Source organism: Marmota flaviventris, chromosome 1 (genome assembly GCF_047511675.1).
Source record: "Marmota flaviventris isolate mMarFla1 chromosome 1, mMarFla1.hap1, whole genome shotgun sequence".
NCBI classification, from domain to species: domain Eukaryota; kingdom Metazoa; phylum Chordata; class Mammalia; order Rodentia; family Sciuridae; genus Marmota; species Marmota flaviventris.
Window position 1 is genome coordinate 149,203,652 of NC_092498.1, and position 70,180 is coordinate 149,273,831.

Below are 70,180 nucleotides of genomic sequence, written 5' to 3' on the forward strand. Positions count from 1 at the left end.
TGTTCAGAGGTGAAAAGATTGGATCAGGGGAGTTGTGACCTCCTCAGTCCCTCCTGGTTTGAATGGCAGGGTGGGGCGTGGCTGGAGGAGGCAGGTCACTGCATGTGACTTGGAAGGGCGCATGTCTCTCCCCCTTGCTTCCCAACCGACCCCTCTGTGAGCTGAGCAGCCATCCCCTGCAGGGCCCTATATTGCTATAACAAAATACCAGAGGCTGAGTAGTTATAAAGAAAAGAGGTTTATCTAGGTCACCTGTGGCCCAGGGCAATGGAGCCTGCCGTCTGTTGGGTGCAGGATGGGCGACCTGCAGCCCCCCAGATAATGGGAAGTGGTTGGGAGAGAGGAGCCCACCAGTGTCTGTGGGTCTATCCAACAGCGCCTCCTGGAGCTCAGGCGTGGAAATGCAGGCAAAATTCTCAGCCTCTAGGCCCTGGGCCATCCTGAGAGATGACAATGATCTTGCTTCCAGAACCTTCTCCTATCCTTTTTCTCATTCTCTGTTAATTTTAAGTCTTCTGGGCTCTGTTCTTCTCTTCTTAGCTGTTGTTTTCTGTTGGGCGACCATGATCTCTGGCTTGGACCACAGTAAGAGCCTCCTCACGGACCTGCTTCTTGTTTTCCTTCTGCAAACCAGCTCCTCTCTGAAGCCAGGGGAGACTCTAGAACACAAGGACCATCGTGTCACTCCTGCTCTGGAACTCTCAATAGCTCCCCGTGGCCCTCAGGACAAAGTCCTGGCTCCGTGACACATTCTACAAAGTCCGGCTCAGGCGTCTCTCCCACCACCATCGACTGCGCCCCCCGTCTCTGGCCGTGCTGAGCTATGCGTCTCCCGACTCTGCGTCTCTCTCTGCTGTCCCCGGGATGTGCACATTTCTGTTCCTTCTGGATGGCATACTCTTCCTATGCAGCGCCGTCACCTCCAACTTTGAGACCTGCTGCCCACCCTGAGGAGTCACCTTGGACATATCTTCCTTCCACAATGGGAGCTAGGCACCCACCTGTCTTTCTCTGCCCCATCATAATCACATCTTGCTGTACTACACCTACCCTGTAGGTCTTGGACCCATTTTTATTCACCATAGTGTTCTGAGTGCCTGTTCTGAGTACAGAGCCAGGTACATAGTAGGTGGTTAATAAGTGCTTGCTAAATGCATGAATACATCCACACCAGCTCCCTACCATTTATGGAATCTGATTTAACTAGAGTTTGGTGGGCAAATCTCTCCTGACCTGTTCCACCTTTTCTACCTAACCTCGTTCCCCTTTACCCTTAATATGTACCCTCACCCAGCTGATGTCTTCTCATTGTCCTGCTTGGCCACAACCCTCTCCTGACGGCCACAGCTTCTGCTACACCATCCTTTCCGTGCCCTGGGAGTCTGTTCCCCCTGCTCTCTGCTTGTCCAGGCCAACTCATGCCCTGAGCCCTTTACCTACCTTTGGTGCCTGTGTCAGCCAGTTTCCCTTTACTACAATGAAATGCCTGAAGCCAATCACTTGGCAAAGAAAAAACACTATATCTTTAGCTCTCTGTTTTGGAGCTTCGAAGGCTTTGTGCCTGCATAAGTTCAGTTCTGATCCGGTGGTGGGGAGCAATGGCAGGACCATGCATCACAGCAAGTCACAAGCCCAGAAGCAGAGAGAGGGAGAGGGGACTAGCTAGGGTCCCACACCCCCAGTGACCTAAGGACCTTGCATAAAGACGCACCTCTTTAAGGTCCACGGCACCTCCCAATACTGCTACCCTGAGGACTAAGCCTTCACATGTGGATCCCTGAGGGACACTAGCCACGTGCAAGTCCATGTGTCCAATGGTGGAGAGGATCTGGCTGAGAGGACAGGTTGAGGGCAATGCTGGGGCTCAGGGAGTCACAGCCTCAGTAAGTGCCCAGAGGTGGGACAAGTCTGTCCTGGACAGAGAACCGTCCTGGGCCAGGCTCACACGCACATTCTCACTTAAGCTGGTCACACGTGTCATGGTGACATTTTACTGCAGCCGAGATGCCAGGTGCTGGGGTCAGATGACCTGGACTCGGAGCACAGCTCCTACAACGACCTGCCAGTGACCCTTCATGATGGACAGTTGCTACCCTTCTGGTCCCCAGAGGGAGACCAGCAGGACAGGCACCCACCCCCTGGGCTCCTTGGGAGAATTTGGAGTCAACGCATGGGAGATGCTTGGAACCTTGCTCAGCTCGGTAGACATTAGCTATTATTAGAGTCTCCAACTGTCCCATGTGGAAGCCGCCAGCCACACGTAGCTATTTACATTTAGATTCATTAAAATTCAGCAAAATGAAGGATCCAGTTCCTCATCACCTTAATCAATCAATGTGTCAGGTGCTCAGTAGTCAGCGAGTTGGAAGGTGTAGATGGGAAGTCCCCATCATGGGGGAGGTTCTGTGAGTCGGGTCTGCTGAGGAAGGACATGTAAGGGGCAGGAGAGCTGGGGCGGTGGAGGGAGCCGTAGTTTGGATCTGGGATAACCCCCAGCGGCTCGTGGGCTGAGGCTTGGTTGCCAGCCTGCGGTGCTGTGGGAGGTGGTGGGATGGGCCTTTAAGAGGTGGGGCTTAATGGGAGAAAGTCAGGTGATCAGAGGCATGCCCTTGGGGACACTGGGGACCCCAGCTCCTTCTCTCTTGTTTCTTGGCTACCGTGAGGTAAAGAGGCTTGCTCCATGTGCTTCTACCATAATGTGCTACCGCGGGCACAAAGCAACATGGCCAAGGGACCGTGGACTGAAATCTCTGAAGCCATAAGTCAAACTAAACCTTTCCTCCTTTTAAAATCGATTATCTCAGGTATTTTGTCACAGTCTTGGAAAATGGACTTAGACAAGAAGACAGGGTGAGAAATCTCCTCTTGTCCATTTGGAATTTTTATCGTGTGCATTTATTACTCAGTAGAGCATGAAAACAAAGCACACGACAAACAGTCCTGTCAAGGAGAGACTGGGGCTCAGAGAAGGTTCGAGACCACAGCACAGGATGGTGGCCAAGCCGAGGCTGGGCCTGAACTCTCGACTACCAGGCAGCAGACAGGGGGCTCAAACGGAAGCGTGGAGCCCACAGGCAGGTGATGTTCCAGAGTCCGGCCCTGGAGACTCCAGGGAGCCCTTACGTTCCTCTCAGTCACGAGGCCCATCTCCTGACAGATCCCCGGGCCCTGCAAACACTTGGCAGAAAAACAAGAGGCGCCTAATCCTGATAACAAAGGGCGTGGCAGGTGGCGGGAGAGCCTCCGGGAGTATTCATGAGGCTGCCACGTGGCGCTCTCCAGATTTCCTGACAGTCCCCAGGTGAGGACTCCGTTGTCACTTTGCCCCCAATCCTGAAAGCAAGTGCGCACAGTGGCCGCAGCAGGTGTCGTGTTCGTGGGTCACGGCGTCAGAGCCGAGCCCGGAGCCTGCTGGGCAGCCTGCAGCGGGGGCCCGCGCTCCTTCAGCAGCGTGGTGGCTGCGGGGAGGTCCCCACTGACACGGGGGCTGGAATCCAGAGCCCAGAGGACGGGGATCGGGGGGCTGCGGGTCAGGAGGACGGCAGGCTGGGGAGGAACCGGTGTGATCCAGCACGAAGGAACCCTGGGTGTCGACGAGTGTGTGATTAGACCTGGGAGACAGACAGGGCTGTCCCTGTCTCCAGCTGTTAGAACGGGTGCCAGGCCTTCTGTAGGCAGGAGTGTCCACCGAGGCCCTGCGCAGGGGGTACAGGGAGGATGGAGTAGGGCCGTTCCCGGGTCTTCAGGTCAGGGTCCAGGGAGAGAAGAGGAAACAGAGGGCCCTGGAAGCCTGGAGGGGCGGAGGCCTCGGGCCAGCGCTGGACTCGGCAGTTCCCCAGGACCCTGTAGCACGCAGCTGCTCTGTGGACCCCCAGCTCCGGGAACCCGGGAACAGGCTCTTTGTCGGTAACAGAACTTTGGTAGATTCCTGCACTCTCTCCACTGCTGCTGAAACCCCCGAGGGACTGTCCCTTCCCCTCCCTGTCTCAGGCCACCCCTTTGGAACCTCTTCCATCATTTGTCCACTTTGGTCTTGAAGCCCTGCCCTGGGCGCCCGCCACTCGCCCGTTTAACCAGCTGTTCATCCCACACCCGCCCCATCAGCCAGCCAGCCGGCCAGTCAACAGGCTGGAGGTCCAGTCAGCCACTGAGCACCCAGCCGACGGCCCGACCAGCCAGAGGCCAACCAGAGGCCAAGCAAGGAGCCCAGATTGACTGGGGTCAGGCAAAGCCATACCATGAGCAGACCCAAGCTGGCCGAGGACTCGGCCTTCCTGTCTGGTTCGCCCGTCCCCACCTGCAATCACCTCTCTGCACACTTCTGAGCCTGTAGAGCAGCGGTTTTCAAACTGGGTTCCGTGGGGCCCAGGTTCCGTGGAAGAGTCCTGGGAGCGCTTTGGGCTGTGTGTGGCAGCCAGCGGAGGCGGGCAGGCAGGGCCTGGGACCCTCATCCTCACGGTCTCCCTCTCTCTTGTTTCATATATTGAGATTCGGGGTTCGCTTTTGTCTGGAGAAAGTGTGTGATGTCTTGAAGTTGAAATCCATCCGATGTGTTAAAGTTTGAGAACCAACTTACTTCTGGGCAGTAAGTTGGAGATTGTGTCCCCGTGGGCCTGGGGGAGGCGTGGTGGAGGCCCTGGGCTCGTGATTGAGAGAGACGGCTGGCCGTGTCCCCCGGGGGTCCTGGGGCCGTGTCTCCCCAGGGTCCTGGGACATGGTGTCCCGGGGCCGGGTGCTCTGAGGAGCCCCGGGAGCCCTGCCTGCAGGAGGGTCTGAGGGGCAGCAGCCCCTGGCCACGTTTCCCATGGTCCCAAGCGCAGCTCGCCTCCAGTTCAGGGTTGGCGGGAATTCCCAAGCTCCTGGCAGGCGAGGAATGTCCTTGGACGCGGTGCCCGCTAGGAACCGACTCCAAGAGATCTTCCGGCCCTGGCGGGGCCTCCCCATCTGCCTGTTCCTTGGAGTCTCCACAGGGAAGGGAGCCTGCGTGGGAAGACAGAGTGAGTCACAGACACATCACCACCCAACCCTCAGAGGCCCTGGGTGGGGCGTGGTGCGTGGGGCCAGGGACATCCTCTTGGGCTCCAAACCCTCAAAGTGGAAGAGTAGCCAAATCGGGTTCCCACTGCCAGAGAGAAATCAGAGCAGGGAGGCTGCACCTTGCCTTTGCTGTGTGGCCTTGGGCAAGTGGCTATACCCCTCTGAGCCTGTTTCCTGTTCTGTGCAAAAAGCAGCTAGCTAGTGACTATCACTGCAAAGCACATGGCCACAGGGGGGACATGTCTTCGTTCGGTGGCAAATGGCCACACAGGGAGTTTCTAGAAGAGCTGGGATCACCACTGAGGTTTCCAAGTTGACATCTCTTTCCTCAACCCTGTGGACAAGCCGGGGACATCTTTCTTGTCTTTCTCTCTCTTTCTGGGGGGTGTTTTCCTCTCAGGCAGGGAAGAGCTGTCCCTGGCTGTGAGGCTCAGCTTTGCTTCTGTGCCAACGCCTGGGGCTGACTCAGGGGGCTCTTGATCTGCTTCCCAGCTCCCTGTCCCCGACCCCAGCGGGTGTGGGTTTCGGTCTCTCCCAGGGAACATTAGCCGTCCCCACGGGCCTGCCCGGGAGCTGGGAGCCATCATTTATTCAGAAGCAGCACTGGGAGCGTTTGATGGATTGGTGACAGCCCAGCTCTGTTCTGCGGGCAGCTGATGGCCGCGCCGTCACAGTTTTAGGTATTAGGAGCGCCATGGGGAAGATAGATCTCGTGCCTCGGGGGACCCTGGGACAACAGCTCTTGAGCGATGTCCTCCCACACCTTCACGCTCACCTGGCAAGAAGACAGTCCCTCCATGCTGCTTTCCACCAGGCTACCGCGTGAGCACCCTGTGGGGGGAAATCTGCTCCCGGGATGGGGAGGAGGTCCATTTCGGGGCTAGGAGGGGTCCTCGTGCTGGAATCAGTCTGCTAGAGGAGAGTGAGTTCTTTGAGATCACGTGGTCCAGCCTGCTCACTTAAGCCATAAAGAATCCAAGGGTCATGCTGGGTGTGATGGCTCACGCCTATCATCCCAGCAGCTGGGGAGGCTGAGACAGGAGGATCGCCAGTTCAAAGCCAGCCTCAGCAAAAGTGAGGCCCTAAGCAACTCAGTGAGACCCTGTCTCTAAATAAAATACAAAATAGGGCTGAGGAGGGGCTCAGTGGTTGAGTGCCCCTGAGTTCAATTCCTGGTATCCCTCCCCCATCCCAAAAAAGAATCTGAGGGTCAGAGTAGAGAAAGATCTTATCCTGGGCCACCAACCAGAAGGCTGCACCCTGACCTTCCCCGACCCCTCTTTACTGCTGGAGTTGGGAATGAGCTGCACCGTGGAGAAAAAGAACCTTGGAGGAGATCCACATCTTCATGAGCTCTCCCAGTTTACAGAAAAAGAAACTAAGGTTCAGAGAGGACCCTGGTCCTCCGGGTTGTCAATTTCCCAGTCGTCGCGGTTTTGTGCGGCTGCCCCTGGAACCCACCTCAGTGCGTAGAGCATAACGTGTGCAGGAGATACTCGTTGAATGAAGGGACAAGTGGTCACGAGCGCAAGATCTGGAGCTGGAAACAGGAGACTGAAGGCCCACCTGGGGGACAGTGGCCTGAGTATGATCACCGCACCCCCTTATTTATTCACCTTTTAGCACTTCCCACTATCTGCAATGATCTCAGGGTATCTATGTTCATTGCTCCTCTGCTCTGAGGGACTATGTGGACATGTCCATATGATGAGTATGTGTCATAGCACACACACAGGACAGGGCCTGGCCAATAATAGCTGCTCACTTAATCTTGTTTGAATTAACAAATAAACAGAAAGGTGGATGCAAATTGTCTAATGCAAGCAGGTGTGCTGTGGATATATATTTCCTTTCACTGTCTCATCTGAGACCGCCCAGAGAATCTGGTGTATTTGTCTAGTTCTCATTGCTATAATAAAATAGCCGAATTGGGAACATTATAAAGAAAAGAGGTTTATTAGAACACAGTTTTGGAGGCCAAAAGTCCTGAATCCATCCAGCCTTTGGTCTGGGCCCTTTGGCTGTGTCACATTTTGGCAGATGGCACCATGACGGGAGTGAGTGTGAGAGAGATCACATGGTGATCCCAGGAAGCCAAGAGAGATCCGCGGGTCAGTCTTGCCCTTTTATAATGACTTAGTCTTTCAAGAACCAGCTCACTCTTCTAGGCCAGTGACAGTGGCCCCCCACTGACCGGATCTCCCTGCACTAAGCCCCACCTCCATCACCACTCCCAGGACCAGGGAACCCTTGGGAAGCTTTTGGATTTAAAATAACTGTCAACGCTCCAGGCAAGTCCCTCTCAGAGGTCACTGCGGGCACCATGTGCTCTGTGGGAGGCTCTTGGACATATCTGGATGGATGGTGTAGTTTTTCAAAGCAGGTGGGGCTGTTTTCTATCAATCAGGAGATTTTATATTGATAAAAAGTCACATTTTCTAAAAGAAAAGGGAAGATTTGGCAAAGCCAGATCTGCCTTTCTGCTTGGGGAGGAAGGACTGGCACTGAGTGGCCACCACCTATGGAGTCGGGAGGGACATATGGCGTCCGCTTGGCCCCAGGTGCCCTGCTCCTCTCAGTAGCCTGTGCCCCGTCCACCTGTTCCTGTGACCCGTGAGCATGGACATCCCCGGATTCATTCTTTCCTGGCCCTGCTGACTGGTCAGGGCCACTCCTCTGTCCCCTTCCCTGTTGAGCCACAGCTACTCCCTCAAGAGTGCACTGTCCTGCGGGGCAGCCCCTAGCTTGCAGCTCCCAGCCCGCCCTCGCCCTTGGAGTACAGATCCTCAACTCTGTGCAGTGGATTCTCCAGGATCCAGTGGTTGATGAGGAGGGAAGCCTGGGCAGGGCCTCCCGGGCCTGTTTGGATCTCCGACGTGTGGCCAGAGCTCCTCTTTTGTCTGTCTGGGCTGCAGTTCTTTCTCTGGGAGAAGCCATTCCCCACCGTGGGCATTCTACAGCGCATACACTGATATATAACTTCAGAAGAGCAAGTGGCCCCTGGCAAATTCCGTATTACGCGTCAATAAAACAGAAGAGAAAACATAACGATTCCCAAAACCACACTGGGACCTGATTCGCACCACCCCCAGCCCCACTTCTAGAGCCCAGCCGGCCAGCACTGGGTTTGCAGATTCCAGTCCTCGAATCCTCTGTAGGACAGGGTTAGGTTCTTGCTGAGATTTGGACTCCCCTGGGGAGATTTAAATATTGCTCATTAGAGATTTTTTAAAACCAATTTAATTGACACACAATAATTGTACGTATGTCTGGGGTGCAGAGCTGTTTTGATACAAGCATACACGGTGCGACGATCACATTGGGGTGATAAGCAAACCCACCACCTCAAATGCTTATCTTCTCTGCACTGAGAACTTGCTGAATGCTCTCTCCTGCTATTTCAAAGTGGAGGTACATTATTGCAGAATATAGTCACCCTATTGTGCAAGAGAACGTCACATCTTCTTGCTCCTGTCCATCTGCAACATGGGACCTGCTGGCCATCCTCCCCTCATCTCCTTCCGCCCCCCAACCTCTGGCGATCGCCTTTCTGGGAGATCCATTTCAGGTCGCACCCAAGCGAGAGCAGGGGCCAATTGTCTTCCTGTGCCTGGTGGCTTTGCGTAACCAACCGCCTTCCTGATTGGTCCACGCTGTCATGAATGACATGAGCGAGTCTAACGTAATTGGCCTGAGTGTGAAAGGGGGCGTGGCTTAGCAGCAGTTGGGCGTGACCTGGGAGTAAAAGGGGCGTGGTATAGTCGCAGTTGGGCGTGGCCTGGGGTGGAAGGGGCGTGACTTAACCGCAGTTGGGCGTGGCCTGGGCGCTGCGGAGATTTTAAAAGCTCCCCAGATCCCAGCTGCAGCCAGGACTGACAACCGCTGTTACAACTTCAGGCCTCCGTTGAAAGGTCCCAGGGGACAAAATCACTCTTTCAAATCCCACAAGGAGGAGGCTGAGGCTGGAGACCCACAGGGCAGCCTCTCCTTTTTCCCCTTGTGTTGGAATTGGACAGCGGCGTCCACATGGAAGGACGAGAACCATTGAATTAGGGGACAAGACCTGAAATACACATCTTGGAGTCCCAGCGTCCCCGTCTGGGGGAGATGCTGGCCTGCGAGCAGCTCAGAGGTGGCCGTCCACGGGCTGCCTAGGCGAGCACCGGCCCTTCACGCCCCTCTCTCTCTCCACCTCCCTACTTCATGCCTCCTGTTTTCTTGGATCTCAACCAGTGGGTCCCTTCTTTGGCCACCCTCAGGGAAGGCGGGTTTCCCTTGTTGCATATTTTCAAAGAATGGGGCTCTTGGCAGAGCCGGGCTGGCAGGTGGGTGCTGAGGCATGGAAGGCTGGGGACCCTTCTGGGGCTCGTGGTGTTGGCATCAGATCTGTGGGCCCCTCGCTGTGCTCCAGAGCACGATACAGGACTTACTAACATTGCAACTAATGAGCCAATGCATGGCTCGTCCAGGTCTCTAAGGTGCCACACTTGCGGGAGGGTTCTCCTTCCCACGTCCTCTAGGCACACGGGGAGGTACTGGGTCGGCCCTACGGTGTGCACTCACTGAGGCATAGCTGGCTTTCGTGGGTCAATAATTTTCCAATAATTAGACTTCCATGCTCGTATGTCTTGTGGTTTAAATATGACTCAGTTATACCTCTGTTGCTAAAGTAACTGCATACGTAAGCCCTCAAAAATTTGCTTTTAACAGTGCTGGGCTACTGTGGATTTGTGCTATTTAGGTAACTTGCAATCTACTTTCAGGACAATATAATTACATGGCTGGGTTATTTTTAATTTCATGGGGCAGAATTTCTCGAGTTTCAGTCATACCAATGCCACCTTTCAGATTTTCTTCTCTATGGTGTTGTGAATTTAATATTTTCCTTTAAATCTACCCATTAAAAATATCAGTAAATGCCCTCATTAAAATATCAGTAAATGTAGCTCAAAAGGAAACTTATATGACCATAGAAAATCAGTTATCGCAGCATTGCTCAGGTAGACGGTAACCATAAAATATTAGACTTTCACATAAACGATGAGAACTAGAACAAAGCTATTCAGTGTCCACTTGGTACTGCTGCCTGCCCTAGGCTTTGAGGCTGCTTCGTCATAGAGGGAGACCAGCAAGTGTTGGAGAAGGTGTTAAAACCCATCAGCACCAAATTGAGACTTTGGATAGGTATATCAGAAGGACTGAACAAGAATTGAAAAAGAGAATAACTTTCTTACACTCTCATTCAATATTTCCTGAGCAGATATGTCACCACAAACCCCACTTATGCATAATTATACTGCACTAATAAAAACACACAAAATGTTTATTTAGTGTCTAGCCCTTGTCATAGGAGATCATTTTATCGTGTAAACTTATTTGCATGAGCCCAGTGTGGTGGCACCTGCCTGTAATCCCATAGGCTAAGGAGGCTGAGGCAGGAGGATCACAAGTTCAAAGCCAACCTCAGCAATTTAGTAAGGCCCTAAGCAACTCAGTGAGACTCTGTCACTAAATAAAAAATATAAAAAAGGGCTGGGGATGTGGCTCAGTATTTAAGTGCCCTGGTTGAGTGCCCTTGGGCTCAATCCCTGGTACATTAAAAAAAAAAAAAAAAAAAGAAGAAGAAGGAAAGAAAGCAAGCAAGCTCATTTGCATGAACTCACTCACAGTTACTCTTGTCCAAGTCAATAGCAATTTTAAGTTTGGCCGTCAGTTTACTGCAATTTATTTTTATTTTTCCTCTAAGTTCTTTCTTAGAGTCAGATCAAAAGGGTGGAGATTGGGTGAGTCTTGAGATCTTTTGTTCTGCCCAAACTGGGGAGTTCAAACTGCTGACAGCCCCAGAAGCCTTTGAAGTGGAACTGTCCGGAGTTGGAAGTCTGCCTTTATCATCTGTTTGCCCTCTGATCTTGTGCAGAGCACTTCACTTCTCTAAGCCCACATCTTCTTAGCTGCAAAATGTGAGAGTCCTGTGAGACTTACATAAAAGCATTCTGTGGGGATCCCCTACCACAGGACCTGTGGTCCATAATTGATCGTTATTGTCCATTCTGTAAGCTCATGACAGCTGGACACTGTCTCTCTTGTTGCCATAACACTAGCACCCGGCACCTGGTTGATGGTCAATTAAAAAAATCTCACACTTGAGGCAGGGCGTGGTGGCACATATGTCTTTATTCCTGGTGATTCTGGGAGGCTGAGATACAAGGATTGTGAGTTGGAGGCCCAGCCTCAGCAGTTAAGTAAGACTCTGTCTCAAATAAATAAATAAAAATGAATAAAAAGGGCTGGGGATGTAGCTCAGTGGTATAGTGCCCTTGAGTCCAATCCCCGGTATATAAAAAAGAAAAAGGCTCACACTTGAGGAAGTTCAAGGTTGCAGAGGGCGGGGAACGCTGTAGGCTCATGAAGGCTTCTGGGGAAATCTCCTATTAGGTGGTTGAAGAGTATCAACTTAGACATTGCCTTTGGGGGCAAAACAGCTCATGAGATTCCTGAGGGGGCAGGTGCTGTGCTGGGGAGTCAATAGGAAGGGCTTCAAACTGTCCCACGGATGGTAAAAATGAAGACAGCAGGTCTTCATTTACCCTAGTCCATCGGGGCTAGAAGGACAGTGTCCTCTTTTTATAGAGGAGAAAACCGACATCTGGAGAGGAGGTGACTCGACTAAGGGGCGCAGCTTGTTTGAAGCCAGCAGAGGCTTGAACCCGTGTCCTCGGATGGCTTGTCCAGCGCTCCGCTCCCGCGTCGCCTCCTGTCCTGTCTGCCTCCTCCACCGCTGTCATATAATGAGAAGCAGCTGGGTTTTCTTTCCAGAACTTCATAAAGCCCGGGTCTTCATCTCCTTCCTTTCTGGGAATCAATCCGCATTCAATGCAGGCACCTGCACAAAGCAGGGGAAGCTGGGAGTCTCCTTGCGTGCCCGCCGGGCCAAGCTGCGATCCTGGGGGTGTGAGGTCAGGGTGTGCACAACAGAGGGAGCGCCAAGCCTAACCGGCTCCGGGAGGGCGGGGCTTGATGTCTCCCCCGGGTTTCATCTTCTGGATTAAACGATGCTGATCCCTGAATATTATGCAACATGAATAAGAAATAGGGAAAAAGAAAATAGAAAAAGAAAAAAAGAATTAAGAAGAAAAATAGCAACTGGAATCCCACTACCTAGAGATAGCCACTGCTGACCCCTAGCCCCATTTCATTCCAGTTCTTTTCTCTGCTTATATAAAATCAATTATATTTCCTTTTCTCCCACCCCAGTAAGCTCACAACGAATGTACAGGGCTTTTATCCCCCTTGCCTATTCCAACCATTGGCTCATGTTAACAAAGGTTATTATTATTATTATTTTATTCATGGACTTGGAGAAAATAAATAATTTTTATATTAAAAGTGATACAACCACATTTTGAAGTAGATGTGAAACGGGCCTCCATTTTGTAAAGACATTACAAGGCTTCAAAGAAAATTTAAAGATTTCAAAAGTGTGCTAGTGGTGTGGACTCCACTCCAGAGCCTCCAGTTAGACTGTCACAGTTTTGTGCTATTTGAGGGGGTAGGTGGGAGAAGTATCGGGCTATTATAAGATGTTTTATCACCAAGCAACACATATGTAATAGGTTATATATATATTTAATACATTATATAGGTTTAATATGATCTATATTTCTATTTTGTGAAATGCAATATACTTCAGATATAATAGCTTTATTGAGATATCATTTACATACCATCCAATTCAGCCATTTAAAATATACATTTCAATGGGTTTTAGTACGTTCACAAAATCGTGCTATCAACGACACAGTTTTAGAATGTTTTCATTGCTTCCAAAAGAATCCCCGAATCCCTGCATGCCTTAGCAGACACTGGCCATTTCTCTCCCGTCTCTTTTCCCCAGCCCTAGGCTACCTTTAATCTACTTTGTTTCTATATATTTGCCATATTTGCCTGTACTTGTTTATTTTTTAAAATCATTTATTTATTTATTTATTTATTTTTTGCAGTGAGGGTTGAAGCCAGGGCTACTTTACCACTGAGGTACCTTCTCAGCCTTTCTTACAATTTTTAAAGAATTTTGAGAAAGGATCTTACTAAATTGCTGAGGCTGGCCTGGATCTCAAGATCCTCTTGCCACAGCTTCTCAAGCCACTGGGATTACAGTCCTGAACCACCATGCCTGGCTTGTTCTTGATATTTCATATAAAAATTATGCAATTTGTGGCTTTTTAAAAATCAGACTTTCTTCATTTGACACAACATTTTAAAAGTTAGTCCCTGTTGTAGCATGTGTCTGGACTTCATTCCTTTTTAGGGCTGAATAATATTCCACTTTAGAGTTATATCACATTTTCTTTATCCATTCATCTGTTGAGGGACTTTTGGGTTGTTCCAGCTTTTTGACTACGTGATGAATGCTGCTGGGAACATTTGTGTTTAGCTTTTGCTTCATTTCACTGAAGGGGGGAATTGCTGGGTTATATGGTGATTGTGTTTCTTTAGGATTCACTGCAATGTTTTCCAGAGTGGCTGGTCCAGTTCACACTCCCAGGAGCCCTGTAGGAGAGTCCGGGTTCCGTTCCACCCCTAACTGCCACTGGAGCCACTCTAGAGGGTGTGCCGTGGTCTGTCTGATTTGGATTTGTGTCTCCCGACTGACTAACTATGTTGAAGATCTTTTCATAGCTTTTGAGCCACGGGCCATTTGCATATCTTTGGAGAAGTATCTGTTTAGCTCACTGGCCCATTTTAAAATTGGATTATTTGGTTATTTATCTCTTCATTATTGAGTTATAAAAGTTCTTTGCCTATTCTAGATACGAGTTCCTTAGCAGATGTATGAATTGCAAAGATTTCACCCCAAGTTTGTGGGTCGTCTTTGCACTTTTCGGATGTTATCCTTTGAAGCGCAGAGATTCAAAAAAAATTTTTTTAAATGAAGTCTAGAGAGTATTTTCGAGATACGATTTTAGGATAGGATCCCGTGTTTCCTGTAGGAAAGCTGCGACTTGTTGAACTGATTTTCATGCTGTTTCTGGATTCTTCGCTGGGATCCATCTGTCAGGCAGCGGGGTGCTGGTGTTATCTACATGACAGAGTTCCAGGGCAGGACGTGATTGTGGATAAATCTGTGAGCACAGGTCACACGGTTTCCTTGGGATGGAGTTCTGCAAGTGCTCCGGGTGTAGATGCCCCCAAGACTCAGAGCTTGAGCTTGGGCTCCTCCTCTGGCTCCCGTCCACCCCACCAGTGTGTGTGGGGGGGTGCCCATTCACACAGCTCTGCTACTGACATTTGGAAAAGACAGCTTTCTTCCCTGATTTTTACATCTGAATTTTAAAATGTGCGTGTATGTTTCTGACTGATCTGGCTACAACTTTATAGGGGGGAATAATTTTGAGGTTGATCAGAGACATCTGTAGGCAGAAGAAATAGATAGTTTAAATCCCAGAACATCTTTTGAAAAATGCAGATTTTTTTTTTTTTAGTACCAGAGATTGATCTCAAGGGCACTCGACCCCTGAGCCCCATCCCCAGCCCTATTTTGTATTTTATTTAGAGACAGAGTCTCACTGAGTTGCTTAGGGCCTCACTTTTGCTGAGGCTGACTTTGAACTCACGATCCTCCTGCCTCAGCCTCCCTGTCATCTGCTAGGATGACAGACATGTGCACCACACCTGGCTAAAATGCAGTTTTATTCCTTCTGTGGTCAGACAGAAATCCTGTGGAATGAGGAAACACCATCTTTGCTCAGTTCCTTGGGGCATCTACTTTAACGCACAGGCACTATGTAGCCATTCTGTCATTTCTGGGCTTGCCGACGGAGGGCGCCTTCAACATCAGTCACCCTGGGTCTCCTTAGCGCCATTCTTCGGTTTGTCTCATCCTGGTGACAAAAGTAATTTGGACTAAAGGGTCATTCAAATCATGCCCAAATTCTGGATTAGTGGGGTTTGAACATTCATAAAATCTTTGGATTGTCAGGCAGATGGTGGCTTCAGTCTGTCACAGATCTCTCTATCTATCCAACACGTCTTCAACATGGGCCACGAGATTGCCCCGAGTACCAGGGATGTGAGGCACACGCATGAATCAGGTGTGTGGTTGTTTTGTACTTAAAACCACTTGAAGTTCTCAAACCCCTTTGAAAATCTTTGGAGCCTTTCCCCCAGAAAACCCTGTACCCACAGAGGCATGCACACATAAATTGGTGGTCCTTAGAGACCATCAATAGACGACTCAACTCAGAATTGATATATTCCAATGAATTAAAAAAGATGAGCCAGGCACGGTGGCGCACACCTGTCATCCCAGTGGCTTGGGAGGCTGAGGCAGGAGGACCTTGAGTTCAAAGCCAGCCTCAGCAACAGTGAGGTCCTAAGCAACTCAGTGAGACTCTGTCTCTAAATAAAACACAAAATAGGGCTGGGGCTGGGGCTCAGTGGCTAAGCACCCGGGGATTCAATCCCCAGTGCCAAAAACTATGAGAAATAACTTGTTATAAGCCACTCAGCTTATAGTATTTTGTTATTACAGCCCAAACAGACTGAAGTTTATGGGGTTCACACAAGCCATCCTCCCACAATTCACTTGTTATTATTACTTCCAGAAGGGAACTGAGGCACAGAGAGGTCAAGCCACTTGTGTTAGGCCACACAGCTATGAAGTACACAGCAGAGTAAGTGTTGGGGTGGGATTCGAACCTGCGCCGTGCTCTCCACCTCTCCCATCTGTGACCTTGAAGTCTTCCGGCTACGATTATGTTGTATTCATCATCTGACAAGAGCTGGGCTCTGCGTCAGGATCCTGAGGGCCTTACTTGCCAGGGTTATGCCTTTAGTTCCCGGGTCCTGGGGGGTCCTGGGGGGTGTGGTGGGCTTCCCCGACGGGTCAGGCGATATTGTAATATTCACAGGACTGCACAATTCCCCCAGCAGTGCCTCTGGGGCTCTTCTGAAGACGTGCACCTTGGTGGAGGTCTGTGCAGGGGGCATGGGGAGCCCAGGGCCTGGGGTCTCTGCAGCGATGGTGGGTGGGGGGAGCCTGGGCCTGGGCCCAGCCCCTGCCCCTGAGCTCTGCGTGTGCCTCTGAGTCAGAATCCCTGGCAGGAAAGTAAACTTTCTGCACCTAGGGGAGGAGTGGGGAGCTCACTTTTCAAAAATAGGAAAGGCAGCCCCGTTGCTATGACGAAGTCCTCGTGTTTTCAAAACCCAAAACGTTTTGATGACCCACATATGAAAAGGCACCTACCACGTCCTTGTGAAAACACACAGGAACAACCGGCATCTCCTGCCCCATGTGAGCGGGGGGTGGGCGGGGGCCGGGGCAGCTTGTCTGAAGTAGGACCTCAAAGGCTCTGGGGTCCCCCACACTGGGCTCCCCCCACGTCACCAGCAAACCCCAAGCGCCCCCCACAGAGCCACTGCAAATGGGGGTGTGTTACAACGGTATGTGAACAGGGGTGGGACTCATCCACACAACATGGGTCTTCATCAAAACTAAGAGGAGCCTCGAGCTCCTGAGCCCAGAGCTTGGACCCACGGGTCGTGGACGTCGGGTCGGCCAGCTGACTCTGCAGTCTCCCCCCTGGGCCTCCGGGGTCCACTGCCCGTGACCGCGGGCCTCACGCGTCTCTGCGGGTCCTTGACCAGCTTCGGCCTCCAGGTTCTGAGCTCCCGATCCGGGCCGTGGAGGCAGGGCCAGGGCCCGGGCAGCTCCGGGGCCTCCCTCTTCCCACAGGCAAAATGGGCGCAGTCCAGGGAGACGGACAGAGGGAGGGACGGAAGGCGGAGGAAGCCGAGCCAATGGGGCTCAGCACAAGTCACTGGTGACTCCGGGGGAGGCTGTAAGGGAATTCCTCGTCACCAACCCCCAGGTAGGGGACGTGGAGGGGTCACCGGAGGCTTCTCACCTGTGCTCTGATGGTGACCCCAGGGGCCCTGGGGGGCCAGGGTGCTGAGGGCAGTAGATCTGACCCAATCTGGCCTTATTTCTTTCACCTTAGGGTTTGGGGTTCCACACAGAGTCTTCTGGAAAATAGAGGCCTTTATAGAGAAAGACGGAGGCTGGTGGTCAGGGGGAGGCCGAGGGCTGGGGCAGGGGTGGGGGCCTGAAGAGTCCCCGAGGGCATGGGAGACCGGAGGCCTCGGGTTTCCCTGACGGAGCCGGGAGAAGAGACAGGCCCTGGGACAGAGGGGTCAGCGGGCAGGAGAAGGAGGCGCAGGCCAGCGACACACAGGTCTGGAGGAGACAGACCTTCATTTCATAGAAGGGACAAAGGAAGCCCAGAGAGGGGAGGTGATTTGCCCAAATCCACACAGCAAGACAACAGCAGGCTTGGATTTGAACTCAGGTCTTTCTGACTTCAGAAGTTGTGTGTGTGTGTGTGTGTGTGTGTGTGTGTGTTAAGGTCATGCCCTTGACCTCTAGGCTGCCTTAAGATTCAGTGGCTTTGGTGTCTGGCCCTGGGGAGGGGCTCAGGTCAGGAATACTCCAGTGTGGGTCAGCCCCGCGGAGCCAGGGACAGCAGCCAGGGCGGGAGGCAGAGGTGTACAGGGCCACGTGGAAAAACAGGAGGGACACGGTGGCCACGTGCAGACGGGCCTGCAGGAGGGCGCTGGACTCTGCCAGGCAGGTGGGAGGACACGGGGCCCACCTGGAAGGCGGCTGGAGGAGAGGACGTCCAAGCACGGTTTCAAAGGACACAGGTTCCCAGGTGGCTGGGTGCAGGGTGGCCGGGTGGGGGGGTCACCTTTGCAGAAGGAACAGCTTGGCACAGGGTGGGTTCCGAACAGAAGGGGGCACGTGGCTGGAGAAGTGGGCAGGTTTGGGGCACAGGAAGCTTCTGTGCGTGTGTGCGTGTGAGTGTGCGCATATATGAGAGTGTAAATGTGTGTACATGTGAGCACGTGGGCAGTGTGCATGCTTATGTGTATAGGTGAGTGCGTGTGTGTGTGCACATGTATGAGTGTGTCCACGTGTGTGTGCATGTACTTATGCAAGTGCATGATTCTGTGTGTGCTCGTGTGTTTACCTGCATGTGTGCACGCGTGGAGTGGGGGTTGGGAAGCCCTCTGGGAATTACCATGATCGAGCAGTGGCTCAGAACTTGCTGTGTGGCTTTGGGCAGTTGCTCACCCTCTCTGGGCCTCTTTTTCACTGGCTGGAAAATGAAAGCTTTCCCGGAACACGGCTACATGGGGTTCCTGTCACCTGAGAGCTGGCAGACAGCCACCCATCTCCTGAGCTCCTCCCATCCCCTCCTCCCATCCCGTCTAGGGTTCCTGCTGACACCCCTGCAGGGCCCTCCCGTGGTCACAGGCCCCTGGAAAGCTGTCTTGCAAGAGGAGGGGCTGGGGCTGCTCTCCACCCCTGTCCCTCACCAGGAGGGTTCGGAGTTGGGGCTCCTTGTGCCCCACCCTCCCAGGGCCCCTCCATGTGTTAACCCTTCCCAGCCTGGAAGACAGCCCTGGGCTGGGGCGCGGCCTCCTGCACAGTTGAGGGCTGCCAGCCTCCTCCTCTGGCCTCCTCGCCCTGGGTTCCCAAGACCCAACATCTCTGCGCTTCCCTCCCCCTGGATGTTTGCAGAGCCCAGGGAGCCGCTTCCCCTCTCTCCCCCCCCCTCCCCCCCCTCCCCAGACCTGGTCTCCAGGACAGGAGAGGCTGGCCGTCCCCGACAGGATTTCTGTCTGGGTGGGAGGACGCCTGAGGACCGCCATGCTGGGCCCTCCTGCCTGGTGAACTTGGAGTCTGCTGGCAGTCGGCCTGCAGGAAGGGCTGCTCCCTCATTTGGGAAAAACGGCTTCCTAATGCCCAACGGGGGAGGAGAGGAAACCCAGTGTTCACGGCTTTCAGCCTTGTGCCAGATCCCGCGCTGAGTTCCCCACCCTGGTCTGGTCTCCCATGAGAGCTCCATTCCTCCCATTTGGGGAGGAGAACGTTGAGATTCAGAGAGGCTAGGAAGTTGCACAAGGTCACACAGCCAGCAGGTGGAGGAGGGGCTCTGACTCAGCTCTGCCTGCCCCCGAGGCCAGCGCCTGAGCTCAGCGTCCTCTGGGTGCTTCAACAAATCCCCATGAACTTGGTGGCCCAAGACAGCACAAAGTTAGATTCCTATGGTTCCGGAGGCCCAAGGTCCAACCGAGACTCAGGGTATCACCAGGGGACAGCAGGCTGGTCCCTCTTGGAGGCTCCAGGGCAGACTGTGCTTCTCGCCTCTCCTGGTGACCAGAGGCTGCCAGCTCCTTGGCTCCCTGCTCCTCCATCACCGGCCTCCTCCCCGTTGGGCCTCCCGCCTTCCCACAGGGACCCTTCCCACAATGCACCCCCTGGACGACCCAAGCTCGCCTCCACATCTCCAGGTCCAAATCACATCTGCAAAGTCCCTTCCCTGTCACCAGGGGGGTGGCATAGCCTCAGGATCTGGGGGTTAGGACAGGGACATCTTCTGCCATTCCTCGTTTCTGTGTCACGTGTTTCTGTGACACGTGCCCTGGGGATCCTTCCTGGTACTTCAGGGGTCATGAGGGAGCACCCTATCCCATCCCTCGTGGGCAGTCTCCAGCAGGCAGGCTCTCTAGGGTGAGACCTGGACGTCCTGCTCACCAGCCTGGGCCTGGCACACGGAAGGAGCCCAGGAAATGGCTCTTGAGGGCTGAATGAACCAGAGAAGTTAAGTGAGTGGCCCAAGGCCACACAGGTGGTCCAGCCAGAATGGAGCTCTCCGTTCTAGGCCTTCAAGAAAGTTCAAAAAGGCACAGTGTGGGCTGCAGAGGATCCTGCAAGTCACAGAGAGCATCTTTGGGAGCCTCCTCTAGCCATCTGATGACCAGAGAGGTCAAGGAAACTTTAGTTCTAGAATGTTAAGAACTCGAGTCCCTTTAACACGAATCTCCAGGACTCCAGATCCCGGCAGCGGACGGTGGTCATGAAGCTGAAGTCTGATCCTCCATCTTGACCCCTGAGAGCGATTCCAGGGGTATAAACAGGTTTCCCTGCGCGCCCTGGCCTCTCCCAGGCCCCTGCCTGTCTGCCAGGCCCTGAATTTCAAAATCCTGTTGATAAATAAAAGTGCAAACAACAAGACAAAAACATCCTTTCGCTCCCAGGGAGGAAACCCCAAACTTTTCAGCCATGTTCCAAAGGGCGCCCCAAACCCCTGCCTTTGGGTGGCTGGAAGCCCCTGAGGGAGGGTCCTTGGCCAGGCAGCCCCGGGGGACTTTTCAGAGGGACCCCAGCAGGGCTGCATGTTCTCATCCCTCCCCCGGGACCAGGGGCCCAGCTGGACAGGAGCCCAGGGCCTGGCCTTGCCAGATGTGGCCCCCGGCTGATATACTCAAGCTCAGGACACCCAGGGGCGACTTGGGGGCGGGGCGTGGGCGGAGCTTGGGTGGCAGGTCCCAGGAGGAACCGGCGACTTCCAAAGTTCCTCCAGAGTTGGCTTCTCCCAGCGCTCCCTTTCCGGGGTCCCCAGATTGTACCGGCCACCAAGAGGGGCAGGAGCCGTTCCCAGGTGGGGGGACAGCACGCACCAAGGCCCAAGCCCTGAGTGGGGACAGAAGCAGCCCCGCAGCGGGTCCCTGGCAGGGAGCAGCCCCGGGGCCGCATCTGCTCCCGGTTTGCGCCCAGACGGTGGGCGGGGCTCCCAGCTGCGCCAGGGGCGGGTCGCCCGGGTCCTCGCTGCCACCCACGGCTCCCGCGGGCAGGGGCGGCCTCCGCGGCCCCCACTCGCGCAGCTGGCGACCCGCCCTCCCCTCGCAGCCCGCTTCCTGCCCCTCCTCCCTCTCCTCCCTCCAGCTGTTTCTCTGGCTGAGTCCCGGTCCCTGTCCCTGTCCCATTCAGGGCAGCAGCCCTGGTGAGCAGGCAGCTCCGGACGGAGCGGGGACTCCCGGGAAGCCTCGTGGGGGCTGCTGCGCTCTGGGGGACTCCACGGGGGTCGCCAAGGGACCGAGAGCCACTACCCGAGGAGCCCTGGGACCAGGAGGAGGAAGCCAGAGACACAAGTGTCCTGGACAGTCCCCGGGAAGACGGAGCCCCGAGAGAAGGTATCAGGCTGGCTTTTCGACGTCTTCCAGAGGGACAGGGGAGGGGACCGCGGAGACAGCAGTTCCGATCTTCTGGTAACTTAGTGTTTGTCTACAGGCAAAGAGTTTAGAGGTCATTTTCAGATTTCAAAAGTAACGCCTGCTGTTTACCAACCGACCAACCGACGACAGCAGGGACACGGCGTCCTATAGGGATGGGGACCCCCATGCACGTGTGGCCGCACAGAATCTCCCACCATCTGGGTGGGAAGCCTGCTGGGTCCTTAGCCACCGACCCTGAACTGCCTTGCAGATCATTTCTATTTTTGCCAACATACATTTTGAGGGCTGCGTGGGAAGGGGCCCAGGAAGTCACTGAGCGCTCTGCGGTAGATTTGTCATTATTTTGAAGATGCCACGCTTTCCCCAGTGGGTCATCTTTTGTGTTTGTCTTAGGGACCCCTTTCCAGGGGTGCAACTGCGTCCTAGTGGGTGGCGCCAGCTCACAGTCTCTATGGCGTTGTATCTGGGTGCAGGGTTCTCACATCTCAGTTACCCACCCCTTGGACCTGAGGACCTAAGACTCTTATCCAGATGCTTCTATGTGCATTTCTTATTAATGTTGATGGTTCGCTCTTCTTTGATTATCCTGTTCAATTCTGTTCCTATTCTCCACCCCTGGGAACATTGTTTCTTTTTATTGATATTTAGGAGTTCTTTGCATATGAAGGATAAGATCCCCGTGCCAGTGTGTTCTGTTGAAAATATTCCACACCCCCCTTGGGCCTCATCCTTGTGCATTTTAAATGGGAGGAGCCACGAAAAAACGAGCTTTGGGCCAAATTACAAATAGACAACACATTGCAACGATCTATTAGCTGCTTTTGGATGGAAGTTGGATTGCTGGGAACTTTTTGGTTCGCCGAGGCCAGGTCACAGGTCTGAGGTCACATGGTGAGGAAGCGGCCAAGGAGAGCCTGGCCTTCTTTTCTGTTAAGGAGAGCCCAACTTCCCCTTCTGCACACCTGCCTCCTTCTCAAGAGCAGCCTTTTCTGTAGCTCTTGCTCTCTGGAAGGACAGACTCCTCTGGATGGCTTCATGCTGAGCTGCATCTGGTGCAGGAAGGGGGTGGCTTGGCATTTTCTTAAGAAGGAAGGTTTAACTTGAACTTTTGGGGCTCGGGTGGAAAGTCCAGTTGTCTTGTCTGTTGTCCTGGTAGCCTGGGAGCTCCTGGAGACCTTGAGTATCACTTTCTTTCTCTGTGTCCTCAGTCCCTTGTGCAAGAACTAACTTAACCCATGATAGGTTCATGGAAGAGCATTGATTGAATAAGGAGTAACCAGGTCTCAGTTTCACCATCTGAAAAATGGGGTTGGACTAAAGTGTTTACTCACTGACATGTCTGTTTGCAAGCCACTTTATTAAGATGACCCTCTTGAGTCTGCACCATGGCTTTATAATAAAGGTAGCAGGAACACACCTGTTTTACAGAGCAGAAGACCAAGGTCCAGAGGGGGTTCTGAGGCTCTGTCTCCACAAGACACCATCAGGCACTGTGCTACAGGGGTCAGTTTGAACTGGTTGGCCACCTGACAAGTGAGTGACAGAAGCAAGTTATCCTTTACCTTGGTGCCTCAGTTCCCTCATCTATAAAATGGGGCTATGAATAGTAGCTACCTTGTAGGATAATTATAAAGATTCAATGGGACCATACATGGACAGCACCCCGCAGCGGCTTATCATGCAGTAAGGTAGGTAGTATTAACAAATCTGTGCTGTTTTAGCTCACTCGGTTTGTGGTACTTATTGTTATAGCAGCCAACAAGAAACTAATACGCTTGTTGCCTGAACTCTTACTTCATTTAACACCAGGATGTCATAGATTCTGAATCCTGTTCAAACAAATCCAGGTATTCATTATTCTTCTTGCCATCATTTTTATACTACCATGCTGTTTAGACCTGTAACATTCATCTGAGCCAAACAGAAATGAAGCTGGGTGCAGTGGTGCATGCCTGGAATCCCAGAGGCTCAGGAGGCTGAGGCAGGAGAACCATGAGTTCAAAGCCAGATTCAGCAACTTAGTGAGGCCCTAAGCAAGAGCAAGACCCTGTCCCTAAATGAATAAATAAATAAAAGGCTCTGTTCTTCGATGCACTTGAGCTCAATATCCTGGTACCAAAAATAAATAAATAAATAAATAAATAAATAATAAAAAAGAAAAAATATATATACATTTTTTACAATAGATTATTAACCTCTTTAAAATAGATGATTAGTTCATAGATTCTTGCTAACATGCAGGAAAACCAAAAGCCTATTTTGTTCTCTTTGAGCTTCTCTGTGCCTGTGCAGCCATTGCTGCCTCTGCAAGGCTATGAACTAGACTTAGAGCATCTTGCCCTGTGATCTCCAGACCACCTGGATAAGAATCATTGATGGTGTTTCTCAGAGTTTAGAGTTTGAAATCAGAATCTCAGAAGGTGAGGCACTGGTGTCTGCATTTGGACCAACTCCTGGGGAGATGGGAGCACCCTAAAACTTGAGAACCAGAGTACTTGAATATCTTTTTTTTGGTCATTTTTCCAGGTTCCTGGATTCTTTGCTGGGCATGGGGGTTTCTTTTTCCCTTTCTAAGCAAATACCCTTGTGTTTCTGTGAAGTCAAATGTTCTGTGTCAGCAATTGAGGCCGGGAGGCTTGGTGGAGAAGAAGTGAAACTTTGTCTTATGGCACCACAGAGAGTTGGATCATGTTAGCAAGCCCCCAGCGAGGGGAACTTTGAAATTATTTTAAGCTGCAGAAGCCTTTTCTCAAATGAAATTTGGCTGGGAGGTGCAACTTGAAAACAGATAAAAAAGGGGGTATAGTTTACTCTGGAACAAAAATGGAGCACGTCAGGCTGCAGCTCACTAGACCCGCCTCTCATTTCTGAAGGACCTCCAAGAATCACTTAACTCTCTGGGGTGGGCTGAAAACTGGAAATCTACTTCCTTTACTTGATCTAAAGATCAAGCTTCTAGACCTTTATTAGACTTGCTGTGTGAACTAAGGCAAGGTATTCCCTGCATCTGGTCATAATCATTTAATCTATAAATAGGGAGGTTGTATTAGTTAAGGTGGTCTGCAGTAACAAATAGGCCCAAACACATAAATGGCATTAGCAAGACATGCTTATTATAAGGCAGGTGTTTCTTGTTTTACTCTTTCTTTTTGTTTTCTTCACCCCTCCTACCCCACCCCACCTTTTGAGACAGGTTTTTTTCTATGTTGCCTCAAACTCCTGGGCTCCCTTGATCCTCCTGCCTTGCCGCCTGAGCAGTGGGGACTGCAGGTGCATAACACTGTGCCTGGCTTAGGGCAGGTGCTTCTGAATGGAGAGTGTTCCTCTTCCTCACGGTAATTCAGTGACCCATCTTGTGGCCCCCTCACCTCCTTGGACTGGCAGATGAGAGAGTGGCAATGGCATGTTCACGTCCTAACACCTGGGCTGGGGTAGCAGACACCCTTTTGCTCCTGGGAGAGCTAGGCTTGTGGCCAATCGAGTTGCAAAGGAGGCAATTCTCAGGCCCCTAATCATGAATTTCTCTAGAACGTGTACAATGGCTATTTTCTCTCCCTACTAGGGGGAACAAAAAAACATCAAACCAAGGATGACAATTTTAATGAGTGCTTTACATTTATGGAGTTGAAAGTTTTTATAGCCATCATTTGTTTCACTGACCTTGCGTGGAAAGGATTCAGGATCATCATTGCCTCTTTATAGATGAGGAAAACAAGGCTCAGAGAGGTAAAGGGACTTTGTCAAAGTCACACAGCTCTTAAATAAAAGAACTGGGATTCGAACTCAGAAAATCTTACTCCACCGGAACATTCACGTGCATAGACGTGTGTGTGCATGTGGTCAGGGTAGAGATTTTCCAGGCTGGACTTCCCCAGGGCTGGGCACAAGGGCAGCCGAAGCTCAAGATTATTGTAGGGTTCCCAGAACAGGCCGAAGTTCTTGATTGGGAGGCAGCTGGGTGGTTGTCCTGGCCTGGGGAAGCCCAGTGTGACAGTATTACAGCCACTGGCCACGAGAAACAAGAAAGGGCGGTGTGGGAGGGCAGGTTGGGGTCCTGGGTGAGGCTGGGGCTCGGCTGGGCTGGGTCTACTGTGGGTGTCTGGGAGTGTTTCCTGTGTGGACAGCCCACAGCAGGACGAGGACTTTAGTGACATAGGAAACTCGGTGACTCAGCCCTGCTTCCTGACCCTTGGCCCCTGAAGGAGAAGCTTGCAACACAGACTTTTCCTCATTCACTCAACAAACACTCACTAACGCCTACTGTGCGTTGGGCCCCTGCAGGGCCAACCCCATGAAGAAAGGTGGGGTTCGTGCCCTTGTGGACCTTGAGCAGTCCCACGGGGGAGTTATGTTTGTTCCCATTTTAGAAATGAGGGAAGTGAGGCTCTGATTAGGGGAGTGACAGTCCCAGGTCTCTTGGTGGGATGGAGATCTGCGTTCTTGTTTCCCACTCCAGGGCTCTTTCTAGATCCACGGCGGAGAGGGAGGCACTGGGCCCGGCCTGGGATGCAGAGAAAGGGCCTGGTGGTTGGCAGCTACTTTGTGCTGTTTCTGGGCTCAGGTTTGAGGCAGTGTCAGGAAATCAGTTGATTCATTTGTCTTTGGTGTCTCTGCATTTGTTTTTGGAGTAATGGACGTGAGCATTCTTGAGAAAGAGTAGAATTTCTTGCAGTGCTGGACGGAACCAAGGGGCAGTCATTTTACCTGGTCCCAGAACTGTCATAGACTCTGGGGCCCACTCTAGAATGCAGCCCCCTGACTTCCTGACAGCCTCGGCTTCCTCCTCCAGGTTGTGGAGGGATGGAGTGATCTAACGCTCACAGAGCCCTGGGCGCACCGGCAGCTCCAAGAAAGCATTTCATTATCATCCTTCTCAGGAAAGTGAGAAAGTTGTCTTTGCCAGTCTGGGTTGGGGGCATCTGGTGCTTTGCAACTTTGGGTCCCCAGGCTGAAGCAGGTCCTTGGGGCCCTGGGGGGGCACCGTGGACCTGGCTTTCCTGAGCCTCACACATACTCTGGCATTGAAGGAAGCCCCAGAAGTTGAGTCAGCAGGCGCCAGCTGCCATTCAGGCAGAGGGGGAGGGGTGGAATCAGTTCTGCTTTCTCAGGACCTGACTTGGGTTCTGTGATCCTGTCCTGAGGCACGTGACCTCCTGCTGAGGGCAGCACTTGTGCAAGGAGGTGGAGAGCGAGGCTCAAGAAACAACTAGCACAACTGATTCTCCACCTTGGAAATCAGGGATGAGAGACAGGGAGCTGATGGGAGGGGGTGAGCATGGGGGAGGGCAGGCCCTGCACCGGGCACACCTGGGCACACCTGGGCACACCTGGGCACACCTGGGCACCGGCCCTGCATGTGCATGCTCCGTGAATGCAGACATCTATGCTGGGCTTGGGGAGGGGGTGCCTTCTTCTGCCTGTCCGTCAGGGGTACCTCCTACTGTGATCTGCACCCATGTGCCTTATGGACTTGGGCTTTGAGAGCTGAGCTGGCCATTCTCTCGCTCGGTTCCACAGAGCACTGACCATCAGAATGGACACGGGTGTGAACACCCAGAGAGGCTGGGCCGGCCTCCTGTATGGTGGTCAGGCCTGACCTTGGCCCCAGCCTTGGGGTCCATCATTGAGATGCTTTACCCGCTGAGCTCCCGGCGGCACGGGGTGTGCTCTTGGCTGTGAAATGCTACTAAGTGCTTCCCAGGGGGGTCGATAAGGAGAAGGACCGAGCCAGACTCCAGCACCTGGCGGCTGCTCGGGCGGGGCTCTGGGTGACCACATGAGCCCCGGGCCATTCACTCTTCCAGGGCGGGCGCTGTGCCGGGCGTGGGGATTTCTGCACACGAGGACCCTCCCTTCGGCTTCTGCCCATGTCAGGAGCCGAGCTCCCTGGGGACTCCTGGTGGAGCATGTGTGGCCACCTAGTGGCAGGTACCAGCTGCCCGCCAGGCTGTGCTCAACCGGGAGACTTCTTGGGCTCTGAGTTAGCTGGGTCCCCGCAGCTGCAAGAGCCGTTGTGACCTCAGTGTGGCTCAGTTCGCCCCATTTCCGCCCCTTTCCAAACATCTGTTTCTGCTTCTGGTCCTGCTCCTAATGACCCCACTGTCCCTCCCAGTCCCCTGTTTAAACGCCTCAGGAGGGAGCACCTTCCCGGTGCAGATGGTGCTGTGGCCCCCCCACAGGTCCCTGACGGGGTTCGCTTTGCTCTCTGACGGTGGATTGGATCCCTCTCAATCTGGAACCTTCCTTTCCAGCAGGTCCCCGAAGAATCTTGAATGGACGTTGAAGTGGACGGTGTTGACCTGGACAGGATCTGGTCCAGGGTGCAGGTCCCCCTCTGCCCCACCCTCCCCGTCTCTCTGGTGGGAACTGCCGTCACCTCTCTACCTGGGTGCTCAGGGCTCTGCCAAATCTGCAGCCACCTGACCTCTTGAGTCCCAGGCTTGGGACTAGCTGGGTATCGCTTCTGCCACTTCCTGTCCATCCTGGAAAGTGACCAGTCCAGTCTAGAATCAGGGGAGGAGGAGCAGAGTCCCCCTCTTCATGCTAGGAAGGACAGGTATGTTTTGGGAGATGTCACAGTCTGTCCTTAAAGATAATATACCCACTGGGGGTGACAATGACCTTCTGAGATAAGTGTGGCCACGCCTGAGCTAGTGCACACTCCCGTTTCTCAGCTGAGCCTCAGAAAGGGAGCGTGAGACCATGTAGAGAAGAGAGCCTCCATTCACACCGTTCATTTATTGAGCACCTACTATATGCCAGGAGCGTGGGATACCAGGAGGAATGAACCCTGTCCCCGAGAGCCCCCAGTTAAGTAGGAGATGGCGTGTAGGCAGACGGAGGGGGTTCTGTCTGCTCAGAAGGTTGGCTTGCAGGTCAGGGAGTGGGGGGACGGTGCTCACGGGTCCTGACCGCCCCTGACCATTCCACTCACCATCCATTCAGTAGGGAACACACACATGCAGGGCCATTGTGACCCAGGGCTGATTGTTGTCTGCACTAACTGAGGCCCCTTTAGCTTGCCAAGGGCTACAGGGAGTGCCTGGAAGAAAGTTGGTCGGAAATAAAAGAGATTTCAGGGCGAGAGAGCAGCGAGCAGGGAGATGTGGGGGCACCACAGTGTGGGGTGTCCTGTGGGCGGGGCGGGAGGCAGGGGCTGGCAGGAGGGAGCGGGGACTCCGCAGGGTCTGGGAGCTCCCAGCAGCTTCGGAGAGGGCTGGTGCTCTTGGTTTTCCTGGAGGGCACCCTGGCCCTCCCAGACTCAGTGCTGAACTCCAACATGGGGGCCATGGAAGATTCCAGACGACCCCAAGCTAATTGAGTTTGCAGTTGCGAGTCAATAGAGGGCGTGTGGCTCTGTGGCTTCGTCTCCCGGGTTGTCTGGCCCCCGAGGCCAGCTTGGGGGGGACAGTGGTTTTCATGTCTGGGATGGCGGGTCCTTTGTCCTGCCGCTCTAAGGACTTGCTGACGGACGTGGGCACCGAGGCCGGGAGGGAACTTGGCCTTTGCTTTGGGCTTCACGGGAGCTGGGTCAGGATGGCCTCTCTGGTGGGCCCCGGGGATCTGTGGAGTCTGGACTGGCAGGAGGAGGCTGGCCTCCAGCCTCGGTACCCAGGCCAAGCCTTGCTGACATTAGAGGCTCCGGCGGCCTCCAGGCCGTGGGGGGTTGGGGGCAGCGATGTAGGGACAGGTCCTCGGGAGCCGGGTCGTTTCCAGTCTGTTCTAGAACAACCCGGCTCACCAGGGCCTCTTCGGCTGCCCGGGTCAGGGTCATGAAGAATCCAGGGCTCCTCTGCAGGGGTTCGGCCGACGCAGCAGCCCTGGGCTGGCTGACCCCTGGCCCCCGTTCCCGCCCTCTCTGGGCTGACCTTGGGAAAGCTGCCCCACGGCCAAGGAGCCACCAGGAAAGGACCTTCCTCCCAGGGACGTCGTGGGGCTCAGGGGAGGGCCTGCTGAGCCGGAGTTGGGGTTCCCAAACAGAACACGGCCTCCGTGGGAGGGGCTGGCCTGACCGGGCCCCCAGGACTCTTGAGCCACCGCAGGTGAAGAAGGGCCAGCTGTGGACAATGCCCGTGTCCTCGATTGGTCCCAAGTGCCTCCCCTCCTCTTCCTGCCTTGGCCAGAGACCATGGCAGGGATGAGGGAGACGATGAGTCACCAGCCTTGCATTTCCTGGGGCCCTGGGGCCTGTCTGGCCTAAAGGGGCCTCTCCTTGACTGTCCCCTCTCCTCCCATGACACACCAAGGGTGTGAAGGAAATCAGAAGCAGGACTCTGTGGTCTGATGGGCAGGCGGGGCCCTGCGCCTCCTCCTGTCCCCAGGGCTGGCCCTCCTCTATGCTCCCCGTCACTCCACACTCCGGCCCTGCCCGAGCTCTGGCAGGTCACATGTCCCAGGTGCCTGGGAGGCCAGAGGTGCCTGGGGCTCTGCTTGCCAGAGCCCTTGTGTTGCTTCATCTTCCTGAAGGGACAGGTAGATGTCACCAGCTGTGTCCAGGTGGGGCTCCTGCCCAGCGCCACTTCCTGCTGCCAAGGTTGTCCCTGGGCCATCACCCTCGGGCCGATGGCCACAGACTGTTTATGAAAGGGACACTACCCTCCCCCATGGAAGCGTGTGAAGGAGGGGACAGCCCTGAGGGACGGGCAGGGAAATGAGGGCCAGAGGGGACGCCCTTCATGCTCCAACTTGTGACATCTTTATCAGTCAGATAATGACTTGAGCTTTTTTCCTGTTTGGTGGGACTCCTGGGGATTTGCAGTTGGACAAACCTGGGTTCGAATCCCGAATGCCCGCATTTCCGGCTGGGTGATCTTGGATCTGCGAAGGTGTCTCTGAGCCTCAGTTTCCTCGCTTATAAATTCAAAGTGGTGGCAGAATCTGCGTGAGCTATGAAGTGAGGACTGAATGAAACCATCCACACCAAAAAAAAAAAAAAAAAAATGGTAAGCCAGGCATGGGGCACACACCTGTCATCCCAGTGCCTTGGGAGGCTGAGGCAGGAGGATCACAAGTTCAAAGCCAGCCTCAGCAATAGTGAGGCCCTAAGCAACTCAGTGAGACCCTGTCTCTAAATAAAATATGAAAAAGGGCTGGGGAACGTGGCTCAGAGGTTAAGTGCCCCTGGCTTCAATCCCTGGTACCCAAAGAATAAAAAATTAGAAATCAATGCCACCGCAGTGGGCCCGCACCTAGCAGCTCCGTCAACCAGGGAGCCTGCCCAAGAACCCGGGGCTTAAAACAATGTGGCCCCAGGCGGGGTCCCCAGGATGAGGCCTCCAGATGAGGAGCCTGGGTCCCTGTCACTCTAGGCTGACGCTCAGGGTCAGCCATCCCTCTCTTCCTTGTGGGGATTCCTTGATGTCCTAGTGAGACGGCCTCGGTTTCCTCACCTGTAAATTGGAGGTGAGACTGAAGTGCCTTCCCGTCACAGGGGAGGGTGGGGGGCTGCAGGGGTGACTTTTTCTTTCTCTTGGTGGGGAAGTGGGGATTGCCACAGCCAGGTGTTTAAAGAAAAGAAGTTGGAACTGGGGGCCGGGAATTGGGCTAATAACAGCTGGGACACTGGCCATTCGCCATGCGCCTGCTTGGCTCAACACAGGGACGCTTTACCAGCCCCTTTTATGTTTCATTTAGAGACAGGGTCTTGCTTAGTTGCTTAGGGCCTCATTAAGTTGCTGAGGCTGGCCTCAAACTTGTGATCCTCCTGCCTCAGCCTCTCGAGTCGCTGGGATTTCAGGCATGTGCCCCTGTGCTGGCTTGCCTCTGTCTTTTGAGGGGCGTGTTCCCAGAAACCAGGGCTGTATTCTGCGTCCTCCTGAGTAATCAGGACAGGGTGGTGGTAATGTAGAAGGAGCCCTGGCCCAAGGCAGACCCTTGAGACATGTTCTGGAACCATCCAGAAGGCGTGTCTCTCCCCTCGGGCGCCAGGTAGAAATCCTGGGTCATCTCCAGACCCTTGAGTTCCTGAGGGGGCTCTGGGGGTCCTGGGGGGTCTCCCGGCCACGGCATGGAGAGCATGGCCCGGTGCTGGTCAGCAGGGGTGGCCTGGCCTGTCCTGTCCCTGTGCTCCCGCCCCGTGACCCCTCTGTCCCTCCTGGCCCTTCCTCCTCCTTTTCCTCTTCTCTCTTTATTGAGTACGGGCTGCAGCTTCCCAGAGGCTGAGCCCAGCAGTTGGGCCAAACCCTGCCTGTCCCCAGCAGAAGGGTCCTGGAGGTGTCCTGTGACAGCTGGGCGCTGGGATGGGCTCGGCCTCAGCTCTGGAAGGGGACCTGCATCGTGCCCCTGCAGCTCCCGGTCCGCACCTGTCACATCAAGGCTACTGGGTGACACTTGCTCATTGAGGGACTGGACAAAGGGGCCCCTCCAGCAGAGGGACGCCCCCTCCCACTGCAGGGAGCAGGAGCTGGGGCATCCGCAGGAGCCCTGTTTACCTCAGGGAAACCAAAAAGAGAGCTAAGATGATGCTGAGATCCCGCGCTTTGTTTTTAAAACATACAATTATTTCGAGGACATATACTTGGTTTGTTTTATTGAAAAGCCTGGGAATCTTTTGCATCCAGCACCTAAACGCCCTGTGCATCTGAGCTAAAATACTGTGACCCTTTGGTCAGTTCCAGGAAGGGTGCCTTCTCTATCCCCTGGCCTCCTGTCTGGGTGGCTCATTTGAAGAAAACTTGGGGTGGGGAATTCATGGACTACCAGGTCTGAGGGAGGGGTTCACAGATGATGGGGTCTTCTTTTCTTTGTCTCTGCATGGTGTGTTCAAGGAAAGGCACAGAGAGATGGAGGAACTTGCCCAAGGTCACACAGCTGATGAGCAGCTGAGCCAGAGTTTGACCCCCAGGGACTTTAACCATAATCCTCCGGGAAGTTGCTGTTTGACTAAGTCCATCTGTCCCGTTGGGTCTGCAGCTGGGCAGCTAGGACAGATTTCCTGCACAGCCAAGATGGCCTTCCTCCCAGAACCTGGTGAGCCTCCTGGGGGAAAAGAATGAGTAAAAGAGGATTCTAAGAAGCCCTGTGGTGGGCTCTGATCTGGGTCCCTTGTGTGGTTTTAGGCGAGTGAGGGCAAAACTATCAAGTTTTGGGCACCCCCCGTGTCCCCCGATTTGGACTCGCTTGCCTAGTTCTGCTCCCAAGGGGGGAGGGGCTCTGAGTCCGTTTTCTGTTACTAATAATACCACCCCACCGTCTGGGTAAGTTGTAAAGAAAAGAGGTTTGTCTTGGCTCATAGTTCGGGTCCAAGGTCAGGGGGCCGCATCTGTTTGCTTTCTTGCTGGCAGAGTCCCCAGGCGGGTCAGGCATCACATGGCAAGGGACAGGGAGGGTGCGACGCTCACCTCCAGGCGTTGACACTCCCGAGACAACCCGCTAACTCGCTGCCCTGCCCGGTGACTGCGCGGATGGATCCCTGCGAGGGCAGAAGCCCAACTTCCTTCAGACACCCCATCTTCCCAGCTCCTCGTGAGGAAGAAACTTCAACTTGAGTTGAGGAAGAAAAGCCCCATTTCCAAACCACGGCAGGGAGGGAGGGAGGGAGCCAACCGGAGATGTGGCCTCAGGTGGAGGCTGGCCTCAGCCTGGCCCCTGGGAGCCCTGGAACCGGAGGGATTGTGCCCCAGGTTAGTCAGGGACAGGCAGCTCCTGCTTGGCAGAGGGCGGTTCTCAGCAAAGAGGACGGTGATGACATGCTTGCTTCTAATGTCCCCTGGGGCTGGCGGATGGGCAGCTCTGCTGGGGCTTTTGGCTGCTGGACTGTTTCTGTGGATGTGATTGCATGGGAGCTTCGGGTCCAGCCTCCACTCCCTTACAGAATGCTTGAAGGAGCAGGGTGTGGGCGGAGCTAGAGGGTGTGGGTGGAGTAGAGAGGTGGAGCTAGAAGATGTGGGTGTAACTAGATGATGTGGGTGGAGCCAGAAAGGTGGAGCTAGAGGGTGTGGGTGGAGCTAGAGGGTGTGGGTGGAGCTAGAGGGTGTGGGTGGAGCTAGAGGGTGTGGGTGGAGCTAGAGGGGTGGAATTAGAATGTGTGGGTGGAGCTAGAAGAAGTGGGTGGATCTAGAGAGGTGGAGCTAAAAGAAGTGGGTGGAGCTAGAGGGTGTGGGTGGAGCTAAAGGGTGTGACAGAGCTAGAGGATGTGGGTGTTGCCAACAGGTCACTTGCACATCTCCTGGGCACAGGGGAGGCCGGGGTGCCTCTTCTTTAGGATTTCGAGAGGTTCTTGGTGAACCTCCATCTCTGCCCCATGAGCTGCCTGGCTTTTCACCATCAGAATGTCCCATCCCAGTTCCGCTCAGGAAAGTCTTTTCCAGCCATATGATGGGGTCCTGCAGAGCTTCTGGGCTCTGCTGTGACCTCAGCCTGACAACCACCTGCCGATCAGGTGTCCCTTCTTTGAAGCGGCCTTCGCGGACTCAGAGCTGGAGTCGATGCCATGCCCATGTGTCCCCCACGTGTCCTCCAGCACCCTGGGATCCCTCTCTCCTGATCATCCCTCCTCTGCCTTCCCCACCTGGCTCCCGGGGTCATGGGAGCGGATCTGTATTTTTGTGTTCCTGGTTCCTGTGCCGGGACCTGGCAGGTAATAGTGCTCAGTAAGGTTATTAACTATGGATGAGAACCATGTAATCACACATACCTCCAACATACATGTCAGGGAGAAAGCTCCGAGATGGGGGTTTGAAAAACTCAAGCTCCTTCACAACCGTACCACTTGTGCAACTGGATAAGATTCATAATCATACTTAGAATAATCATAAAAATAATAGTAATAATACTAGTTAACTTACCGACGCTTTATCATGGGTCCTGTGCTCCGTTCTCCCAGTTTACCTCCCTCCTTTATTATATCCATGAAGTACGTACTATTACTGCTTTGTTGGTAGATAGGGAAATGGAGACATAGAAATCAAGCAACCCTGAGGTCTCACAGGTATGGTGTCGCAGAACTGGCACTTGAACTTGGGTGGTCTGGCTTCAGAGCCTGCCCCCTTGACTATCTCACATTGAACATGGCTTTGGGTTCAAGTCTTGTCTTCTCTGTTTTTAAGCTGTGTGACCCTGGGCAAGTTGCTTGACGCCTCTGTGCTTCAGTTTCTTCACCTGTGAGATGGGGGGTGGTTGGGAGGAGAAGTGAGGGCTGGGAGGACCCCAAGGATTCACAGGGATGGTTCCCAGGTCTTAGCAAGGCAGCGTTTTCAAGGGGTCCCTGAAGTCAGCACTAGCAGGGGCGTCACAGGTCAGGGCTCTTGGCAGAAGGTGGAAGAGACCGAGAGGAGGGAGACAAAGGCTTCTTTGTCAGCCACTTGGCCCTGCAGGGAGGCTGGCCAGGAGGACCATGAGTACCACGAAGAAGGTGGACGGGATGGGACTCCTGCCCAGGAGTGGGTGGGGACCCTTCCTCCTTCCAGCACATGTTCTTCTAGTGCCCCGGGTGGAAAATTCCCTTGGATCCTTTCCCGAGGGGCCAGGAAGGTTGGGGCCAAGTCTGCGGAAGGGTCGGCTTTCTCCGGTGCCCGGGAACACCATCGCTGTTTCGGTTTAGGACTAAATAAAGGTGGCTGGTGGCTGCTCGGGTCATCCGTCTGCCAAGCCACCCCCAGATCTGGCTCCTCCAGGGCTCGGGCGCCAGCTCTGGGACTGGGGACCACACTGACCCCTGCCTGCTGGCCTGTCACATGTTCTCTGTCACTTGCTCCGTCCTCTAGCCTGACTGGCCTTCTCTCTGGGAACCTAGAGAGTCCAGCTCCACCCTGGGGTCAAGGAGGGGCCTCGGGCGCATGTCACCCTCCTGTGGCCATCCGCCGTGTGGATGATCCCTGGTCCCACAGCACCCCGGGCATGGCTGTGGTCTCCCTTGGTAAATGTGGACACTGAGGGTCAGGATCGGGAACAGCTCCCACAGCTGGGTGAGAACCACGGTTCCCTGGTTCCCACGAGACCTTGACTGCAGGCGCGGCCCAGCTCAGGGGATCCACAGTGTAGGCCCTGGAGAAGGTTCTGGATGGTTTAATACAGCGTTCAACCAACACAGGGGTGAAGCCCCTTTGGCTCACTGTAAAGGGTGAGGGCACTGGAGATCGGAAAAGTTGTGCTCTACATGTGTGATAGGAATTGTAGTGCATTCTGCTGTCATAGAGAACAAATTAAAATAAAATAAAAACACCAGACTCTTCTAAGATGCTCCTGAAAAATGGTGGGGTAAATCGTAACACTGTAACACATGCACTATTGTTAGTTACAACATTGTAACAGTAAGGGACAGAAAGAAGTTAAGTACCCATCCCCAGGAAACTGGCTAAGTAAAAGCCCAAAATTCCGCTGCCCAGTGGCGCTCGCCTGTCATCCCAGAGACTTGGGAGGCTGAGACAGGAGGATCGCAAGTTCAAAGCCAGCCTCAGCAAAAGCAAGGCGCTAAGAACTAAATAAAAAAATGAAAAGGGCTGGGGGTATGTGACTCAGGGCGGGGAGCACTCCTGCGTTCAATGTCCTGTACCCCTAAACAAATAAGCAGTCCCTCGACCCTTCCTAAAGCCCACCAAAGCCGTTGATGAGCGTCCCTTGGCTCCTGTGACCAGCACGTGGGCAGATCTGTCGCTGGGATGACACTAACTCCATCCCAGAGTCAAGGCCCCTCCTGTCTGGATGCTCAGCTCAGAGGTCTCTGGTCTCTGGGGATTTTGGAAATCCTCGCCCGTCCTTCCCACGTTTTTAAAAACATGCAAATACAACAGAAAATGCACCCCTCCTGCATCCAAGATGTTGGGGGCCTCCGTGGTGGGGTGCCTTCCCTGGAGCTCTGCCCTGTCTGCACTGGGGTGGTCTTCCTGGGAGTCTGGGGAAAAGACTCTTTTAGCTTGGCCTCCTTCCTCTTGTCTACGGGCTCTAGGTTCTCATCTGTAAAGACGAGACAAACCGAGGCCCAGAGAGGCCAAGTCGCTTTCCCCATGGTCTACAGCTCACGACCCTGGCACGTGGGCATCCTGTGTCCCTTCCTGAGCCGAAACTGCAGGGGCCCTGGGAGGCCATGCTTTCCATCTGTGAGCTGAGGCTGTGTCTGCACCTGGCAGATGGAGGTGCCCAGAGGAGCCCTCTGAGCAGAGCCTACTGCCTCTCTGACTCCTGGGCAGCTCCCGGCACACGACTGCCACCTTAGGTAGCAGGTCTCTGAGCCCCAGTTTCCTCATCTGTCAAATGGGTGTCACAGTCGTACCTACTACTCACAGGAGCGTAATGTCACAGGGCAGGATGTTGGCAGAGGGTCCAGCTTTAGGAAGTGGACAGGGTAACACACAGGGCAGCCCTGCCCCCTTCAGGGACAGAGGAAGGGGCCTCTGGGAGTCAGGAAACCGTGATTTATTGCACACTCCCAGGCACTGAGAGCCACGGGGACATGCCTAGAGAGTATGGTGGGACACGAGGTGCAACGGGGATGGTCCTGCTCGGGACTCTACACCTGGGTCGTGTGTTCTCTTCACCCGGGCACAGACCAGTGGGGGTTGGCCCAGGCCTGTCCCCACCCCATGAGGAGTGTGACCATGTCAGAGCACTTGCCCTTGAGATATTCTAGAACTTTCTTCAGACTCAGCCAGCAGTGCCTACCTGTGCATGTCAAGGCTGAAATGAAGCGTCCCCCTCCCCTGGCACCCCCAGGCCTGTCCCGTACACAGAGAGGCGTCTTGTTCAGTCATGGTGTGTGCGGCGTCCCCCCGGGGACACCTGGGAACTCTGGGCTGTGAGGGGTCAGCTCCGTGGATGGCTGTGCCCAGGCCCCTGGGGGACGCCCTCCTGCTCCCTGCAGCAGGGGGCGTGCAGTTTTGCAGAGGAGGCTTTTTTGAGCCAGGAGCTGCTGACCTGTGTCGCGCTCTCAGCCTGGGCTGGCGTCCAACACGGGACCCACCCACCCACCGTGAACCCTGGGGACTCTGCTTATCGTCTGCGTGTTTTCCTCCGGGTCCTGGCTCCTCTTCTGTCCCCACCCACGTCCCCCTTCCTCCTTTTACTCTCACTTTTAACTCACGGTCCCTCTGCGAGTGAATGTCCCTCACCGTCCCCTTCTGGACCGAGTCAGTGAACCAACCCTGGGCGCAGAGGCTCCGCAGGGGCCCCGGGCGCTGGCCCTGCCTGGGAGGGCAGCTCGGGCCTGGGGAAGCCCGCGGGCGGGGGCTTGAGGGCCACGGAGAGGAAGTGCCCGCCGAGGTCACAGTGAGGAAGTGGCCCCAGCCCGGGGCGGGGTGGGCGGTGGCGGGCAGCGTGTCCTGTGTGACCCCAGGGGGGAGCCGGACCAGGCCTGGGGTGAATGTGCAGGTTGTCCAAGTTCAGTTTCCTTAAAAAAAATAAAAGGAAGGACTTTCTAATGCCCGAGTCTTTCTAGAAGTTCCGTGGGTGGGGGATTCGAACTGCCCTCAGAAGCACAGGACTTCGGAGGTCCTCGGAGCCACCAACCTGTCCTAGGGTCCCCTTCGATCCCCTCAAACTGGACAGCGGGTCACTCCACACACCTGCCTGCGTGATCTCATGACGTCCCCCACGGACCCAGGCTGCCCTTCAGCCACCAAGGGGGACGCGGCCAGCCAGGGGCCAGGCGGGAACTCCGGGCGCTGGGCCCCACTTCCTCTGGCACAGGGTGGTGGCCCGTCCTGGGCTCTCCAACAACAACTCTTCAGGCTCCGGAATTTCCTCTGGTCGCCAACCAGGGTTTGGTGTCACGCAGGGCGGGGGGCGGGGGAGTGGCTTCCCAGCAGGACCCCTCCCGGGTCAGGGCTGGGCCTCCCTGGGAATAGGTGGCGAGGGGTGACGGCAGGGCGGGTGGAGGCAGGCAGCCTGGGAACAGGGTGGGACCTCCTACCCCGGCCTGGTCGCTGGCAGCGGCACAGGACATTTGTCATGCTCTGCCTGGGCCGGGGCCAGGAATTCCAAGGGGCCAGACCCGCCCGCCCAAGGCCCTGCGCCTGGGCAGGTGGGGACTGGGGTCTCTCAGGGCCCACCAGGTCCCCCCAGTAGCTCTGGGTGAGTGGGGGTCACCGGGGCTCTAGGAAGTGGGGTGCAGAAGGTCACAGACTGAGACTAAAGGACAGTCAAGGGCCGGGAAGAGGTGGACCTCAGAGTCAGGGTGCCCGGGTCCTGATCCCACTCTTATCCTTCCTTAGTTGTGGGGTCCTGGGCCAGTTCCCTCGCTTTTCTCCGCCTCAGCTTCTGCACCTCAAAAGTGGGAATGAGAAGATTCACCTGGAAGGTCTACGTAGAGGCCCTGGGGGCAGGTGGGGCCGGGTGACTGATGTCACTACAGCCTCCTGGCTCCTGTCCTCTCGCCCCTGGGCCCTAGGACCCGGCTGGTGCTGAGGCGACAGAGGGCATTTTTGGTGGGGGGTACAGGGAGTTGAACTCAGGGCACTTACCCACTGAGCCACACCCCAGCCCTTTTTGTATTTTACTGAGACAGGGTCTCACCGAGTTGCTTAGGGTCTCACTAAGATGCTGAGGCTGGCCTTGAACTTGCGATCCTCCTGCCTCAGCCTCCTGAGCTGCGGGGATGACAGGCGTGTGTCACCGTGGCTGGCTCACTGGGATGTTTTAAACAGCGAGGGGTCGGGCTGGGCTCTGGCTTAGACCACAGGCCTTGGGCTCTCTCAGGGCACCAGACACTGGCCGGCGACCCCACTTGCTTGTCCATCTGTAAATTGGGAACGACAGCAGAGCTGTCAGGAACCAGGAGGCGAGGACTGCCCAAAGTCCAGCCAGACGCCCAGCGAGGCTCCTTCTTCTTGGTGTCACTTTGCGGCAAGCCTGTCCTGACCCGCGTTGAGTCCACCGGGAGGCTGGGAGCGGGGAGGGCCCTTGTGAAAAGCACACCCCAAGCAGAGGGTCCCGTGACAGGGAGGCCTCCGGGCACTTGGTCACCATGTCCCCAGTGCTGGGCTCCTGAGCACAGGGAATGGGTTGGTTTGGAGGGACTTGGGCTCTGAGGGTCCCCACAGTGACCTCTGGCTGGATTCCCAGGAGGCCATCCTGGCTGGCCGGGGGGAAGGGGCCTGATGCTGCTGCTCATGGCCAGGTCCCCCTCTCTGGGCCGCCTCCCTCCCTCCACAGGGTGGGGCACCCGATTCCTGGACCCTCCAAAGAGCTTCCTGAGCCACCAAGTCCCCTTGCTGTCCCCGTCTCTCCTCCCAGGGCGGCTTCCCCATTGCCCCCTGGTCAGGAGCTGCAGACCAGGCCTGGCCCCCCATGGCCCTCGGGTCCCGTGGGGGGGGGTCTCACACTCTGAGCCCCTCCCCCTCCGCATGTCTCTGCGATCCCCCCGCACCCCAGCCGCACTCCGCAGGCCTCTGTGGGGACGTGCACGGTCCCCTCCGCAGGGACCCCTCTTCCTCGGTGGCTCCATCTGGCAAAGGTCTCCCATCCTCCTCGGAGGCTCAGATGTGGCCTCCCCCTCCGAGCTCCTCCTCGTCTCCCTGGCCACCGTCCGCGGCTTTGCCCAGAGCCAGGGACACACACTCAGCAGCCAGAGGAGCCACGCGGGAGGGAGGCACGTGTGACTGATTCACGGACCGTTTCACTTCCACAAAGAGATGCGCTGTCCAGCGAGGCCGCGGCGAGGGCGACCTGTCCTCCCGGACAGAGGGGCCCAGGGCCAGTGGGAAACGGCGGCCGACTGTTCCCTTAGAGCCAGGGGACAACAGGGAGGGCTGGGGACTGGTCACCCACCCTGTCTGCGGTACAGGTCAGGAGGGCCGGTTTGCTGGGTCTGGGTTTGAGGTGACATGGCACAGCCCTGACCATGCTGTCCTTTGGTCCTGCACCCACGTCCCCTGTGGGAGGGCAGGGGTGGGTCACCTCAGCCCCATAGCATCTGGGAAGGAGGTGGCACATAGAGAGTGCCCACTAGCGGCTTTTCCAGGGGCCATCTGAATGCGAGGATGGGTGCGGCTTCTCGTCCCTTTCCAGGAAGGCTGCAGGAGAGGGGACAGGAGGGTCACCGGGTTGGAAGGAGGCGTCCCTGGCCCTGGAGCTCAGCCCCGCGTCCAGCCTGCCTTGTCGGAAGCTGCCCAGCCTCCGGGAGGCCTGAGTCAGCCTGGGGGGGGGGCGGCCTCCAGTAGAACCTCTGTCTCCTGACCTCTCCCAGGAGGAGGTGCCGGGCCTCTCTCTGCCTCCGGGGCCCCTGCCGAGCCCACTTCCTGCCCTGGCGGGGCCATGGGCCTTGGGAACAAGGTGGCCTCTGTTGGGCGGCCAGCAAGAGGCCTGAGTGGGGACGCCCTGGGCCAGATGTGATGGGGCCGATGGGACACAAGGAGAGGGCCCGGAAGGGGCCTGTGCATGCCAAGTTCTCCTTGGACCCTGAAACCGTGGATTCCACCGAGGAGCCGCGGAAGTACACGTGACTTCCATCCTGTGACAGAACTTCTCCTTCCTGTAGTGCCAGCACAGTGACCGTGGCCACAGCGAGCCGTGTTTTCTTGTTCCTCATAACTCCTTGAGACGGAGGGTAGAGAGGAGGAGCCTGAGGCCCAGAGAGGTGCAGTAACTTATGCAAGGTCACACAGCCAGGAGGTGCTGGTGCTGGATGCAAAACTAACTCTGAGTGATGGAGCAGGATTCCAGGGCACACCAGGGGAGGAGAGGCTGAGGTCCAGCTTGAAGCTCCTGTTCTGCCCACTCACTTACTCTCTGGGTAACTTTGAGGAAAATCCTGAGTTTGTCGGAATCTCAGTCTTCTCATCTGTGAAATGCCTTCATTTGAGTCGCGGAATCACTTGAGACCCGACCCAGGGCTGGCTGTTGGCTAGGGACACCGGCAAGGCTGTTTCCTGCCCCTCCAGGAATTCCAGGTGATCTGCAGGTCCCAGAAGTGGAAATGGGTCTGGAGGGGGGCAGGGGGGCCCGAGGCCACCCAGACAGGGAAGGACCGGATGGCTGCTGGGCTCCTCCTGAGGGACTTTGACACAAAGTGTGAAAATGCTCTATAGAAACTGCTGTGGTCAACAAGGACGCCAACCTTACTCATGGGGTCATGGGGGAGAGGATGGGTTATAAATTAACCTTGACCCTCTGAGGGGTTTTAGAGCTGCAAAGGGTCCCAAAAGATCCCTCCCTGCAAGGAAGGTTTTATTATGACTATTCTATGGGCGGTTCAGCTACAACTCAGAGAGGCAAAGCCATTCACCCAGGGTCACACAGCATGGAGCCCAGTCATGCTGTGTATTTATGGTCTCTGCTTCCGCCCACCCAGCACAAAGCTAGGAACAGACACTTGGTCCTTCAACTATGGTATCTTTTAAAGCTGGAAGAGAGTTTCTGAGATCATCAACTGCAACCTCCTTGTTTTGTAGATGAGGCTCCAAGGAGTCAGAGATATTCCTAAGCCCGTGTGCTAGGTAGAGGCTGGGAAGTGTCAAAGAAAGAGCACTAGATTCTTCCCTCTCCATCTGGGTTCCAATTCCACCTCTGTTCCTCATTAGCCACGTGACCTTGGGGAGATCCTTGGCCCTTCAACTCTAGAGCGGCTGTAAGAGTGGCCATGATCCCATGGGGCCTGGATGAGGTGGTGTCTCTGCACGTCTGGCACACATAGTAGGTGTTCAACAAAATGGTTCACTCTGGTGGTTACTATTCACAGTGAACCCTGCCGACGGAGGGTGCAGTGTCCACCTGGCCGGGGTCAGGAGTGAGTTCAAGGGGCCTGGGAGGATGTTCTCCTCGTTCACTGGACCAAGTGACAGAGAAGGAGGAAACGGAGGCTGGGGGTTCCTGCTCTCTCGCTCCGCCCTCTCCCTGGCAGGCTGGGGCTCTCTTGTTGGGGATTTTCCTTTCCTGCCACCTCCCAGGTCCCTGAAGGTGCCTCTGCAGGGGTATCGGGTGCAGGTTGGTCGTTGGCCCTGAAGGCGGCTGGGCTGGACCTGGGGAGACAGCAACAGCTGCTCAAGGGGCACCCAGGACCCCTCAGACGCAGCCTCCAAACCTGCAGCACCCTGGGCGGCACAGCCAGTGTGTGCCACCAGCTGGCTCCTGGCTGGGGACAGGCGGGCCTCCCGCAGTGTCCTCAGACCACATCCTGAGCGGCCCACATGAGCACCCCAGGCTGCCGCCTTCCACATGTGCCGAGTACACAGCCCGGGGACTGATGGCGTGAGAGGACCCAGAGTGGACTTCGGGGGATTAGCTGAACACAGCACTGGGCCTCCCAGTCCGCGGGACATAAGCGAGGGAGGAATTGTGTTTACCGTCCACCTCCAGGGGCAGGGGCAGTGTTTATGGGGAGCAGCTTGGGCCGTCTGTACAAGCCCTGGGCCCTTGAGATAATGCCTAATGTTTAGTACTGGACGCATTCTTGGGGACTGGAGTGGCTTTCTGGCCTGGAGAGACGTCCATCCAAATACCGGCTCTGGGGGCCTTTGATGGCTGGGAATGGCTCTGGGGAGATGGCTGACAGGCCCCCGATCGCCAATGCCATAACTGGGCTGAGTTTGGAAGAGGTGTCTGCACTCTACCTCTGAACCTGCTGCCAGCTCAGGGGTCATTTTGGGGCTGGGGTCGGGCCTCAGCTCAGCACTAAGGTAGGCAGGGATTTTAGCCAGCGGGTGACGTGATGTGGTTTGCATTTTAGAAAGATCTGTCCTGTGATAGTCAGCTTCCTGTTACTATAACAAATACCCAACATAAATCAACTTGAAGAGAAGAAAGGTTTCTTTTGGCTCAGCTTTGGTTTCAGTTCACGGACAGTGGGCTCATGACTCCTGGGTCTGTGGAGGAGGAAAGTGATCACCCAGTGGTGGCTTATGGGGTGGCCAGGAGCGGAAAAGCCCTGGTGTCCAGGTCCAGCCATGGCGAGGAGAACTTTCCTCCCTCGGCTGAGGGGCTGGGAGAGGGCCTGGCCACCAGGGCCCAGAGGGTGCCTCTGTGGCTAAGCCGTGGGCCCCTTCAGGCACTCTTCTGGCCCAGCGGTGTGCAACAGAGAGAGGCTGGAATTAGAGGTCGGAAGGCAAGGAGGCTCTTGGGGTTGGCATCTGGGTGACCCTGGAGGGCACAGGGCAGGAAAGTGGCGGCTCTCTGGTGAGGTCCTTGGCGAGGAAGGAAACGCTCTCACCCCTTGGGGAGGGGTACCCTCGGGGGACAGGCCAGGCAGTGGCGGGATACTTGGGGAGTCTCCTGCATCCTTGTGCTCAGAGCTGCAAGAGGTTCTGGGGTCCCCTGGCCCCTGAGCAGGGGCTCTCCTGGCCTCCGCCCGTCCTCAGGTCCTGAACTCAAACTCGGCCCTTCCAAGCCCAGGAAAAGTGGGGCAGCCTCTCAGACAGCCCGTGCCTCCCAGCTCCGCCGTGACTCAGTGCCAGCTCCTGCACGTGGGCGTGAGAGCGTGGAGGACATTTTCTCCCGACATGGAGCTGATTCTGTCCCGGGGCTGGCAGCCAGGGCTGCGGCTGGGACATCTGCTGGTGCTGTGTGGGTTCCAGGTTAGAAATCGCTCAGAGCCTGGGGATCCAGGGAGTGCAACCACGGCCATCTGGGGGAGCCGGGGGACCCCTGCCCTCTGCCCTGGAGGGTGGGAGATGGGCGAGGGGACCCACCAGGGAACAACGCAGCAGGCAGACATCCCGACCCACAGCTGTCTGGTGGGTGGGATGCAGGTACAGTTAGTTCTAGGCTCTGGGGCCCACCGTGCAGACGATGGACAATGTCTCCCTTCTCTGTGGCCTAGGGAGGGTCACCACCCTCTTGGGAGCCTCAGTTTCCTCAGCTACAAAATAGGACATCCTCAGAGGGGCGTCCTGGCTCCCCATAGCCTTTTGGAGGCCAAGAGAATCAGGGGAGGGGCGTCTGGGCCGCCCAGCTAGACGGTCAGGGAGGGCCGTGGGGAAGGGGGAGAGGGGGACAGGAGCCAGGCCAAACAAGACCATCTGCAGAGAGAAGAGGGATTCCAGCCTCCTGATGGGCTCCCACGCCCACGGGCCCTGATCAGGCCTGGTGTTTAGCCTGGGACCTGTCGCTGGGCTGGGGGAGGCGACTGTGGAGGGAGAACCCGCAGGTGGTGCCACAGCTGGGACGGGCCAGGCCCGCAGGTGAGTGGGTGGCAGGTGAGGGCCGGGGGCTCTCAGCCAGGAGGGCTGCGGGGATGGCAGAGGGGGAGGGGGAGGGCGGGAGGAGGAGGCTGAGACACCGACGGGGACAGGATTAGAGAGAGGGGACCGAGAGGTCAAAAGAGAAGTGGGTGGAGGAAGGGGGCCCGGGGGACCATAAGGCAGAAATGGAAGTCAAACTTTGCTGCCTAGATATCCCTTGGCCCCACTGTCCCCTGAGCCCAGGGGGACACAGGTCAGCCCAGCTCGCGGGAAGCTGGTTCACGCTCACCAGGCGGCTGTGAGGGGTGACCCAGGGTTAGGGTTAGGGTCCATCCAAGTGACCTTGTGGCACTAGGGCAAAGATGAGCTGAGGCCCCGTTCCCTCCGTGGTCTGCGGTGTCCCAGCGTCCCCACGGGCCAGGGGCAGAGGCCCCTCCTGTGCCTGCAGGAGGCTGGATGGTCCCACCGCCTCAGAAGGGCCTCTGTGGTGCCCGGGCGGGCCATCACCCCTAGGGCCACAGACTGGAGGGAAGTCCAGAGGCGCCTGGAGCCGCGTCCTGGCTGCGCTGTGCGACACAGACCCCGAGTCCTGGCGGGTTGGTCCTGCTCTCGGAGGCTCCAAAGGGGCTGAGGCCAAGGAGGAGGGAGTCTGGCCAGTCCCCGGGCTCATGCCACCTTGAGCTTCTTTGGGTCCTGTGCTACCTGGGGCTGAGGTTCGTCCCCATAAGTCTTGGGCGGGCGGCTGGAGGGCGGTGACAGCCACACGCAGCTTGTTCAGTGAGCAGGGAGTGGACACCATCCGTCTGGGCTTCTGTTCTCCGTGTCGGGGAACCGGTGGTGACCTTGACCACGCTTGGTCCCTGCAGGAGTCCTGTGGTGGGGTTGTGGTCAGAACACAGCCTGGTGGCCTCCTGTCCCCATCTGGGGAGGTCCTGGGGCCAGGCCACCTCACAGACACCTTGGGCTGAGCTGTTGGTTTGTCCAAGTCCAAGTTCATCCCCTGCCCACAGAGAGGACCCCCTTGGCCCTGTGCCTGGGGCGGCCTGGTCGGCTCTGGGCTGGGCGCCACCTGAGCATGAACCCAGGCAGGGATGCGGGGGTCTGTTATTTTGGTGTCTCCCTGGCAATCGGGAGAGGAGGGGGGTTTGATCCCCTTACACCCTCTCTGACCTCCCCTCCGACCTCACCTCCATGGCAGCCTCCAGGAGCCCCTGAGCTAGTCCCCTGCCCCACTGTGGTCCTCTCGCCGTAGCCCGTTTCCCACACCGTCCCCCTGTACCAGACTGCTCCGGTGCGTCCTGTCGTCCAGCCGGGGTCTTGTAGAACGTGCATTTTCCGCGTCTCCAACGCATTTCCCGCTCTCAGGGGCTCGTGCCCTGTCCCCGTGCTGCTTTTAGAAGGGCTCCATGTGGCTGCGTGTGCATGTGGTCGTCTGGACAGTGGCACAACATCTCCAGGTGGGGACTCACCCCAGTCACCTGTCCCCTCTGCCAGGATGGACACTCAGGGGCTGCCAGCATCCAGCCACCGGCAGACACATCTGCACCCTGCGCTGTAGGGACTGGGTGCAGGCACTGGCCTCCCCGGGGACTCTTGCCCCTGACAGCGGGCACTGCGACTGTCTGGGAGGGATGACCTCAGGCACCCGGGAAGCCCCTGGGGATGTGCCCCCAGGACAGGGTGTGAGGAAGTCGGGGTTCAGCCTCGGGGATGTGGCTGCGTGGTCCCCACGGTGCTCGGTGGGGCTGAGCCAGGGCCACGTGTGTGGGCCTCTGCAGGTCCCCTCCCTGGCCTCCTGCCCAACAGCCCTGGCTCTCCGCTCCCTAGGGCCTTCCGGGATTGCTTCCTTGGTAGATCCTTTTGCAGGAATCGTCACACGAGGGTTTGCTCCTGGGGGCAGCGGCAGGAGCCCCTCTACAGCAACCAGCGGGTACAGACCTGCTGCGAGACCCAGGCCCAGATATTCTCTCAGGAGTGGCCACAGGGACCCACGATGTGACACGGTGTCTACGCACCCTCCTGGGCAGCCGGGGACTCTCCTGCTTTCTCCTTCTTGCCACAGCCTGGTGGGTTGGGCTGCGCACCTTGTGCTGGTCCTTGGCAGTTCTTTGACCTTGGGTTCGTCTGGCGCCTGGGTTTGGGAGACGCCCCCTGGACATTGCCTGTTCCGACATTTCCCCACCTTCCTGTGGGGGGCGCTGTCTTTAGGGGTTTGCAGGAAGGAGTTCCTTGAACATGCTGATGGCCATCCCTTGTTGGGTTTGGAGACAGTAAATATCCTCCTCCACTGGAGTCTCTGTGTGTGTGTCTGTGGTGTAAGTACATCGTGTGTGTGTGTGTGTGTGTGTGTGTGTGGTGGAGTCCGGGGACCTGAGTCCCAGAATAGGTGAGGCTGCAGGGCGGGGAGCTGCAGGGAAGGCTTCAAAGCACAGAATGAACACTTGGAGGAACGACAAGCAACCCCTTGATTTTTTAGGGGGTACTGGGAATTGAACCCAGGGGGACTCGATCACTGTGCCCCATCCCCAGCCCTAGTTTGTATTTTATTTAGAGACAAGGTCTCCCTGAGTGGCTTAGAGCCTCACTCTTGCTGAGGCTGGCTTTGAACTCGGGATCCTCCTGCCTCAGCCTCCCCAGCCGCTGGGAACTCCTTGATTTTTGATGGAGTCGTGTTCAGATAAACCCAAAGTTCAAAGTATTGTAGGTTAAACATGCATTTACTGTGCCCCAGTCAGCCTCAGGATCCCAGGATTGGCTAGGAACTGTGGCCAGCTGCCACTGCCCGGCATCTTGAGAGTGGATCCAAGCACCTATCCCCAGCTTGGGAAAAGGCCAAAATTTAAAATATGAAGTATGGCTTCTGTTGAATGCATATTGCCGTTGCATTATCATGAAAGTCAAAAAATGTAAACTGGATCGTCTTGAGCTGGGCACGGGTGCTCTAATTTATAACAATGACAATAGCAATGACCTGAAGCTGTATGTGTTTCCAAAGCCTCAGTTTCCTCATCTGGAAAATGGGCCAGAGGATACCCCCCCCCCCAACTGCAGAGCTGCAGCCATACGTGGGACAGTCTGTGACGAGGCTGGGCACCGTTACGTAGTAAGTGCCCAATAAATACATTAGGGTGCCAGTAATATTAAGCGTGCGTTTATTAAGTGCTCACTGCATGCCGGGCATTGAGCGGGGCGATGACTGGGAACAGTATGTGTCAGGTGGCCCTTGGTGTGTGTGGGTGGCCTTGGGAGAAGCCGTGCATGGAGAATGGTCAGCAGCAGAGGGAGAGGCCTGGGGACCTGGAGAGAGGGAGGCGAGGGGGGCAGGAGGAGCCTGGTGGACCCCGGCTACAGCCAAGGTCACTGCTAACAACAAAATAAATAACAACACTGACCTCGCCTCCTTGAGCCTCTGTGTCCCCAGCTGAAAATGGGTGTGACCATGTTGGGGTCCTGTAGGGCTCTTGGGTGACGTCAGAGTGCAGCTCGTGGCTGGCTGCCCAGGAAGTGCTGGGTGAAGTCACCTTGTCCTTCATCCCTCCATCTGCCGGACGGTATTCCGGACCCCGGGCTGAGGCATGTAAGATGCTCATTGGGGACAAAGGGTGACAGGCCCCTTTTTTTTCTCCACATTTCCTCTTTGCCTGTAATTGTTTATAAAGAGGGCAGAAGTGACCCTCTGTGATTTCCAAACCCTGAGCCTGAGGGGACATCACAGGAGAACCTGATCCCTGGAGCACTCTCGCACACAGGCCAGGGCTGCTCTGGGACACGTCACCGTCCCGAGGCCACCATGCTGGGAGCAGGCTCAAGCCACCAGTGCTTTAGAGGATCGAGTCAGAAAAATAAAACAAGACAACACAGACCAGTGGGTGCCCACCATTGGCTCTGGTCCTAGGACGTGGCGCTGAATAAGACCCAGTTCTTGTGCTCAGATGTCCTGCCGCCTGGTCAGAGGCGTCCCCTGGCCACGGTCACATAAATAACTCATGACTCGCAGAGGTGAGCAGATGGGGAGTGCGCTGGCCTCCTAAGGCTGCTCTGCCAAATGGTCACTAACGGTGGCTTTGCTGTCAGCCTGGCTGTGACAGATAATGTGGCTGCTGGCCAGTGACTCCCCTCCCTGGACGTGTGTCCCAGACCTCAGCCAGATTGTCCCCAAATCTGGGGAGGGTGCATTCCTTGAGAGGTTCAAACGAGCGGAACAAGAAGGAGAGTGTCCCCAGAGGGTGGAGCCGGGGACCCTGCAGCATCAGGAAGGATGTGAACAGGCTCAGAAAAATGTGCTTGGCTTTCTAGAAAGCCCTGTGGTTAAGTGCTAAGGTCGGGGTTAGAGCAACCTGGATGTGCATCTGTCCCTGGCTGACCCTGTGACATGGGCTTCCCTTCAACGGAAGCGACAGCAGGGTCACCCCTGGGTTGCATGAGCTCATGCAGCCGAGCATCCTCCGTACGTCTGGGCTCTGGTGTGCACCCCACCAACTCTGTATCACAAGGAACTAAAACCAATAGAAAGCCTCATCCGGGGCAGACCAGAGTCCCAGCCAAACCCAGGCAGAGGCTGGAGGCCAGCAGCGGTGAGGGAACAGCTGCCTTTAGCCTGCAAAATCCACTCCGAGCTTCCTTGTAGCCACATCAAAAAGGGAACAGCGGATCCGTCGCAGGGTCTTGCGTTAAAAAGAAAGAGGAAACAGTTTCAGTGTCTCGGGAGACACAATGTTGTCCTTGACCAGGAAGAAAGAAATGGCAGCGCCATGGATCAGGAATCACAGAGCTCGGCAGGCGTCATGTGGAACTTGGGGTAAAGAGGAGGGAAGTCTGAGAAGGTGGCTCAGGGAAGGATCCCTGTGAGGGCCCCAGGAGTGTGCGGAGGGTCCTGCTTGGGCTCAGAGTAGGTGGGATGTGGGGGCTGTTAACCCTGCAGGGAGGCAGGGGAAATCTGAGCCTTTTCACCTGGGATCTCTAGAAGTCAGATTCTGGAGGCAGACCTCCCAGCTGTGTGACCTCAGGCAACTGGATTCACCTCTCTGATCCTCAGTTTCCTCATGTATGAGCTGGAGTTATCCCTGCAGGGCCATTCGGGAGTACGGCATGGAGTCTTGCATATAGTGAGCACCCGAGTAGTTGTTAACCACGTGTGCGCACATATTCTGTGTATATAATCACGTAGACTTCTTTTCTTTCATAAGCTTGGTGGGATACAAGTGACCAAAATGTGCTATACCTCTTTACAACGAAGACTTGTCCAAAGGGTCATTGTCATTGCGTGTTGCTCCCAGCAACTCGAGGGACGAGTCCTTTACCTCCGAGAGGCTTGGCTTTGAGAAGCAAAATCCTTACTCTTGTCCCTGATCTGCCTTTGGACTCAGAACCGGCATGACAGGAGGGCAGGAAGGTCCCCGTCCTCTGGCCTCCCAGCTGGCCTTCTCCTCTCCGCTCAGATGAGAGACAGTTTAAGGAGTCGTTGAGAAGCCTGAGGAATTAATAATAATAACCAGCACTCGACGGCGGCCTGCGAGGGGCCCTCCTGTCCAAGGATTCCGTATCCGGGATCGGAAATATTTTGGAAAAACAATTGCATCTCCACTGAACATGTCATTCCTTGTCCCCAGACCATTCAGCGTATTTAGGCCGCATTTGCCTTGCGTCCCTTCTCATAAGTAATTCAGAGATAACTTGAAGGACGTGGCTGGGCACTGCCATCTTTACAGGGTCCTTGGTGCCTGGGGATTTTGAGAAGCGGGGGAAGGGCACGTCCCCACAGAGGAAATGAGCCCACTCGACTCCTGCTGGAGGGAGGGGTGAGGGGTGGACAGACAGACGTGCCCAGAGGCTGTCAGGGGAGCTGTCAGGGCCTCTGTGCCAGCCCTGCTTGACCCTGACCCAAACATGGAATGACGTGGCCTCTGACTCCACGGTGCCCTCAGCCCAGGCTGAGAGCCACCAGGTTACGACGTGCGGCTGGTCTCTGCGGAGCGGCTGGGGATCCTGGATCCCCCTCCTGTCCCCCGTCTGGGCTTCCTGGGACCCTGCAGATCTGCCCTGGCCCCGCACTTGTACCTGCGAGCTCCCGTGGAAAGGGCCCCCACAAAGCCATGTCCTTGTCCCTGGGAGAACCAGCACTGGGACTCTGGACAAGTCATTTCTTCCTCAGGGACCTGCTTGGTGGGAGCCATTGGCTTGGACGGATCACGATTTCAGGGGCAGCGTGACCTGCGGGTTCAGAGCCCAGGGTCTCTCTGGGCCTCCGCCCGGGCCTTCACCTCCCGGAGCCTCACTTAGCCCCTCCTGGGGTTTGAGTGACAGCAACCCGGATTAAGAGCTCTGCCAGTCCTGGGTGCCTGCCAGCTCAGCATGTCACCGCAAGGGTCACCAACCCCCGTCAGCGTCCTCCAATCACGAGAGGCCGGCTCCAGCGTCCCCGTCTTTATTCTAGTGCCCCTGGGGACACTCAGTGGACACCCTGGGCTGCCCTCCCAGCCTGCAGAGTGGAGAGACACCCAAGCTCAAATCCTGAGCCCCTTGATCTCAGAGTCCTGCATGGAATTTCCCAACTGCTTTTATTAATAAAAGCAAAGGACGACACTCATGTAATAAAGTAGAACCTCAGGTCCATGAGGACCAGCCACACGCTGACGCACAGGAACCTGCAGGTATTTATCATGAAGTATCCACGGGCAGCCTCACCCAGCTCCGGCGTCTGGTTTGGAGCCGGTTGGTCAAGACGGGAGAGCTGGGCAGAGGAGAGAGTGTGGGCGCGGGGGGCTGAGCCCGGGATTCCAGCCCTGGGTGGCCGTGACCCGGGGGCAGCCACCCCCCTTACTGAGGGTTTGCTGTGTGTCAGGTCCCAGCAAAACACCCCACATCCCCAACAAATTTAGTTCTTCTTCTTTTTTATTTTTTGGTACCAGGGATGAACCCAGGGTGCTTAACCACTGAGCCACATCCTCAGCCCTTTTTTAAAATTTTATTTAGAGACAGAGTCTCGCTGAGTTGCTTAGGGCCTTGCTAAGTTGCTGAGGCTAGCCTTGAACTTGTGATCCTCCTGCCTCAGCCTCCCTAGCTGCTGGGATGACAGGCGTGTGCCACTCCACCCGGACCAGCCTCCAAAGAGCTCGCAAGTGCGGGAGGTCTTGGAAGCAGTGATCACGTGCAAGGTCACGTGCTGGGTTCAAACCTCACCTGGATCGCTCCGGGCCGAGTGACCTTGGCTGAGTTCTACTCAGACGCCAAACTTCTGCAGCCTCCTATGTCTGGTGCAAGCAGCCCAGGGGCTCCTTATTCTGGCCCTGAGCTTGTGCCATCCCTTCGTCCTCAGACCCAGACCCACCTGCCGCCTCCCTTTCCCCTCAGGTGTCTCCAGCTGTGCACAGGAACCGGCTGACCGGGGACCCCTGTTGGACACCACAGCACTGAACGGTGAGGGACTCCTGTGGTCTGAGCTCAGGTCTCCAAAGGGGACGAGTGGCCCTGGCCAGGCTGGGAGCACGGGGGTGGCCGCTAGCAGGGTTTTGGAAGTGTGGCTGGAACCAAGTTCGTGGCACCATGCCTCTCTGTCCTAGGGGGCAATTTCCCCATTATTCGAGGGGCTTTTGGGTGAATATTTCCTTCCCCCCAAACGGTGGGGGAGGAGAGGATCCCAAAGAGGCAGAAGATATGATCGTCAACAGGACAGACCTGAAACTTGGAATTTTTGGGTGCTGAGGATTGAACTCAGGGGCACTCGGCCACTGAACCCCACCCCCAGCCCTATTTTGTATTTTATTTAGAGACAGGGCCTCACTGAGTTGCTGAGGGCCTCGCTTTTGCTGAGGCTGGCTTTGAACTCGCGATCCTCCTGCCTCAGCCTCCGAGCCTCTGGGATGACAGGCGTGGGCCACTGTGACCGGCTGACACTCGGATTTCAATGGCAGCTTGGTCTTTTCCCAGCTCTCTGGCCTTGGGCCACTGCTGGAGTGGGGTCTGCTCAGAGCCGGGCAGGGCGCAGTTGCTGGCGCAGGTCAGCTTTGGGCGGTCACTGTCGCCCAGCTGCCCCTCATGACCTCCCTTGCCTTGCAGAGGATGGAGGATGGGGAGTACAACTCCTCCCTCCCCTACGACGACGAATACCTGGATGATCTCGGCCCCGTGTTGGTTCTGGACGACCACCCCGCCCCGGAGGCCAGGGTGACCAGGATCCTCGTGGTGGTGATCTACAGCATCGTCTGCTTCCTGGGGATCCTGGGCAACGGCCTGGTGATCGTCATCGCCACCTTCAAGATGAAGAGGACGGTGAACAGCGTGTGGTTCCTCAACCTGGCCGTGGCCGACTTCCTCTTCAACGTCTTCCTGCCGCTGCACATCACCTACGCCGCCCTGGACTACCACTGGGTGTTCGGGACGGCCATGTGCAAGGTCAGCAGCTTCCTGCTCATCCACAACATGTACACCAGCGTCTTCCTGCTCACCGCCATCAGCCTGGACCGCTGCGTCTCCGTGCTGCTCCCCGTCTGGTCCCAGAACCACCGCAGCGTCCGGCTGGCCTACACGGGCTGCGTGGTCATCTGGGTCCTGGCCTTCTTCCTGAGCTCCCCGTCCCTCATCTTCCGGGACACGGCCAGCCTGCACGGCAAGACCTCCTGCTTCAACAACTTCAGCCTGTCCGCGCCCGGCTCGTCCGGCCCGATCGGGTCCAGCCAACACGTGCTGGTGACCGTCACCCGCTTTCTGTGTGGCTTCCTGGTCCCCGTCCTCGTCATCACGGCCTGCTACCTCACCATCGTCTGCAGGCTGCGGCGCAACCGCCTGGCCAAGACCAAGAAGCCCTTCAAGATCATCGTCACCATCATCGTCACCTTCTTCTGCTGCTGGTGTCCCTACCACACTCTCTACCTGCTGGAGCTACACCACACTGTCCTGCCTGGCCCTGTCTTCAGCCTGGGCCTGCCCCTGGCCACGGCCCTCGCCATCGCCAACAGCTGCATGAACCCCCTTCTGTACGTCTTCATGGGCCAGGACTTCAAGAAGTTCAAGGTGACGCTCTTCTCCCGCCTGGTCAACGCTCTGAGTGAGGACACGGGCCACTCCTCCTTCCCCAGCCATAGGAGCTTCACCAGGATGTCGTCAGTGAACGACAAGTCTTCGGTGAACGAGAGGGAGACCAGCATGCTGTGAGCCTCACCTGGGAGACCTGCAGCGGTCACTCCCAGCCCAGGGGGGCCCAGGGGGGCCCGGGGACGTGCCTTCTGAAGACCAAGGCAGGCACCTCCTTGCTGCACCTTGATGGATACTCGCTGCATTTTGCGTAGGGGTGAACCGTGTTTTGAATCCAGGGTGGGGAACTCCTTTCTCTGAGTGGCATGGGGGACGGAGCTGGCCATGTCTCACGTGGACCTTGGACCAGCACCCTGAGCTCCAACGGAGACCAGCCTGGACCCACTCAGAGCAGCCAAGGAAGGATTCTCAAAAGCACGGCCGTGAAATGAGATTGGCCTAAGGCTGTGGTATTAAGCTGCCTACTGGGTACCCCAGGAATACCCCGGGTCCTCTCCAAAGTCCCTGGAGGGAGCAGGAGAGGTCAGGGGGAACCTAGCATGAAGCAGCTGACGCTTCGTCCCCCGAGATCCTGGCCCTGCAGGTGTCCCTCTGGGTGAGGCCCGTGGAAAGGCACAGGATACTGACTGAAGTGACAGACGCCCCTGACCGTGAACTTGACTTTGAGAGGAGTCGAGAAGATGGACCAGGTCCCCAGGGCTTTGTGGATTCTGGCAAGGTCCACACCAGGGAGCCTGCAACCGGTACTGGGGTCTGGGGAAAGGCAGAGCAAAGACCGTCCAAGGCATGGGCACGGCAGTTCACCCCAGAGCTTCCCACGGTGGGGCACGTCAGCCACAGGTGCAGGGACACTGGCCCAGGGGTGGAGGTGGCGGTGGGGACCCAGATGCTACCTGGCAGGACAGCCTGCGAGCTGCCTTCCCGAACCACGTCCCTGAGAGGAAGGCAAACAGCTCCTGTGTGCACCTCCTTGTCTGGCTTATTCTCTTCTTCCTTTGGCAGGAAGTGACATTGTCCCACTGACAAATGACAGAGCGGAGGCTCTGAGGGAGGAAGCCAGGCACCCAGCACCACACACACGGCCTCACAGCGGCAGAGATTCGATCTGCCCCAGGCTCTGCCTCCAGAGGCTCCCCTCTGGTATGGAGAATTTATCTGTTGAGAAGATTCCAGACCATCACGTGGCCCATGTTCAGCACGTCCATGAGATATTTACTCCCCACGGTGGCCCTGAGCTAGGCACAATGGTTATTTCCCTTTTGCATATGAGGAATCTGCAGCTCAGAGAGGTTAAGGGACTTGCCCAGGGTCACCCAGCTAGTTTGCTGGAGGCTGGATTGGAACCTCAGTTTGCTGGGTTCAAACAAGGCGGCAGAGTCAGGAAGGAGCTAGAGAGGTTGGGGTTTCTTTGTAACGGGGTGCCGCTGGGGGTTGAACCCAGGGCGCTTTACCACCGAGCTACATCCCCAGGGCTTTTTGTTTGTTTGTTGGCTTTACTTTGTATTTTGAGACAGAGCCTCCCTACGTTGCGGAGGCTGGCCTCGTCCTGGTACTCCTCCTGCCTCAGCCTGGGATCAGAGGCGAGTGTCACTGCGCCTGGCGAGAGGTTAAGTTTTGAGCGTGACTTGATTTTTTCAGCAGATCAATGTGAAAATCTCAGTGGCCCTTTAAGGAGCTTTGCAAATAGTTTTCAAAATGATCCAAAACGGCAGAGAAAATGCACTTGGCCTCCAGCTCCCTGGACACCCATCAGCACCCCGCCCCCGCCCCCGGGGCCCCCACCCTCAGCGCACCCCGAGGTCTCTGGGGAGCAGAGCAGGGGAGGCCTGGCGGGCGTCAGCCTCCTGTTGGACCGAGGCCTCTTGGCCCCGAACCGCCCAAGTCCCTTGGTCGTGAAGCCTGTCCCCCTGATGTCACGTCCACCTCGCGCTGGGCCCGTCCCCAAGCTTCGGGCTGTTTGGAGTCACACTTCATCAAGGGACAGACTGTTCCTTCCTGTTGGGTCTGGAAACTTTTGATGAGGGAGCTCTGAGTGCATCCAAGCCGGGCCTCCGACGGCCTCAGGGAGTTGGGACCCGCACGTTGGACGGGGAGACGGAGCTCTGAAGACGGCCCAGCGCCCCTGCCGTCCCCGCCCAGGTTTACAGATGAGGCGCTAGGTGCCGGGTCACAGAGGCAGTCCTCTGCCACTCAGGCCTCCCGGCTACGGGAACAGCGCTTCTCCTGGGCTGCAGGGGAGGCCCGGCCAGGCTGGGGGCCAGGAATTTGTGGGGTCACTGGGGACACCGATAAGCAGGACGGGATGCAGACCAGCTGTCCTCCTCCCTCTCTCCTGGATGCCACGCCAGCGTCCCTGTTCTGACTGACGTTTTCTGTTAGGGATGTCAGTGTGACCAGGACGTCCCCTCCTGTCTTGGCCCCACGGTGTCTTCTATAATCCCTGCAGTTGGTGACACGTGCTCCTGTGTCACACTCCACGGGTAGCCAACACGCCCAGGGCCTGGCTTCTTCTCTCTGGGCCAGGACCCAGCCAGTGGTCTCAGTGCCGGGGTCAGGTGGGTCGAGGGGACATGGGGACGAATGGCAGAGAGACCTGAAGAGAAGAGAGTACCTGAGGGTGGGGGAGGGAGGGAGGGGGAGCAGAGCACCCGATGACCGAGAGGGCTCTGGCGTTTACTGAGCACCTGCCAAGTGTCACCTGTTATGTGACACCTGCCATGTGACTGGCCGGGGGGAGGACCACCGGGGCCACGTGGGTGGTGCAGAAAGCGAGGCTAGGAGCTGGTCACGCTTGCCTGGGGGACACGGGCCGGGAAGGGGGCAGCTGGCTTGGAGCCAGGGCTGCCGTCTGGGCCCCCACCCCCATTTTTCCAGCGACCAAGCATGCAGAGGGGTGGCGACTCTGTCAGTCTAATAGCCAAGACCTGGCGGGTGGGAGAGAATGGCCCGGCCTCCTCGATCCTGAGTCTTGCTCTTGAGCACTGCTGGGGCCAACTCAAGGGCCCATCCCCCACTGCCCATCCCCCAACACTCCCCATCCCCCCAACACCCACCACCCACCCACACATCCACCCACCCACCTGTTTACATGAGCACCTATTACCCACCCATTCGCCCAGTCTCCATTACAGTGCATTTAACACCTGCTCTTTGCTGGGAGCCCAGGGAGGCCCTGGGGACACAGGGATAATCAAGCCACACCGTCTCTGTCCTCTGGCGAGTGGGACAGACAGCTAACCATTAAAACCCACCAAACCCGCCCATCCTGGTGGAGAAAACCCTCAGTGAAGGGCCACACACTTATTCTAGAGGGACCTGACCCCATTCGGGAGCCAAGGACACCCCCTGGGGAGGACACGCTTGAGTTACCTTGGTGGGTACTGGCTTGGTGGGGGGGCCCTGGAGGGGGCGCTCTGGGGGGAGGGGACAGGGGGCCAGTCCTGTTGATCTGGGAGATCAACACAGTGGTCACAGGGGAGTGGGGACTCCGTGCGGGAGCAGGGGGAAGGTGGGACCAGACGGGGAAGGTCTTCGCCCTGAGAGCCAGGGGCCAGGCCTGCGCAGGTCTGCACCCCGTGTCCACGGCCCTGGCCGTTGTGCAGGGACCCAGTGGAGCGGGGCAGAGAGGAAGCAGGCAGCTGAGGTGTCCCAGCTGAGCAGGGACAGTCCCTGGACTGGGGAGGGGAGGTGGAGCCCTGGAGGGGGACTGTTGGGGAGATAGTGAGAAGCCGCCCAGCCCTCTCAGGGGAGCGGTGAGTGGGAAGCCAAGCCGAGCCATGTCTCTACACAGAGTCTCGATGCTTTGCTTTATTGGCAGAAATTAATAGTAAACATTATTCGACTCGACCTCCCCGTGCACAATGAGGATCCTCGGGGGGCCCCTGAGCACATAATGAATCCCATAAATAACACACAGGTTCACCTCGGGCGGCAGAGGCCTGTTCAAGCTGGGATTGCAGGGGTGGTGGCGGGGGTGGCGCGGGGTTCTATGCAGACAAGATGTCCAGCTGCGGGGACCGGGGTTTAGCCTTGGCTATCACCTGGGCTCTGTCTGGGGGGAATCTTCTAGAAGTGCCTCCCCCCCAGAGGATGTGGATATCCCCCACCATGGCTTAGATTCCTGGTCAAAGGGCAGGTGGGGAGCAAGCAGCAAGCAGCTCGGGCCTGTGCATGGTCCAGTGACTGACAAGGACAACCTGGTGGCCGGAGCTAATGTGCATCGGGCATGTTCAAGTGCGGGCGGCCACTTTAGTGTCATCATTTCATTGAGTCCTTGCAGCAACCTCTGTGGTAGGAACGATTGCTCTCTTCACATACAGATGGAGAAGTTGAGGTTCAGAGAGGTGAAGTACCTGCCTGAGGCCACACAGCTACTAAGTGATCAAGCGGGGGTCCCAGCCCTGCTGGTCTCAAAAACTCTGTTTCCCCAGCAACCTGCAGACACAAAACTGTCCTCTGAAGAGACTCGTCTCCGGAGGGAGGATGACAGGGTGCGCTCCCTCTCTGGTGTGGAGTTTTGAGGAGGTCCCAGTGAGGGGTTCTGAGGGATTGCTTTGTCCTGGAGGGAGGGAAGCCGTGTCGGGTGGGCTTGTCACTTGTGGGCAGCCTTGGGGGGCTTAGGGTTTTGGAGTTTGGAAGAGACACATCCTGCCCGCCCTTCCCCTCTCCCGGTCACAGACTGAAACAAAGTGGGGGTGCAGCTCCTCTGGGGACCTCCTTCCTCTCTGACTGCTGTGCGCTAAGTGAGTGCAAATGCTCCTGCATGTGGTCGGCATTCGCCAGGCCGCCCCCTTCACTTCTGAGTTTGTCCCCCAGGCCCCCGGTCTGTCCTGGAGGACCTCTGCCCAGGCTCTGCGAGCCCCTCGGGAGCCTCCGGCAGAATCCTGGCTGGAGGGAGGCGGGTCTTGGCGAAAGTCACTTCAGGGCAGAGACGTGATGTATTTGGGGCATAAACTTAACCTTCCAAATTGCCCCAGGTGTGGGCGAGGGGTGTTCCTTGACCCACCAGTGGTCACATGGGTGTCCTCACAGGTTACGCTCACTTCTCGGTGTGTCTACGGTGAATGCACAGCACAGCAGTAAGTTATATCTCAATAAAAGTCTTTTTAAAAATAAAATAGTTGGTGGTAACTGTAGAAACGACTTCCCGCGGGCACCCTGGCCAGCCAGCAGGAGGAGAGGACCAGATCTGGGGGAATCATCCTGGGGCAGTGGCCCCTGCAGGGTCTGTCCAAAGAGACAGCCTCAGAAAGGACCAAGCCCTCCTGGGGGTGATCCCAGTGTGACCCTGACTCTAAGGGCCTCTGATCGCAGTGACAGGAGCAGGTGGGCTCAGGAGTCATGTGGTCTGAGCTCGAATCCCAGTCCACTCTCTGCATCAGCTGGAGACCTCTGATGAGCTCATTCAACTCCCCAAGCCTCAGTTTTCTCATCTGCACAATGGATCCGCTCAGAGTTTGCAGCTCCTGGGGTTACCAGGGAGTTAAAGGAGACACCCCCCACCTTAGTGCTTAGCTCTCATTCCCCCGGGGGGCAACCATCCCCCCGCAGGTCATAGCCTGGTCACCTTTGCCCCTCCCCCACTCTGCAGAGAGGCCAGGCTAAGGTGCCCCATCCCCCTCCCTAGCAGATCCCTGTTCTCTTTCCTCCTTGGTGCCGTCTGATCATTTCACTTCTTTCTGTATTTAGCTGCCTTGGGTCTGCCCTGCTCTGGGTGTCGAGCTCCGTCCGGCATGGGCCTGTCCCTCCCACTGTACCCCATCACCCAGGGCAGAGCTGAGCCCGGAAAAGTGCTCACAGTTTTTTGTTGAGTGAAGAAATGGTCAGCAGCTGACATTATTTTTATCACCAACACCGTCAAGGACCATGATGGTCACGGTCACAATACACTCTCACAATATGTGAATGATCAAATACAGTGAAAATGCCCAACATCTCCAGCCACTAGAGAAATGCAAATTAAAATGATGCTGACTCACTCCAGTCAGAATGGCAATCTTCAAGAACACAAGCAACAAAACATGCTGGTGAGGATGTGGGGAAAAGGTACCCTCATACCTTGCTGGTGGGACTGCAGATTGGTGCAGCCACTCTGGACAGCAGTGTGGAGATTCCTCAGAAAACTTGGAATGGAACCACCATTTGACCCAGCTATCTCACTGCTCTGACTATACCCAAAGGGCTTAAAATCAGCCTACTACAGGACACAGCCACATTAATGTTGATAGCAGCTCAATTCACAATAGCTAAGCTACAGAACCAACCTAGGTGCCCTTTAACAGATGAATGGATAAAAAAAATGTGATATACATACACAGTGGAATATTACTCAGTCATTAAAAATAATAACTTTATGACTTTTGCTGGTAAATGGATGGATCTGGAGACTCTGATGCTAAGTGAAATAAGCCAATCCCCCCAAACCAAAGGGCATATGTTCTCTCTGAAATGTGGATGCTAACACACAATTGGGAGGGGAGAGGATAGAAGTTCATTGGATTAGAAATATGGAAATGAAGGGAAGGGAGCAGGGATGGGAGTAGGAAAGAGAGTCGAAGGAATCTGAATAACTTTCCTGTATCCACATAGGAGCACACGGCCAGTGAAACTCCACATCATGTACAACTGTAGAAATCGGAAGCTCTACTCCACGTATGTACGACATGTCAAAACACACTCAAAAAAGAACAAATAGGAAAAAAATACATGATTTCCAAATATACCGGATTTTCTACTTTTTTTCCTCTATGCATGAAGGCTGGAGAGGGTGCCATTTCTCCCCATTTCACAGACAAGGACACTGAGGCTTGGGGTACTCAGTTGGGAGTGGAGGAGTCGCGGTCACTCTCTTGCACAATTCAGAGCCATCAGATGAAGGAGGTTCCCATTAAGGGCCTCCCTCTCCCCTGGCCCCCTCCCTCCCCTGCAGCCTGATTTACTGCAGCCTGGAAATAAAGGAACCAGATGTCCACCCCCCCCACCCCCCCACCCCCACCCCCGCTCTTATTGTTTTGCGGTTCTTTTCCGGATCAGGGCTCTGGGAAGGGTTTGGCGGGTATGGCTGGCCGCGGACTCCTGTGTTCAACACCCCTCTGGATAAAGCCATTGACCGGGCGTCAGGTTTGCTTCGGGCACAGATGATGGGCGACAAAGCACATCCAGACACCTGAGTGTCCTATGATGCCCTGTGACTCTGGAGCCCAGGGAACTGACCCTGGCAGAGGCCTGGGGCTACCTCTGCCCTGGTCTCCACCATGTGGACATTTGGCACCCGAGAGCAAGCATCTGGATGACTGAAGGAGTTTCCAGTTGGCTTCCAGATGCTGACCCTGTGGAGCAGGGACGTGGTGGGAAAGGGCACTCTCACAGCCTTAGCTGTTGGCCTGTGCACTCCTGGTTGATGGCAGGATTTAGGATGCCCAGGACACTGTCCAGTCTTCCTGGGAACCACTGGCTTGGGATGAGACTTTAGGCCTGGTAACAGGTCGCCGGGGGCCATTCCACGTCAGTCATTCTATTTCCTCTCCATTGGAAGGCTGGACAGTAAAACCAGCATTTAGGGACAAGAAAGCTCAGAGGGATCAAGTGACCAACCACTCGCCCGGAGGCAGAGCTGGGATTCGAACCCACGCCATACCCATATGACTTTGTGGCGTCTTCACTGCTTATTCTACTTCCTGGGTTAAGTAAAACAGAGACCTAAGAATTAGCACAGATCAGAGGAAGAGGCTTTTGGCTATAGTTAGAGAAGACTCACAGCTTGGCTGGAAATAGCTGATTAGAGAAAGATTCTGGGGTCCCAGAGGCACCCGTCAGCCTCTGCTCCCCCACCCCCAGATTCTCCAAATAGGCAAAAGGTTGGATTCAACGGCTCTTTCCCTCCTTGGAAAAAGAGCAGGAAGAGACTCAAATGAATGGCTCCTAAGAGGTAAAAAATAATTCAGAAACTGAGGCAGGTGGGAGGAAGAATAGAGAATGGGATGTGGGTTTCCTGACCCTCTTCCATTCTTGCTCTAGGAACACTCGGTGTGTTCATTTATCAGAATCAAAATGTCTCTGGTTGGTGATTTCTGGATTCTTTGGGCCTGCTGTGCTCGTATGATCCTTGTTCTAGTCCCTTGGCTGCAGAATCTTCCACAGAATAATGAAAAAAGCTTGCTTAACCTCAAAATGCGGGATATGAAGAGGTCCTGTGGTCAGCCTAGTCAGTCCCCTCCCAGGATCCTCTATGGGACAAAGCAGGAACTGGGGACTTCCCCTGGCCTCAGACCTTTCTGTCCTGCCCCACAGTTCCACTTCCAGTCCCTTCCGTGGCTCAGTCTTTTTCTCACAGTTTGGTTCAGACACACTGAGTCGAGAAGCAGAGAAACAGACGATCAGCATACTTTAAAAGGCTGGGAATATAAATGGCAGGAAAGAAAGCCCTGAAGACCCATGAGAGTTAATACCTGCCTTTGGACTCACCCTTGGAAATAAACCAAGCAAGATATGAAAGAAAGAAGATCATCTCCATGAGGGTGCTTTGGGCTGCAGGTAACAGAAGACTGAATCAAGATGGCTGAGGCCATAAGCAAAGGCATTCCCTCCCCTAGTGAAAAGGCCTGGTGAGTGGGAACTCAGCAACCCAACCTTGACATCAGGGGCTCAGGGTACTTCCTTCCCCCTGATTTGTCACCTTCAGAGAACAGACTTTGTCCCCAAGATACCTCTCTCCTGGTCCAAAGATGGCTTCTGCAATGTCAGATGTTGGAGCCACCTTGGCATCTGCCAGAAGGGGAAAGACTGTCCCTTTAAGAATGTTGCCAAAAACGCCTCTCCCTGAAGCCCCCAGCAGAGCTCCCCTCACCTCTTTGGTCAGAACTGGGTCACGTGGCTGCTACGCCACCAATCACAGTGAGGGAAAGGACGGTGGCTCACACCAATCAGGATCCACTCCTGAGTCACCTGGGAGAGGGGTGACCACTCAGATGAGACCAGGTTCCAGTCCCAAGGACAAAGGAGGGCAGTTCAGGGTAGAGACCAGTGGGGTCTGTTCTACCACATTTTAAAAATATTTATTCTTAAGTTTTAGGTGGACACAATATCTTTATTTTACATTTATGTGGTGCTGAGGATCGAACCTAGTGCCCTGTGCATGCTAGGCGACCTTTGCACCACTGAGCCCACAACCCCAGCCCTCTACCACATTTTTATCCACTTTTTTTAATCAGGTCACCAAGTGTTCCTTTAGACAGCCTTGAACACTCAAGTCACTACCTAGCAGTCCTAGTGGAGGTGCCACAATTTATCTAGTTAAAATTTTATTGGTGACCAGCCTAGGTACCCTTCAACAGATGAATGGATAAATAAAATGTGGTTTATTTTATATATAATATAATATTTTATATATAATATAATATTTTATATATATATATATATATATATATATATATATATATATATATATATATTACTCAGCCGTAAAGAAGAATGAAATGATGGTATTTGCCATTAAATGGACTGGAGGCTATTATGCTAAGTGAAATAAGCCAGTTCCAAAAAACCAAAGGCTGAATGATCTGATATGCGGATGCTAACACACATTGGGGGCAGATAGAAGTTCACTGGACCAGACAAAGGGGAATGAAGGGAAGGGAGGGCATGGGAATAGGAAAGACAGTGGGATGATGGGACGTGACCTTCCATGTTCCTAAATGACCACACGACCCGGGAAACTCCACATCCTGTGCAGCCACAGACATGAGGAGCTACATCCCACGTACTCGTCAAAGTGCACTCTACTGCCGTGCATATCTACAAACAGCAGATAAAGAAATAAAAAACAAATGATTGGTGGGCGTGTCGGTGATTCATTTTCCAGAAGATTTTAGTAGGGTGATGAGCTTCCTCAGGGGGGCCTGGCTCCCACCGAGCAGAGCTTCGGAAGCCCCCGCCCCTTGTGTCGGGGAGGCCTGCAGAGCTGACTGACCTGGACTTTCTGCCCTCAGGCCCACCCACAGGCGTCCCACTTAGAGCAGTGAGAACTTTCCAGAAGCTTCCAGAGTCTGGTGGCTTGAGGGAGAGGGCATGGCGGGTGGACATGGCCACACGGTGAGGCTCTGGCATCAAGCAGAGTGGGCAGTGGCTCTTCCTCCCTGTGCCCTGGTCCCCCCCTGTGAGCCGGAGAGGCTGCGTGGCCTGTGTGAGGACAGCCACGTCGTCCCCTGCAGCGTTGGCTCCAGGGCTTGAAGAGACCAGGTGCCTAAAGTCGCCGACTCTCCCGCCCCATGGTTTCTTCTTCTTTATTCACAGGACTGCGTCTGCTCTGCTCTCTCCGGGGGCCTTGCTCAATCCGGGCCATTGACCCAGGACGCTGCATGGATCTTAGATGGTGTGTCCGGGCAGCGCCTTTCATGCTGCTAGGACTTGGCAGGCGAGCAGAGGGCCGTTTTTGTCACTGATACTTGGTCTGGTCCTTCTCCTACCACACCCCAGGCCCCCACCCACAATGGCAAACAAACAAAACAGACATGAACTTGTCCCTTTGCGTGGGTTGAACTGTGTCCCCTTCTGGCCCTCCCTAAGATAAAGCAAAACAGAACACAACAGGAAAGAACTTATAGGTTGACATCTGAACTGCGGCAGGTGGGGTTGTGATCCAGGGCCCCCAGAGCAGAGCCGTGAGAGGAGAAAGGAGCCAACATGGGCCGGTCCCTGCTCCTGCGGCTGAGCGTCTCCCCTTCTCTTCCCCCCCTCCCCCCCCCCCCCCCCCGAAAACAAGCAGGTTTCCTTCCCCCCTCCCCTCGGGCTCGGCCCTTCTCATCCTGCAGGGAGCCTCGGAGTTACAGAGGGAAGGTGTTTGGCTTCTGGCTCAGGCAGAGTCTGGGAGCTGGGTCTCGCGGGCTCCGCTTCAGTGCATGGAAAAGAATAATAGTGCACCCTGTCATCCCAGGGGCTCGGGAGGCTGAGGCAGGAGGACGGCGAGTTCAAAGCAGCCTCAGCAAAAGTGAGGCCCTAAGGAACTCAGTGAGGCCCTGACTCTAAATAAAATACAGAATAGGGCTGGGGATGGGGCCCAGTGGTTGAGTACTTGCCTGACATGAGCAAGGCCCTGGGTTCAATCCCTAGTACTGCCAATAAATAACTAAACAAAAGTTGGGCAATCCTCCCTCGAGACGAGAAGCCCAGCTAACCGTCCAATTCTGCATCACAAACAGAACATGGCCTCCTTCTGCCTCTTACATAAGGGATCCTGTTTTCTTCCTGTGCCTGTGGACTCCTGGGGCCAGCTGGACGATGATCACGTCCTTGGATCGCTAACCAAAGGAGCGTCCTCAGGATTTCCAGAGGAGCCACTGGTCACAATTAGATCTTGATTCTTTGGGCTGTTCCCAGCGGGCTTCGTGTGGGCCAGCTCGTGCCACTGGAACAAAATGCCCGAAGCCTGGCAATTCAGAGGGGACAGAAATTGATTTCTCACAGTTCCCGAGACGGGAAGCTCATGATGAAGCCTGGCGGGGCTGGGGTAGAGGACAGAGGGCAGCCTCGCCCCTCAAGCCCTGCTTACCAGGGCACTAATATCTTCAGGAAGGGTGGAATCCTCCTGGCCTAATCCCCACCCAAAGGACCCCCCCCACACACCTTTAATTCTGGTGCTTTGGAGATTAAGTTTCCGCAGGAATTTTGGAGGAGATGTAGACATTCAAACCATAGCACTTCAGATCTTAGAAACTGGAATGAGCTGGGCGCGGTGGCCCACGCCTGTCATCCCAGCGTCTCAGGAGGCTGAGGCAGGAGGATGGCAAGTTCAAAGGCAGCCTCAGCCACAGTGAAGTGCTAAGCAACTCAGTGAGACCCTGTCTCTAAATAAAATACAAAATAGGGCTGGGGATGGGGCTCAGTGGCTGAGTGCCCCTGAGTTCAACCCCTGGTACCCTCCCCCCACAAAAAAAATCTAAAATGAAAAAGTCACGATGATGATGATGATGATGATGATTTTTGGTACTGGGGAGACAGGGTCTCACTGAGTTGCTTAGCAGCCTCGCTTTTGCTGAGGCTGGCTTTGAACTCACAATCCTCCTGTCACAGCCTCCTGAGCCGCTGGGATGACAGGCGTGCAGCACTGTGTCCAGCCATAATGATCATTATAAAGACCATTTTTATGACTCCTCAACCATAAAATATATTTTCTCCACATTTTACAGAGGAGGAAATGGAAGCTCAGGGAGAGGGGACGTTCCCTGCCCAAGGTGACTTGGCTGGTGAAGTGCCACAGAGATGGGGGTGGGACGCTGCTGTCCTCAGGCTCCTGGGTACAGTGACACAACACACGATTTTCTGCTCACTGATGTGGAGCTGCGTACCACATGTCTGAGAACCCGGGGGTGGGCAGGGATGGGGTGGGAGAAGCCCCATGGGAATGCGGGGGCTTCTGCCGAGGCCCTGAGGTCCCTGATGCTTGTGTGATGGGATTGGGGGTTGCCTGGGATCCTGAGATCTGTTCTTCCTCTCTGCATCTCTGGCTCTCCTGGGTCTCAGGGCTGCCAGGGGTTAAAAACCCATCCCAGGGCCTTTGCAGGCGGTGAGAACAGATGCCCAGGCAGATCCCCAAATCCTCAGTGTGTGGTGCTGTTGGACGTGGGGCTGCAGATGGCAGTTTCTGGCTCACGCAGGACTCACCTGCCTGGCACCACCCCGCTCCAAATGCTCAGTTCAACAGGAGGAGGCTCCTGTTGTACCAGACTTTGAACCCAGGGGCACTTAACCTCTGAGCCATACCCTCCCCCCAGCTCTTTTTATTATTATTATTTTTTATTTTGAGACAGGATCTCACTGAGTTGCTTGGGGCTTTGCTAAATCGCTGAGGCTGGCTTTGAACTTGCAGTCCTCCTGCCTCAGTCTTCTGAGTTGCTGGGATTAAAAGCGTGCCCCAGCATACCCAGGCTTGATCAGCCCCATTTTTAAAGAGAAGAACTCAGGGGCTCAGAGAGGTCAAGCCTTGTGCCCAAGCCACACAGCTAAGGAACGGCAGTGCCTGGGACACTGGCTGCCGAGCTCCTGTGCCCAGCACTGAACTCGGTGAGCCTGGGCCAGGCACTTCTACACCTTGAGCCTCGGTTTCCTCATCTGCAACATGGACAGGAGGCACGGGGTCGGAAATGGGATGCTAGACCCCGAGGTAGGATGCATGTCCCGGGAACAACCTTGGGTAGGTCACTTTTCTTTTCTAGGTCTCAGTTTTCCTTTCTGAAAAACAGAGCAGGAGACGGGGAAGGCGACGGGTTTTCCCAGGCTCGTGACTGTCAGGGTTGGCATGTAACAGACTGTGTGTCGGCTGCTCTTGACGTTGACTCCTCCTGGATCCCTGGGGACGGGCATGGCCGCGTGCTTTTTTGGGGTGTGGAGACTCAGGTGGGTGTCTCCGGAGCTTTGCTCTTAGACAGCTTCTCGGGGACCCTGTAAATTCGGACATTCCAAGACTCCAGGCAGAGGGTCAAATCTTGCCTCCCCTGGATTCCCAAAATATGGCTCCACCTCTCTGAGCCTAAGTAGTTCCTTCTGCAAAATGGGTCCGATGGTGGCCAGCTTGCAGAGCTACCAATGTGACGAAATGTCTGGCATGTGGTAACTCCTGGCTCCTTATGCCACCCCCCACCACACTCAGGCAAGTGCTGGAGGGCAGCCAGGCCAGAGGACCTTCTCTCCCTCCCCACAAGGTTCTGCCCTCCCGTCTCTCGCTTCTGTCCTGCTTCACCAAGCTCCGGCTCCAGCAGCTGCGTTTAATTGGATTTAACTTAATAGTTTTATTGATGCCTTTTGGTTCAGGGGATGCAGGGGCCTCTGGGTAATTTGCACATTTTTAACACACCAAATAAAGAGCGATAAGCATGCACAAGTCCATTTTAATTGGATTAAGGGGAGGCTTGGCTTGGGGAACCAAAAAACCACAGAGGAGCTGGAGAAAAAGAACTCAGAGATTGCAGATTTTCTGCCTCCTCCCACCCCACAGAACATCTGCACCCGCGCTGCTTCCTGCTGAATAAAGGGTGCGCTGTGTCACTGTGACTGTGTCTCCTACAGAGATACACGGGTTGGTGGGTTCTGTCCTCCGCCTCCTTCTCTGGGTGCTTTGTGCATTTTGACAAATGGTTCCAACCCACTGGCTTTGGTTTCAGATCAAAGATCCGAGTCCTGGTCCTGCCTCCTTCCTGCTCATCTTAAGCAACTCACTCCATCCCCTGGACCTCAGTTCCCTCCGTGGTGAGAGGCCATGCTACTGGGGTCCCTTGGTAGGGTTGGCGGGAGAAGTAAATGCTAGCAAATTGCCTGCCATCGAGAAGGTCCCTCCAAATGGTAGCCCCTGAGAAGCCCGTTGAAAGCCCAGATCCAGCTGGCTAAGTGAAGAGGCCACCCCCGACAGGTGTGCAGGGCCACCTAGCACAGGCTGAGGGGCCAGGGGTGGCTTGTCCAGAGGCCATGGGACTTGCAGAATGGACAGGAGCTGGTTGGGGCTGCAACAAGGTACACTTGCCCCTCCTCCACGTATGCGTGGAGCCGCGGATAGCACCAGACTCTCAGCGTCCTTCTTTTCCTAGACACAGGCGCAGTGCAGAGGGACAGCGCTGTTCACCTCCAACAATTACGACAACACACTCTAAGGAAAGTGTGGGACTATGGTCTCTCTTGAAAAAAATCAAGACAAAATTGGTATTTTCAGACTATGGTTTGTGAGACATTCCGAGGCGCCACAAGGAATCAAACGCGGGCTCCAAAAATGGGTGGGCAAAGCAGACCTTCATTTCTGGAGGCTGCGGAGCCGGAGCCGGAGGCTGAGCGTGGCTGCAAGTCCGCCTGCTTATATCTGGGGCTTAACACAGCCCCGCCCCTCACTCTGATTGGAGGAGATCTGGGTTCTCATCTACACGATTGGCTAACAGTAGAATTAGGGCGGGGAAAAGGCAAGCGGTGCCACGGAATCCAGGTAAGGCCGGATTCTAGGTTCTGAAAACGGACCACCCCCCTTTCCATGCACAGGCTGACCAGGTGCAACCGAAACTTCAGAAAGTGAAATTGTGGGGGGCTGTGGGGAGGGGACCGCTGTGGGGCAAGTCACCTGGGGACCTGGTTGCCTTGCAGATTCTGACTCCAGGGTCTGGGCGGGGCCTGAGAAGGCGCATTTCTGACCCGCTCCTAGGGGATGTTGATGGGGACGGTCCCAGGGCCACCCTTTAAGTAGAAGTTAGTGAATGGACAGAACTGAGCTTTGAAGCCAGCCACTCTGACCCCCAAATCCGGCCTTCTTCACGGTCCTCTGCTAGCTCAAGAGCCCAGCAGGACAGGAAACAGGTCCCGCAGGGCCTTTAGCACTACAAGGGGTCCCTGTAGCCTGGGCGGGAGATTCTATTGACGATTCCTTATTTTATCTTAAACTTGTATGGCTATCTTGCATTTGACACCACACACTTTTCTTATATAAAAATAACACTCCCTTCTTGACTCTTCATCTTCTTCCTATATTTCAGTGAGACAGGTGCCATAGGAAGCCGCGACTTTCCATGTGATCCCTCTAGTGAGGGGTGCCCCTCTGGGATCATGGGGCTGAGCAACAATTCCCCCGCTTTTCTGAGACCAGACTGCCCACTTGGATCAGGTGTGTGTCCTGAGACATGACTGCTGTGGTGTGTGTACAAAGCCAGGTCCCAGGAAGGACCTGCTTCAGAAAAACCTATATCTGGGCAGGGCAGTGGGTTGGGGCCTGGTTGCTGGTTCCAGGACTCAGTAAAAAATAAAAAACCAGGTTCACAACTCTGAGTACAACCCTTGTCCATTTTAAATGCTCAGTAAGCATTTGTTTTGATTATTATAATTTAAGCATTTACTGTGGCCAGGGACTCAGTTACTGAATATTCCACCTGTAGTTTTCATTGAACCATTGAACCAGATAGTGCATATGATAATTTATTTTTAAGTGCCCACTGAACAGCACGGTTTAGCCGCTCAGCAACTCTGAGTCTCCTCCCTAGGGTTCAATTGACTCCACTGTGGACTGCGGCCTGTTTTGGGGAATAAAGATATCCTGGTGTGGTGGTATCAGGTGTGGCGGTGCAGGCCTATAATCCTGGCTACTTAGGAGGCTGAGGCAGGAGGATCGCAAGTTGGAGGCCAGCGTCAGCGACTCAATGAGACCCTCAGCAGTTCTGCGACACCCTGTCTTAAAATGAAAAATAGAAAGGGCTGGGGAGGTAGTTCAGTGATAAAGCACCCCTAGGTTCAATCCCCAGTACCCCCCCCCCCCCGCAAAAAAAAAGCCATCTAGGGGACATTTTTATTTGCCTACCTGTTCCAAGTTGGGTTTTCAAGGAAACCAACTCTGAGATGGATTTCCACATGCAGAATTTTATTTTATTTTATTTTTTTTTGGTGGGGGCTGGGTGGGGACTGCCCTTGGATCCACACTAATGGAAAGGAGGGGAAGAGAGCCAGGCCTGGGCAGAGAGAAGTGGTACTACCGTGCACCTCCCTGACGGCTCGGTGGACCCCCAAGAGAGAGAATGGCCCTTTGGGGGTTTCCCAAACTGGGCTGAGGAATCCAGAGCTTCTGCCTTGCATCACTTGGTCCTGGGTCTGGGCTGCCCAGAGAGGGTGTGACCTTGGCAGCGGAGGCAGCCCTTCAGAGCCCCTCTACTGTGATGCTGATCCGTCCCTTGGGTAAGGCGGCAGGGTGTTTGCACACCTCCTGTGGAGTCCCCCTCCCTAGGTGACTTTTAACAGTGAACGCTGTGTAATAGCTGCTGTTATAGCATGTGCACGGCGTTCACTGTCCTGGGACTGATCCCCGGGCCTGCTGAGGGAGGGCTGTGTGTGGTAAGAGGGGGAGGAAGAATCTAAGAGGCTGCAGGAGTCAAGGTCCACCCCCTGGGGCCGGTCACGCTGAGGTCAGCCCCTGCTGGGGCCGGGTATAGGGCAATAAGCATTCTTTTTCCTTTTCCTCAAAACTGTGTCCTCATTAT

At 55.5% G+C, this 70,180-nt stretch overlaps 1 protein-coding gene across 2 annotated transcripts; it reads left to right on the forward strand.

Moving 5' to 3' along the window:
* Positions 1–20,788: 20,788 nt before the first annotated feature.
* Positions 20,789–55,790, forward strand: Cmklr1 (chemerin chemokine-like receptor 1). Of its 2 annotated transcripts, none has more exons than XM_027923203.2 (3): positions 20,789–21,075; positions 51,513–51,578; positions 52,218–55,790. In XM_027923203.2, the coding sequence occupies exon 3, from the start codon at positions 52,221–52,223 to the stop codon at positions 53,310–53,312; it is 1,092 nt and encodes a 363-aa protein (XP_027779004.2). In that variant the 5' UTR covers positions 20,789–21,075; positions 51,513–51,578; positions 52,218–52,220; the 3' UTR covers positions 53,313–55,790. The 2 variants fall into 2 exon arrangements, with proteins under 2 accessions (XP_027779004.2, XP_027779005.2); XM_027923204.2 differs by lacking the exon at positions 20,789–21,075 and adding an exon at positions 27,590–27,673.
* Positions 55,791–70,180: the final 14,390 nt, after the last annotated feature.

Coding starts and splice junctions, on each gene's coding strand:
- Cmklr1 (XM_027923203.2), top strand. CDS start 52,221: ATGGAGGATGGGGAGTACAACTCCTCCCTCCCCTACGACGACGAATAC.